General features: G+C 43.5%; 7 protein-coding genes across 16 annotated transcripts; 2 read left to right on the top strand and 5 right to left on the bottom strand.

Moving 5' to 3' along the window:
* Nucleotides 1-3,029: 3,029 nt before the first annotated feature.
* On the top strand, nucleotides 3,030-4,876 carry LOC100192994 (B3 domain-containing protein). Its single transcript, NM_001358519.1, has 6 exons — nucleotides 3,030-3,348; nucleotides 3,479-3,580; nucleotides 3,783-3,814; nucleotides 3,913-4,087; nucleotides 4,188-4,394; nucleotides 4,496-4,876. The coding sequence occupies exons 1-6, from the start codon at nucleotides 3,196-3,198 to the stop codon at nucleotides 4,544-4,546; spliced, it is 720 nt and encodes a 239-aa protein (NP_001345448.1). The 5' UTR covers nucleotides 3,030-3,195; the 3' UTR covers nucleotides 4,547-4,876.
* A 1,218-nt stretch (nucleotides 4,877-6,094) lies between these two features.
* On the bottom strand, nucleotides 6,095-10,083 carry LOC100191941 (UDP-glucuronate:xylan alpha-glucuronosyltransferase 2). Of its 2 annotated transcripts, none has more exons than XM_008675671.4 (3): nucleotides 9,651-10,083; nucleotides 8,890-9,508; nucleotides 6,095-7,310 (listed from the first exon to the last, which is right to left on the bottom strand). In XM_008675671.4, the coding sequence occupies exons 2-3, from the start codon at nucleotides 9,437-9,439 to the stop codon at nucleotides 6,379-6,381; spliced, it is 1,482 nt and encodes a 493-aa protein (XP_008673893.1). In that variant the 5' UTR covers nucleotides 9,440-9,508; nucleotides 9,651-10,083; the 3' UTR covers nucleotides 6,095-6,378. The 2 variants fall into 2 exon arrangements, with proteins under 2 accessions (XP_008673893.1, NP_001130837.1); NM_001137365.1 differs by having other exon boundaries at nucleotides 6,120-7,310; nucleotides 9,656-9,990.
* Nucleotides 10,084-24,163: 14,080 nt separating this feature from the next.
* On the bottom strand, nucleotides 24,164-32,255 carry LOC103631813 (protein WEAK CHLOROPLAST MOVEMENT UNDER BLUE LIGHT 1). 8 transcript variants are annotated; one of them, XM_020545260.3, is made up of 4 exons: nucleotides 28,820-32,204; nucleotides 28,550-28,739; nucleotides 26,324-27,357; nucleotides 24,164-26,236 (listed from the first exon to the last, which is right to left on the bottom strand). In XM_020545260.3, the coding sequence occupies exons 3-4, from the start codon at nucleotides 27,320-27,322 to the stop codon at nucleotides 24,377-24,379; spliced, it is 2,859 nt and encodes a 952-aa protein (XP_020400849.1). In that variant the 5' UTR covers nucleotides 27,323-27,357; nucleotides 28,550-28,739; nucleotides 28,820-32,204; the 3' UTR covers nucleotides 24,164-24,376. The 8 variants fall into 8 exon arrangements, 5 of the variants coding, with proteins under 5 accessions (XP_020400849.1, XP_020400847.1, XP_008651716.1 ...); XM_020545258.3 differs by lacking the exon at nucleotides 28,550-28,739 and having other exon boundaries at nucleotides 28,802-32,205; XM_008653494.4 differs by lacking the exon at nucleotides 28,550-28,739 and having other exon boundaries at nucleotides 31,619-32,205.
* Nucleotides 32,256-34,060: 1,805 nt separating this feature from the next.
* On the bottom strand, nucleotides 34,061-36,128 carry LOC100274071 (uncharacterized). The gene is made up of 3 exons (NM_001148450.2): nucleotides 35,495-36,128; nucleotides 34,932-35,346; nucleotides 34,061-34,573 (listed from the first exon to the last, which is right to left on the bottom strand). The coding sequence occupies exons 1-3, from the start codon at nucleotides 35,555-35,557 to the stop codon at nucleotides 34,464-34,466; spliced, it is 588 nt and encodes a 195-aa protein (NP_001141922.1). The 5' UTR covers nucleotides 35,558-36,128; the 3' UTR covers nucleotides 34,061-34,463.
* A 1,428-nt stretch (nucleotides 36,129-37,556) lies between these two features.
* LOC542329 (phytoene desaturase) lies at nucleotides 37,557-43,644 on the bottom strand. Its single transcript, NM_001352010.1, has 15 exons — nucleotides 43,519-43,644; nucleotides 42,459-42,702; nucleotides 42,247-42,379; nucleotides 42,040-42,128; nucleotides 41,884-41,941; nucleotides 41,240-41,395; nucleotides 40,923-41,071; nucleotides 40,261-40,380; nucleotides 39,858-40,071; nucleotides 39,683-39,785; nucleotides 39,511-39,558; nucleotides 39,325-39,370; nucleotides 38,242-38,429; nucleotides 37,970-38,132; nucleotides 37,557-37,847 (listed from the first exon to the last, which is right to left on the bottom strand). Exons 2-15 carry the CDS (start codon nucleotides 42,636-42,638, stop codon nucleotides 37,779-37,781), a joined length of 1,716 nt encoding a protein of 571 aa, NP_001338939.1. The 5' UTR covers nucleotides 42,639-42,702; nucleotides 43,519-43,644; the 3' UTR covers nucleotides 37,557-37,778.
* A 4,544-nt stretch (nucleotides 43,645-48,188) lies between these two features.
* LOC541658 (leucine-rich transmembrane protein kinase 1) lies at nucleotides 48,189-63,950 on the bottom strand. 2 transcript variants are annotated; one of them, NM_001348554.1, is made up of 16 exons: nucleotides 63,490-63,950; nucleotides 62,335-62,467; nucleotides 62,164-62,235; nucleotides 62,004-62,078; nucleotides 61,847-61,918; nucleotides 61,686-61,757; nucleotides 61,500-61,571; nucleotides 61,349-61,414; nucleotides 61,205-61,270; nucleotides 60,841-61,130; nucleotides 60,463-60,749; nucleotides 50,712-50,983; nucleotides 49,449-49,584; nucleotides 49,032-49,162; nucleotides 48,790-48,946; nucleotides 48,345-48,699 (listed from the first exon to the last, which is right to left on the bottom strand). In NM_001348554.1, the coding sequence occupies exons 1-16, from the start codon at nucleotides 63,656-63,658 to the stop codon at nucleotides 48,559-48,561; spliced, it is 2,211 nt and encodes a 736-aa protein (NP_001335483.1). In that variant the 5' UTR covers nucleotides 63,659-63,950; the 3' UTR covers nucleotides 48,345-48,558. The 2 variants fall into 2 exon arrangements, with proteins under 2 accessions (XP_008651696.1, NP_001335483.1); XM_008653474.4 differs by lacking the exon at nucleotides 62,164-62,235 and having other exon boundaries at nucleotides 48,189-48,699; nucleotides 63,490-63,945.
* Nucleotides 53,573-54,213, top strand: LOC103631811 (uncharacterized). The gene has a single exon (XM_008653464.3). The coding sequence runs from the start codon at nucleotides 53,573-53,575 to the stop codon at nucleotides 53,975-53,977; it is 405 nt and encodes a 134-aa protein (XP_008651686.2). The 3' UTR covers nucleotides 53,978-54,213.
* Nucleotides 63,951-69,193: the final 5,243 nt, after the last annotated feature.

Raw genomic sequence — 69,193 nt, 5'->3', positions numbered from 1 at the left:
TCCTAAGAACAACTTGAAGAGTTGGTGGCATCTGAACTGTCTGCAGGTGCGTCCATTGCGCATTTGCGCTTGCACATTGGGAGTCATCGGCGCTGCCTGGGGGCTTTGAGCTGAAGACTCTGGAAGCAATGTTTGTAGCAATGTTTGTAGTGCATGTTCTAGGGTGATTTAGCTTCTACTTGCGTCGTAGAGTGAACTACACGCTAAGGGAAACAACTAGATCATACAACCACACAAAAGCATAAAAGTTATTTGGTACCACGTACCTTCAGCCTTGCGACTCTCAAATGGCCGATTCATAGAAGTGGGCATTTTAAAACCGAAAACCGAACCCGAATATGTGCTATATTTCAAGGTATAGGTTCGGGTTCGGTTCCTAATCTATAAAACCCGAATAGACCGAATAACCCGAAAAAACTATTAATATGTGATGGTATTGTTATATGATTTATGAACTTATTAGCTAAAATAATGATATCATCTTAACGATAGTATACATCTCTGTATGCTATTTTTTATAGTCACTTGTTGTAATAATAGTACTTTCAATTAATTATTTATTGTATATATTTTAACAAAAGATACAAGTTACCGAACCGAGGTTGAGAGTCTATTCGGGTTCGGTTCCTAAAATTAGTTTGAAAATTTTGGTTCTTATTTTTCAGAACCCAAAATTTTACAAAACTGAATAGATTGAATCGAATTACCTAATAGACCGAATGCTCAGCACTACCGATTTATGTAGGACACGTTTTCTGCATCTTCTATGTACTCAAGGTCTTCTTGAACACTACGTACGTATAATCCAACATGTACCCTGCCTAACCATAGATTAATTGATCAGAGCCAGCAAGGTTTGTGGGTATACCGTCAAACCGCATTATGCAAAAACAAGCAATGCATATCAATGGGAAACATTATTAGCGTCGTAGTTAAAATATGGAAGCTAGACTCTCACTTTTATATTATAGTGCCTGTGGGTTATCAGATAAAATAATCATCTCAACAAAGAAGCTAAAAGGCAAAGAACTTAGGACTTAGAGATAAAGTTCAACAAATAGACAAGCAACTGTTAGCCTTCAGATGGTACGGACAATTAATTCAAGTCATTGGCCAGAAGAATAGCTTGGGGTACTGACTGAATTTCTTTCAATTTCAGGTTCCACTTGTCATAAATTATGATCTCCCAAATAATCGTGAGCTTTACATCCACCACGTTGGTCATTCTGATCGTTTTGGGCGCAAGGTGAAGTTTCTAATTTCTGTTACCAATTATGGCTTCCGTTTATTTTGGCATCCTCTTGGCTTGTCACCAGTGGATAGATTTGTTCTTGCTTATTTGACAAATCGACAAGTATACAATTGTGGGTGTGATTTCTCAAACAAAATAAAACACTAGCAAAGTATGTGACATGACAAGATAAAGAGTCTTCCTTGTCCAATTTTCATATAGAGGAGACAGGAAACAAAGATTGTGCTCTTGTTAACCGGAGGATAATCAATACTCCCTCGATCTATCCCAAATTATAATTTGTTTAACTTTTTTGTGTCGAGTTTGATCGGCTCGTTTTATTCAATTTTTTTGAAAAAATAAAAAATTCAAAGCCATACTTGAAGTATATTATATGCCAAACAATATCACAATAAAAATTAGTAGTAAATATGATTTTTTAATAAAACAAGCCGGTCAAACTTAGGTTAAAAAAGTCAAACGGATTATAAATTAGAATGGAGGGAGTACTTTTTAACTTTGTATCATCTTTTTTAGAAAAGGTTTGATCAACTATCGAGGAGAAACATAGATTTAATTTGAAAAATGATTTATGTACTTGACATTATATCTTTTTTCAGGGCCTTACACAACAAAATTGCATGATCAATATAATACTATTGTTACGGTGATATCTTGCCACACGAATTTTGTATATCATAATAATATTTGTTGTTCTATATTTATATTTTATACTAATTTTTTAATCCCGTGGCAACGCACGGGCACAAACCTAATATATATATAATGTTGATAGCATTTTCAAGGTGACCATCATTCAAAATACAAAGGATGGAACGATCAAATATTTTCAGTATAGTTAGACGATCTAAAGGCTAATTATATATGCATGTATTGCACATTAGTTTAAAAACCGTTCACATAAACAATCTTCGTGTTCCATCTAAGCGGGCCATTATCCAAAATTAATTATAGAATAGACCACATTAACTAATCTTAATATGTAGTTGACTCCCTCACTAGCCAAACCTTTTAAGCCACTTCGGCTAGCCAAACTAACTTATAAGTTAGAGAGTTTGTTAAAATGAGATGTTACATATAAAATTTAATTTTTATAGAGAGGTAAATAAAGAATCAAATAGAGAGTTAAAAATAAAGAGTCTCTTAGAAATGCTCTTATTTAGGCTTTCTAAAACATGGAACCAACATTTTTAGTGGCTAATTCGATATCGATTAGTTTGATTTCTATTCCGGTTAATAGATAGATCTGATCGTAGGCCATCCGACCTTTAAAAAACCCGGCCCGACCCGATCAATGCAACGAGCGGGTATGTGCCATAATTTTTGACTCATTCATGGTTCAAGTACGAACCGTAATTTTTGATCCAAAATCCGACTTAACCCGAAAAATATGACATGACACGCCAAACAGAGAGTCACAGGCCGACCCGATCCAAGACTAAATACAGATCAAATGCGGACTGTAATAAATGGCTTACGATCGTATTTTGACCCGATCCTAACTTAATCGGACGTTTGAACACGTATATTAATAGTTGGAGCTCTATCCCTTCTTTGCAGTCTCCACTCTCGACCCCTTTCACGCCTTTTCTGTTTCTTCCACGGTCCCACCTTTCTCCCTAGCAAGACGGCCACAAAACAATTTTCCGTGTTTCCCCCATGCGGCCACGCCTTTGTGCGTCAGAATGTACCGTTTCATCCCATGTTTCGTCTCCAACGGTCGATTTCCTCCCTTCTCTGCCCTGCCCAAGCCCAACTGCACTGCCCTGCCAGCCTTCAAGACCCACACCACACCCGCCCCTTAAACCCTCCCTCCCCAACCCGCGAGGCCGCGACTGCCCTGCCCGCCGCCCTCTAGCCCACCTCTCTCGCCTCCCGCGTACGGCACACCTGACCCCCCCACCCACTCCGTTGAAGCGGTCGAGTGCGGCGTCGCGGGAGAGATGGAGGCGGCAGTCGCGGAGACGCAGGGGATGTCGCCGTACGAGGCGGCGCGGGAGCGGAACCTGCAGGAGAACAAGCGAAAGATGGAAGCCCTCAACCTGCGCCACCTCTCCGCCGTCATCAAGGAGGCCCCCAAGACCCCTTCCCCCATGGTGCGATGCCACGTCCGCTGCTGCCTCCTTCGATCGTTTGTCTCCCTCCACCTGCTATGACGCGCGACCGTTTGTCTGTGTGACTGACCCTTTGTTTTGCATTGCTTTGCTTTGCTTTGCGGCGGAGCAGAAACCGAAGAGGCGCAGGATCATCGAGGACGCGGTCGTGGTTCCCTCGCCTCCCAGGAGGTCCCGCCGGCTTGCCAATGTCCCTGAGGTCAAGTACGCAGAGGTGGTATCTGTTTCCTTTTGCCTGCCTCCTTTTTCCTTTTGGGCTCAAACAAATGCACATAGTACATTTCGCGGTTTCAGTTATCTGCAGACGTGTTTGTGTGCTCGCGATATGTTTCTTCTGATCACAATGAAGAACGTGCCATGAACTCCTGATCGATTTGAACCATTGGTTTTTACTGATAAGTTGTATTTGCCAACAGATAGCACCACACCGTGCAGATAGAATGACAAGGTATGTGGATATTTGCTAGCAGCATAGTATGACCGCAGGAGCTATAAAACATATGCTCTGCTCCTACTAAGTAGCAATCCTTTTTTTTTCTTCCATAGGTCTCCTAGAAGACCAGCTGACCTCATCTACTTGGCAAGACGCGGATCAATTTCCATGAAAGCTAGGCTGGAGGCAACAAGGAAGGCTGAGGAGCTAGAATCACAACTCGATCCTGAAATCCCATCCTTCGTGAAGGCGATGTTGCATTCGCATGTGGTTCGAGGCTTTTGGCTGGTGAGAGCACTCAGCTCTACACCGTTTTCTCCTCCTAGCATCTTCTTAGCTAATGCCATGTACTGATATTTCCTTCTTCTTCTGTATGTATGATTGGAAGGGTCTCCCGAGCCATTTCTGTGACACTTACATGCCGAAGCAAGACGCCACTATCACCTTGGTGGATGAGAAGGATGAAGAATTCGACACCAACTACCTTGCCTACAAGAAGGGGCTAAGTGGCGGGTGGGCTGGTTTTGCGCTATACCATGCGATTCAGGATGGAGATTCAACTGTTTTTCAGTTGATTAAGCCCACGACCTTCAAGGTACTGCATGCTTTCTCTGAATAATGTGGAGCTCAAAGCATGCCACCCCCCTCATAATATAATGTTCAGTTTGCTCATCCGCCAATGAATTTGTCTCCCAGGTGCATATCGTCCGAGCAGCTACTGATGATAGCAGTGAAGTAGATGAGTGACTGCATGACCTGACACCTGTACTTCGTACCTACTTAGTGCTTGTTCGGTTATTCCTGTTGTTTTCCTGTCACATGTGGATTAGATGGGATCATGAAAAAATATGAAGGATTTTGACTTGTTCGGGATTTAAACCCATCCAATCTCACCCAATCCACATGGATTGAGAGGAAAGCGAACAAGCCCTTAGCAGGAGCCAGGAGGTGGAAAGCGGGATTTTGAGTATTTTTAGGCTTTATCTAGCAGAATGTATTTTATTTGTATGCCTGTTGTTATTCATGCTACTATATTAGTGAGAATCAGGCTCCTAATTTGCAGAAGTCATAACTTGCAAAATGCATTATGAGCTATTTTCTGCCCAGCTGCATGTTGCTGTCCCAATCGAGGTTTCAGAATATGCATGGCTTGTGACTCAGGAACGATTTTTTCACCTAATACTTGAGCTCTCGTACATCAAACATCAATGCTGTCCCTTCATCATTGAACTGTGTGTATGCATGGGTGCAGCATCATGTTGAGGATTAGCATCAAGGTATTTTCCTCCTTGCCCAGCCTCACTCAAATTTGTTCCCCTCGGTTCTGCAAGTCATTCATGCAAAACGTGTAGTCACAGTTTATGGCAAAACAAAGAACCCAATAACGAGATTCGCATTCTTAACACCTCAGATCAAGTCCAGCTTTGTTTTTCAGACCATACGCGGTATCTTGCCCGTGAGATTGTTGATGTTCGGGTATCTGCCATTATCAGAAAATGCATTAGGCAAAGAATGTATGGAGATATTATTTGAGATGCATTATGAAAATGGGATATCGAGTACCAACAGGCAACAGCTCCTTAAATTGACTAGTTTTTCCACTGAACTGATTGTTGTTGAGATACATTGGTTGAGTGGCTCCCGTGGGCCGGCCTCCCGTGCGCCTGGCTCGCCAGCGAAGACCGTTCGCTCTATCTCCACGCGTGCAGACATGTGGTGGAATATAGGTGTGGCCTGTACCTACACATGCAGGTTGGTATCCTCACATACAAGTAACCAATCATAATCTCGTATCCAGTTAAAGCGTGTGGGGAGCCTGGTTGCTTCTGTAAAAGCAACCAATCATATAGTATGTATGCAGGGATATTATTTGAGATACATTATGAAAATGGGATGTCGCGATACATTATGTACGCAGAGAGCATTATGTTCATTTTATTCATTTGGTATCCAATGTAAAGCTGTTTTGCCAAATAAGATCATGAATACTGATCAGCTTCACCGAAAAAGTTGTTCGTGAAGCTAAAACGTCAAAACCAGTTCCTGTTGATGGTCGGCGCCGCGCTGCCGAAGGCCCGCCCGCGGCGGTGGGGAGCGAGCACCACCGGCGGCGACAAGAGGATTGGAACCTGTTGCTTAACACTGCCAGCAGAGCCAAGCCCGATTGCCCGAACACGTGCTTAGGCAGGTCTGGTACTGGCAATGCCGTGCGCCCGTGCCATCGGGATTCTACAGAAAAAAAATGAGCAAAGCGAAAATCCTCTCCCGTGAAAAGGAGACGAGGGAAAAAAAATAGAAGGAAACAAAAGCAGAGAGCATTACGGTCATTTTATTTGTTTATTGTCCAATGCAAAGCTGATTTGCCAAATAAGATCACGAAAACCCCTCAGCTTCATCGGAAAAGCTGTTCGTACGTGAAGCTAAAAACCTCGGAACAACAGCTCCACTTATGAAACTGAGCTGGCCTAAATGTACCCACGAACCAAAATGCTGCGCGCCTAGCGATCTGGCTCTCGACCAGCTACGTGTGGGGTATTATGTACGAAAATGCAGCAGGCGACGGACGGAGTAGTCGTGGATCAGTCCCATTTCCGCGGGTCCGTGATGTTGATCTTCCAGTGCTGGTCGGTGTACCCGAGCTCCTCGGCGACGTGCCTGTCCCATGCGATCTCCACCTTCCTCCGCTCGGAGAGGCGGCAGGGCCCGCGCATGTGGTCCCCCATCTGGTCGTACACCTGCCACCAGCGCGCGTGCGCCTCGTCGCTGGCGTACACCCTCTGGTCCGCCACGTTCCAGTTGCAGTCGTAGTCCCTGTAGCACGTCCATGGCTTCATCCCCAGGTAGTGGACGGACCAGACCTCGGGCGGGTCCGCCCGGAACAGCCTCTCCTTGAGCGCGCGCTCCCCCGTGGTGTTGGCCCAGAAGTTCTTGAGGTAGTTGACCCGGCGCGGCAGGCGGTGCCACCACACGAACACCTCGTTGAGGAACCCCTGGTCGCCGCCGTTGTACGAGCGGACGGTCCGGCGCCCCCGCATGAGCGCGTCGAACGTGCACGCCGACGGTTCGATCACCATCACGCCCGAGTTGAAGAGCGAGCCGTCGTTGCCCACCGCCGCCAGCTGCGGGAACGCGAACAGCGCGTCCAGGTCGCGCAGCACCAGGATGTCGGCGTCCACGAACACCACGCGGTCGTAGTCGGCCAGCTGCCACAGCCGGAACTTGCTGTAGTTGTACTCGTTGTAGGTGCCCCGCGCCGCGCGCGGGTTGCGGATGCGCTTGATCCGCCGGGGCGTCCACCCGGCCGCCGACAGCGCGCGCAGCGCCGGCCTCGACACCGTGTGGTCGTGCAGGAGGACCAGGTCGCGGGTCGACCCCGCGCGCCGGATGCTCTGCGCCAGCACGATCGCGCCGCACAGGTACGTGTCCGACGAGTGCAGAACCGTCGCGTACGCCTCGCGCCGGGGACGACGCCCGCCCGACCACGACGTCGCGTTCAACACCTCATGGATCCCTGTGCACAAATAATGCTTGTTCAGTTTAGTTTACTTTTTGCGTGTTCATCCATGTAATATTGATGTAGTATCGATGCATGCACCTAGCTTCCTCACTCAAACCATCATTTTTCCTATGAATCTCGTCATGAAACAAATCGTACAAGTTTTAATTATTGTTTCAAAGAAGAAATGCGAAAAGCTGAATACATAATTATGCTGCGTGGCGTACGTGTGTGGGGATTGGTAACAGCTAGTAGCGACCACTGTCTGTCTACAAATTATTTTTGTTTGTTTCTTTCTGGGAAGAAACCCCACCCCCCCTAGCTAGCTTTATATAGTAATCGCTAGTACTAGCTAGATAGTTCAGTCTTAAAACGTACTACCACCAAATGGCGCGGCACTATACATTGATCTATCTACCCCACAGCGAAGCCCGGCTCCCAAGCAAAAGAAAGTTCTGCTGGTGGGGTGGATTGTGTTGCAGTGGTCGTCAAGTCAAAACCAAACTAAAGAATTTAAGAAATGGCTGAAAAGGCGACATATATAATCGACCAACGCAAAGTAACCACGGATGGTTGGTTGGTGATCCACCTGGTAGAATGCAGTAGCATGCAAGTATCACTAGGCTCCGCCGCCGCGTGCCCAAAGTCCCAAAGCCGGCGAGACCCAGCCCCGGCCCGACCGGTGCAGCTCACCAACCGAACCTACCTGAGTCAGTCGTGTCGACGTATTCGCCACACATGACACATATATCCATCTGCCGACCGGATATATACCCCCATGGCCCCATGCATTACATCGCCCGTCCCTACCGATCATACATGCCCAGATAAGCAAGAATCTATCTTATTAGCTTAATGATTATATACATGTCCTGTACGTATATAGAGCATATAATTCCATTAGGTGGCGCGTTACGTCCCTAACACACAACAGTGTTGTAGCACATGCATGTTTCTGGACATTATTCGTGCTAATGATGCTCTCTCCTATCCTCCCACTACCAATGGACACTACACACGCGTGGATTTATTTATCCTGAATAATTAACAGAACCGACACTAATTTTCTCTTTTACTTACTACTTTTGGTTGCACGGACCCCCTGTTTATTATTTTCTATCAGTATAATGAAGATGCATGTTGCTGGTCAAAGTAGCACTACAGCTGATTCTGTATATATTACACGTTTACTATCCTGTATAGGTGTCTAGGATTGTAAAAATGTTGAATTTAGATTAGATGCTGGATGTTGTTTGTTGTATGAAAACAAAGTAAAATTAAATCAGGCGTCTGTGATTTAGTATATCATGTTGATGCTATCTCAGTCTTCTTTTAGTTTCAAGACAAGAATAAAATTCTATGAGATCGGCGGTCTAAATTCTCACGCATAGCGTCTGTCGTCTGTCCTGCTCGATCGTACACTCGTATTGCTGCTGCGCCTAGGACTAGCTTAGCATGTGTTAGTGCAACTAGATATGCCTGCCTGCCTTGAATTGAATTGAATTGCATGCAGTGCAGGTTTTTAGTAGCATCAAGAGACTGAACTATGGAGGAGTACGTAGACGGATCGAAAGTCGAAACGTATGTGTCGTACCTCGACCTCCTGATCCCCACAGCGGCATAGCGAGGTTGCACGATCCCACGGGCAGGCGGAGCTTCTCCTCCAGGCGCGGCACGTCGACCTTGTACATGTACCAGTCCCCCTCCCGCCCCACCTCCTCGTCGCAGCGGAACAGGTCCATCATGGGCTCGCACTGGCTCCGCAGCACCACGCGCACCGCCCCGGCGCCGTCGCGCCGGCCCTTGCGCGCCGCCACCTGCGCCGCCACCAGGTGCACCTGCAGCCTGAACACGTCGCGGTTCCACCCGGGCGCGCTGCGGTTGCACGGCAGCGACGCCACCACCACGTCCACGTCGCCGCCGTACCGGGCCCAGTCCGGCATGGGCAGCTCCGGGCAGGACGGGCCCTCGTCGTCCTCCTCCTCGTCGATCCACTCCGGGAACAGGTCCGACCACCGGAACGCGTCCGACACGCGCTCGAAGTCCACGCGCACCGCGTCGCCCTCCACGCCCAGCGCCAGCAGCTCGTCGCGCCCGATGTTCACCAGCCCCATCCGCAGCCGGCCCCGGAGCTCGTCGAACATGGCCGCCGCGCGCCCCGCGTTCACGATGCGCTCCTCCTCCGCCACCTTGTTCGCCGCCACGCCTCCCAGCTGCATGTGCAACGTAACGACAGCGCGCGTGCGTGTGCGTGTCGGTCGTCAGCTCAGGCCGCCCAGCCCTCAACTCAAGGGAGACCCGGACCGGCACTCGTACGCGTACGTCGTGCCGGCCGGTGGACTCACACTGACTCACCTTACCTTCCGTGAGAGCTGCTGGTTCGACGGCGACGGCGGCGGGCAGGAGTCGCGGAAGGTGCAGCGGACGAGGGAGGTGGCGCCGCGGTCGAGGAGGCCCGAGTACTTGGGGTGGAGGAGGAGCGCCACGTAGGCGAAGAGGAAGAAGGCGAGGAACGCGGCGTTGAGCCTCACGATGACCGAGGCCCGCGCCGGGGACTTACAGACGGCCTCCCCGGCGGTGGTCACCCCCATGCCGGGCGCGCACGGTATCTGTACGTGTGGCGGGCGTTCGCTGCCTCACCGGGGCCGAGCGGAGGGCGTGTCGTCGGCGTCGGGCGTGCGCGCGGCACGGCGGCGTTGTCGTCTCGTCGGTCGAGCTGGCTAAGCCGAGGCGCGTTGCATGCGAGGGATTATATAGGGGTACAGGTACAGCACGGTGAACCCCTGGCCTTCTGGGCTCCTGGCGCGCGACGGATGGACCGGGTGGAGGAGCTCTGAGCGCGCCGCGGCAACGGGTGCGACGGCGGCCAATCAACGGTGGTTGGGCGTGGGGTGAGATTGAAAGGACGGCTGTAACGGACGAGGGTCCACGGCCTCGATCAAAGACTACTGCCTGTCTGCCTGTCACCTCAGTGATTGTAACTCCAGTCCTTAGCCGGAGCTTAATTTATGACGTACTTAATGATGTGCAGTTGCAGTCACGATTTTTCACCACCCCATGTCATGTACAGTACAGTTCGTGACTGCACTCCTACGATGACGGCACTCAAGCTTCATTTCACGTAGCAACATACTAGTAGATAGTTTGTCCATGCATGATTGATTAGTGTTTTATGACGACTCGTTTGAAAATATTAGCGTGCCTTTTAATCACTATCACTCTATGTTAACTCATAAAACGCACTAGAAAAGTAATAATCTTAATTTTCTTTAAGAAAAAGACATAAATATATGCATATCGAATTGATATACTCTAATCATCATTAACTATAGTATCCACATCTACGATTATAAAAGCCACCGAGGGCCTTTTGGAAGCAACCGGCATTTAAGAAATTGGTTTACGAAAACCGAGACGATTACAAATATACCAGTTTATGCTTTAGTTTATAAAAATTGGATTCCCAGTTTCTTAAAAATCAAGAAGCTGGTCTTCCCTAGCTAAAACCAGTTTTTGTCTGTTTAATTACATCATGGCTTTGTTGATTTCGTGGAATTTACGTCTATTGCCACTATTTTTTTAAATAAAGAAAGTAGGTTAGTCATGTGTATCTAAAAAAAATAAGAAACTGGTTTTTTAGAAAATGGATTTTGAACATTCTCACCTAGTTTTTTTAGAACGAACATCTAAAACATCCACATCCTTCGTTACGAATGGTATTATAGTAATCTAGCATATATGTTCGGTTGTCCCGTAAATTTGCAGTTTGAATCTTGAACCTCTTTCCAATTCATAACAAAAATAGTTCTATTAATTTTTAGCTACTTTAAAATAAAATAAATCTTAAATTTACATCTAAGTGAACCACATATGTTAAATTAGTTGTGTGTGTGCAAAACTTATCCACAATGGCAAATCGAGCCAAAAAATAAGGTAGATCGAATCACTATATACATATACATAATTTAATCAATATATCATTCTAAATTCTATCTATGTGTTGAGGAATATTCGACATTGAATTTATAGGGTGTATCGAGAGAGAATTGGAGGTAAATACACATGATACTTGAAGATTTAGATAGACTCAATGTGAGATAACGTCCTATGTCCTATGTGTTGCGATGTCTGTTGCCTATACAATATGGTCAGATGATCTGCTCACTTGGGTCTATAGATATCCAAACGAGTCATTCGGCCCAATTTGGCACGGGCATGTACTCGGCGTGACCCAATCTGATCGTGTCAGGCATGACACGGTTGCCCTACGGGTCGTGTCGGGCCTGCTCGCTGTGCCAACCTTTCGACCCAGATATGGCCTGGTAGGTACTCATGCGGGTCGTGCCATACAGTTGGCCTAGACATCCCAGTGGTACCGAGCTGGGTATACCCAAAAAACAAACTGACTACTTAATTAATTGTGCAACATAAATCTATACTTGTAATTAACAGAAATAGCAACAGAACACACAAGGCAGAACAATTCAACGAGGGAATACTATTTGAGTTGTTTTGTACAATGATGTCTCATTAAAAACCTTCTTAGGTAAAAAATCACACCTCTTGAGAAGACTCTAAGAAGGAGAACTAGTACAACCATCTTAAAGTTATAATGTATGCAACATAAGCCATATCCATAGTTCAATACAAACTATAATTCAACGGAGAGGCAAAGGACTAGATTACAAGTTACAATAATTCACTTGTCCGCCCTTGACTCTTGAGTCCTTGATTGACTTCCTTGGTCTCCTCCTCCATCATTGTTCATGCTTTCAAGGACAATTTCTATTTCTATTATGTCCTTCTCCAAATTGTGTTGCAGGAGCAATCTGCTAACTTTCAATCTGATACATGATAAGATAACTCTTCTATGCAGCAATTCTTTGGTTTGATGAATCCAAAAGTTCATGACAGTTCTAAATTCCTCAAGATAATGTTTTACTCTTTTCAAACATGACTTAACTATTAGATTAATAATATGGCATGCACAACGCTGATGCAAAAGAATAGAAGACAATTAATCTTCTTCAACATTAGTTAGAGATCTAAGATAACCAGAAAACAATGGCTTAAGATAATGCTAGCAGTTTGATGAATCTTCTTCAACATTAGTTAGAGAACTAAGATAACCAGAAAACAAATGGCTTAAGATAATGCTAGCAGTTTGACGATAGGAAGCATTGTCTAGAGTAATATTAAATATTTTATCAGTTAAGCCATACTCGTCAGCAACCATGGTAACACGTTTTTCAATATTATTACCAGAATGTTTCACATCTATGAGTCTAAGACCAATCAACCTTTTTTCTAGCTCCCAGATGGAATTCACAAAGTGAGCAACAATAGAATGGCAGTCCTCTTTAACTTTACCATTCCAGATATCATAAGTTAGAGCAACTGATGAAACAAGTTAAATGTTTCAATAGGCTTAATCATAGGTTCATTATAAAAGCTTAATTAGATCTCTAGCTATAGTTTGCTAGAAGACTTCACAAATTTAGGATTATGTGCTTTGATAATGTACTCTCGAAAAGCATTAGATTCACCAAACCATAAAGGCAAATCCTCTCTAGCCATCTATAACATAATTCAGTTCTAGCAACAAAAGGGGAGTACTCCCATCGAACTAGAGAACCATCAGGATTGTACGTACTTAAGAACATAATGAACTATACCACTACATTGTTGTTCCTTTTTAGTAGTGAAATTATGCCGAATAAAATGGCCAGCACCACAACTAGATTTAGCATTGAAGGTCTGCTTACAGTATTTGCAAAGGGCACCATACTTTACCCTCTTATCATTGACGAGATTAGTCACCTTATCGAAGTCATTCCGATCTTCAGATCTCTTCCTTGAGGCGTTGGCACCGGTGCTACCACCGGTACCACTTCCATCAGTAGTAGAGGGGCTAGTGGAGCCTATCCATGTTCTAGTGCCGGGAGCTAGCATCATTGGTGCCAATGACGATAAAGGCATGTGCATCATGCTCCTCGTTATGTGCCTCAAGTCGGTCATCCTCCTCACAAATGGATCAATATCCATGGCGACGCCAGTTCTGCAATGGCTGCGCAGCACTAGCATGAGACCAATACCTCCATAGAAACATCAAACACGACAAACATCACTACATCAGTCACCAGAACCGAAGAAGGGTCAAAGATGTGACAAACTAATTAATGAAGATCCAGACATCTAGTAGAGTAGGATACTTACCAAGAGTAGCCGGAGCACTGGAGTCAGCGACTAATTGGTAGTCGATGAGGAACACCGGAGCATAAGAGGTAGCAGCCAAGTAGGGAAGCCAAGAATCAGGGAGGATTAGGAATTTAGGGTTAGGGAAGCCAAAATTTAGGGAGGATTAGAAGACCGATGCCCTAAACCCAACGATCACCGACAAGTATCTCAGTCGGAGAAAGATCAGACTCAAAGCTCAAGCCTTCGAGGTGATTAAGGTTAGGGCGACCGGTGATGACACTTACTGCTTATCGGCTCACCGTTATAGTTCAAAATATAGATGTCCAAGCGATGCTTACCGACCGACGACCACGATGGCACGTTCGTCGGCAACTTACTGATGACGCTAGGGCGGATCGACAGGAGTGACCGACCAAGAGAGTGTAGAGGAAGATTTTAGGGATTTCAGATTTGGGGATGGGGCACAGGCGGAGAAGAGACCAAGAGTCGGGGAATCAAGAGACTTTGGGAGTGTGGTTTATCAGCCACGTGGGGTTGGGGCATCAAGCGATTGGCACTCGGGCACCGTGCTTATCAGTCGATCCTAGGTTGTGGCCATGTCGGCCATTGGAAACGGGCCAAGCCAAGCCAAACACGGCGTGCCATGATAGCAGCCCAAACACAGGTACAAGTTGAGTCGTGTTGGTACCGGGTCAAAAGTGTGTCGGGCCTCGGACCAAACGGGCGACTCATACCATTTGGACCGTCTCGTCCCTCCTTTTATAGTCCAAGAAGGTGGGACAGTTACACAAAGATTATGTGACCATCTGCCAGATAAGGATATAGATTTGGTCTCGCCGAGCCTATCTCCAAATATTGATTTCCGAAACATTACTATTGCAGTACTTTTTTTTGTAACTGTATAATACACGCTCTTACATACATTAACGTGATATTATACTTTTTTTGGTTGCAACACACAAGAATATTTACCTAGCTAGTTTTGCATCAAAAGCTGAAAACACTGGTTTGTGCATGCTGCATGGCCGCGCGTGCTTTAGAACGGCTCGATCGCGTTACTTATGCTGCGTCGTCGTTAATTACCTTGAGGCAACTGACTGAAGTATATTCAATGAATTATGAGTCCAAACTTAATTAGCTAGTAGCTCCACTTCAAGTAGCAGTAGCTGCGACACACCCTTCCTACCTTATGGAAGTAGGCAATGAAAGGCTTCACGCATAAAGCAGTGTGTGGATTAAAAATAAAATACAGAGGCGATCCCGGCCCCTCCCGGACAACTGAACCTCCGATCCGATCCGCGCGTTTGTGCTTGCTTCCCGGTGCATACATACATACATCTGCCAGCAGGGTTTGGTGCATCCTCCAGAAGCCACTCACCATGTATACATATATATATATATTCTGCGATTTGGCCGATTTTTTGTATATATATAGACGAGGGAATAGACGACGTACGCTTATTAGTTCAGTGTGTGATTAATTTGGTCAGGGTTTAATTTCGCTCGGCTGTTGTGGACAGCAACTCGTCAGGTACGTACGGTCTCCGATCGACGACATGATCGCTGATGCGGGTGCTGTCCCAGTTGGATCGGAGCTTGCACAGCAAGGTACGGTTCGGTTGCCCGGGCTCGATCAGGCGGGCCAGCAAAGGACACCTGCAGCGCCCCTCTTCCGAGCTCCAGTCGGTGCGATCCTGGCCGTTCTTTTTCCCGACGCCCCCGTACCTGCACTGCAGCCTTATTGTTTTACACCAATTCAGCTCTAAATTAGCTGTATTAAAATTAAATCCATGCCACAATACATCTCCAAAATAATCCAAGTCTATTTATTTATTTTTATTCGGTGAAACCCATCATGGATTATAATCAAGTATTTGGTAATTTTTTAAACTATGAAAGGCATGGATTTTATCCATAGCTCATTAGGTATGGAACAAATCCATGAAAATATTGCACAAGTTTATATTAGAATCCATTGATCAAAAAAATAGCTAGCTTTGAGAGATACATGGATTACATGGTGGATTTAATTCCACCATAGGATTAGGTGTGACATATGGATTCACCCAATTCAGATGATTTGGATTAAATCTGTCGGCGTTTTGAGACCGGGGGTCCCTAAGCCGACGAGTGAAGTGTCGCCGCGTGCCCCAACCCAGATGGGTCGGCGATCGCGAAGGGGGGAAGTGAGGTGGCCGGAGACGTGCGTGAGAGAGGTGGGAATCCCGCGGCCTTCGTGTTCGTCCCGCGCCCAGGTCGGGTGCGCTTGCAGTAGGGGGTTACAAGCGTCCACACGGGGGAGGGAGCGAGCGGCCTCACGCGAGCGCCTGTCTCGTCCTCGTCCCCGCGCGGCCAACCCTCTCTAAGAGGGCCCTGGTCCTTCCTTTTATAGGCGTAAGGAGAGGATCCAGGTGTACAATGGGGGCTGTAGCAGAGTGCTACGTGTCTAGCGGAGGAGAGCTAGCGCCCTAAGTACACGCCATCGTGGCGACCGGAGAGATTTTAACGCCCGGTTCGTGTGATGTCGTGGCCGTCGGAGGAGCGCTGGAGCCTGGTGGAGGGACAGCTGTCGGGGCTGTCGAGTCCTTGCTGACGTCCTCTTGCTTCCGTAAGGGGGCCGAGAGCCGCCATCGTCAGGGTGCGTGCGGGGCGCCATCATTGCCTATCTGGCGGAGCGAGCCAGATGGGACGCCGGTCTTGTTCCCCGTAGCCTAAGTCAGCTTGGAGTAGGGTAATGATGGCGCCTCTTGTTGACGTGGCCGGCCTGCGCCCTAGGTTGGGGCGATGTGGAGGCTCCTCTGAGGTCGGGGTCGAGTCCGTCTTTCGTGGCCGAGGTCGAATCCGAGCCCCTAGGTCGGGCGAGGCGGAGGCCGTTGGCTGAGGCCAGGGCGGAATTTGAGTCCCGGGGTCGGGCGAAGCGGGGTTCGTCGTCTTCTGGGGCTGAGCCCAAGTCCGAGCCCTGGGTCGGGCGGAGCGGAGTTCACCGTCTTCCGGGGCTTAGCCCGAGTCCGAGCCCTGGGTCGGGCGGAGCGGAGTTCGCCGTCTTTCGGGGCTTAGCCCGAGTCCGAGCCCTGGGTCGGGCGGAGCGGAGTTCACCGTCTTCCGGGGCTTAGCCCGAGTCCGAGCCCTGGGTCGGGCGGAGCGGAGCTTCCTATGGTGCGTGCGGCCGGGCCTGACTGCCTGTCAGCCTCACTCTGTCAAGTGGCACCGCAGTCGGAGCGGCGCACGCGACGTTGTCTTTCTATCAGACCGGTCAGTGGAGCGGCGAAGTGACGGCGGTCACTTCAGCTCTGTCGGCTGAGGGGCGCGCGTCAGGGTAAAGGTGTCAGGCCACCTTTGCATTAAATGATCCTGCGATTTGGTCGGTCGGTGCGGCGATTTGGTCAGGGTTGCTTCTTGGCGAAGACAGGGCCTCGGGCGAGCCGGAAATATGTTCGCCGCTGGAGGGGGGCCTCGGGCGAGGCGGAGATCCTCCGGGGTCGGCTGCACTTGTCCGAGGCTAGGCTCGGGCGAGGCGTGATCGGGTCCCTCGAATGGACTGATCCCTGACTTATTCGCTCCCATCAGGTCTTTGCAGCTTTATGCTGATGGGGGTTACCAGCTGAGAATTAGGAGCCTTGAGGGTACCCCTAATTATGGTCCCGACAAAATCTATGGTGTGATTTATTCCTTTGTAACCGAACCTTAGGCTCGCTCGTTTGGAACGCTCGAAAAAAAAACAAACGTTGATTTTTTTTCTAGGATTTTCGTTTGGAGAAAAAAAAACCGGTAGCTTATCAGCAGGATTTGATTGAAAACAAAAAAATGCTGTTTTAAATGCAATGGATGAGGAGAGGAATGTGCAGTCCATTAATTGACATGATCGTCTATTAATCTCCAAAAGAGCCAGGAAACTTAGAGGCGGGGCTAGCCAGCTAGTAGCTGCTGCTATCAGATCTCGAAGTGAGTGGATCGACGGCGACCCTAGTACTGTTGGTACTTTACATTCTGTTCATCCGGCCAGGAATTGAACAAAAAGGAAACTGGACCTAATAATCATCATCAGCCACCCACACACCACCCCAGTTTACATCTAGCTTAGGCTTGACCATAACATCCCAACCGATGCTGCATTGCAATTGCATTGCCTACAGTACCGAATCTGTGTCCGGCCGGGGCAATCTGTAGTAGCCATCGCAGTTAATGCGTAAACACTACATACTCTCGCTGCTGTGGTTGTGGTGTTGTGGTCCCTGCTTCAAGGACGCACATCGTCCCACTTCCACACCACCACACCTGCAGCATCTATCTGAATAATTGATGACCATATAAACCCTAGTATATATATCGTAATGACCCATTTCCTCCATTGCAGCTTTGATGTGGAACGACATATACCAGCCAGCCTCAGCTCACCTCGTTCATCCCTTGCCTTTCAAGGACCCCATAATTAGCAGATAATCTGCAAGCATGCGTATGCGTATGCGTAGGTAGCTAGGCCACTGACCGATCCAGGATGATCTTATCTCCGCGTCAAAAGCTTTATTTATCTATAGTATATTGTATATCTGTTAGAAATGATGATGCTTTCTTTTGGCGGTACGGGGTGCAATGGATCGGACGAGAGCGAGCAACGGCGGGACCGGCCGGAGAGAGCGTGTCGAGCACAGAACTGGATTAAGAAAAAAAACGACGTCGGGCTCACAGAAAATGCGTGCCCAAATCGCGTCGGATGAGGCGCCCCCATCCATCGCCATGGCCGGGGCCGGCGCGCACAATGCAAGGAAGGAGGACCAGCAGTGGCGATTCGGGTCGTACATGCCCGTCGTCCTCCTTGATGTTTTCATACGTGGAAAGAGGACGACGACGCCCGCCCATGTCGATCGTCTATCGTGGCGCTCCGTGTTCCAGCAAGGGTCTCTAAAGTGTTCTCTATTCTAAATATAAAGAATTAAACAGTCATCTACGCTCTCCAGTATTATCATCTAAACGGCTATATATAAAGTTTTTTCTAAACAGTCCTCTATTCATTTAAATATTTTAAATAATCGATTTAGCAAAATTAAAATATGTATGACACATTTGAGAGTATGATAAATATATATGTATAAAAAATAAAAATGTCTCTAATATACTTATTTGAGTATAAAGGACGTAATTTAGAGGACATTGTTTAAGAGAAAGGAGATATAGATGATGAAATCTTTTAGAGGAGACTGTAAATGATATATATATATATATATATATATATATATATATATATATATATATATATATATATATGTGTGTGTGTGTGTGTGTGTGTGTGTGTGACGATCTATGAGGAAGAATGCACACACACGCACGCGTTTTAGCAAACGGGGCAAAGCGACCGATTAGGTTGGGCCGCCAAATAATGCTAATGCTTCAGAGAATCCTTGCTTTTTCTCTCTCTCTCCCCGCTTTGGTTCCGCTTTGTTTCCTCCTTTATTTCATCATCATCTTCTTCGTGTACTCCTTTTAATTTGCCCGGCCGTTCCTTTCGGTACGTACCCGGCGCCCGCCGGCACTTCCACAGAGAGACTTTACTCCACTGTAATAATGTCAGCATCTGTGACTTGGGAGACAGACGACCCGTCTACTACTCAAGTCACAGACGAGTACTATACATGCTGGACGTTCAAGAGCCGTCTGGGGATCGTCGGCGTTTGCGACGACGACGTTACGTCTCACCTCGATCGACATGTGAATCTGGAACATGCATGCACACGCTGGGGCTCTGCTAAGGTCTCGTAAAAATCGCTTGCACACCACTTCTGATACTCCTCTGCTGCTAGCTGCTGCCTTTCTACCAAATCATGCTACTATAGAACTGTTTGGTGAAAAATATATATGCTTTGGTTGCCTGTTTCGTCGAAAGGAGAATTAATGGTCGTCTTCTTTAATTGCCGTGTGGAAAGGAAAATGCTGATCGTCAGCTAGTAGCTTCGTTCTGCTTTGCTTGCACTTTATATATCTGATGATGCTAGCTATCCTACGTCGTACTCCAAACGCTACCGGTTCTATACTCTCTTTTGGCTTAGATGTGGTGTGCAATAATGGACCTTGGTTTTGGGTAAATGGCCGACAACATCTTTTCGAAAGGATTGAAAGAAAAAGGAACCTTATATACGTATGTATTTCACTGTATATATACCAGGTGAGTTTCGGAGCTATATTAGGCTTATTAGTGTTAGTTATTCCTCATGTTTAATTTAATTTAGAAACGTTATAGCAAATTTATGGCGGCAAATATGTGTAGGTATGAAATATTACTGCTTGCAGAAATAGTAAAAATGCACATGACAAATACACTGACGACAAATGTTCTATTGAATAACAGATCGATGTATACGACTTATATAGAAGATCTATGTCAAAGGCACCGGTGCAGTTTTCATGTATATATGTGTACCACTACCAGGAAGAAGACGCAGCAAAGACGTTGCAGGTTAAAGAACATCGGGAAGAAGACGATTTAGATCAGCAGCGAGCACTCACGTTAGACGCTCCTAAAAAATCAATTGGCCGGCACACTCAGGCATATATGTGTCATAGAAGTGGCCGGGCGTGGTTGTAGATGCCTGCTCTTGCAATCCTCCGTGTGCACAAAGAATTGGAACGGAGAAGCTCAGGTAGTCAGGTGTGCAACTCAACAGTGTGATAAGAAGGTGCGGCGGTCTGTGTCTCATTCGCGAGGTCGATTACTAATAACAACTGCTATAAACACAGAAGTTACTAGTACGTGATACAACTATAATTAAACATGAAAGTTAGTGTATTAACGGGGGCCATAATCATAGGAGTTACTAACCACAGCCATAACCATGATCAAGAGGCTATTCTCAATAGCAATTTCTTGGCACTCTCTTTCCAACACTGCCACACCATCAAAGGTATTATGAAACTAAGAATGAAACAAAGTAATGCCCTCTCAATGCAAAATTTCATCTCACTATTTCACATAGACAAACATATCAACTAAATGCTGCAATTCATTGGCCAATACTAGAAACCAGTAAAATTCATGAAGATGAAATAAATTATTTCCAATGGAGGTTTCACACGGTTTTTTTCAAGACTTTAGAAACGAGTTGGCATTGTTTCATCCCATGAAACTATTTTTTCCATAAAACTCAATTATCTTAAATGCTATATATGACATGTCATAAAAAATCCGATGTACGTAGTGCACTATTTAAATGTGCATGAAACCACACTGAAATTCATCCACCATCCATAATTAACCCCTGCCATTAATCAGCTCAAAGTGATTAAACCAGTCCACCAGCACCATATACCGCCGTGGTTGTTGTCCGGTCTGCCGACGCTGTGCTTGTACACAGTCTCTGTTGCGTCTAGCGTTTAATCTTGACCTAAAAATTTATTTAATTTTAACTGAATAAGCTTAGGTCAAACTAATAAATCCAACAGTTAAATATAGCTAGATGAAATTAATGTAGAACGCTGAACAAAGGGCATGCATGCGTCTTCAATCTAACAATCATGTGCCTCTGCCCTCTGAGGAGACACGCGGGGCATTTGGAATTATTAGGTTACAGCTGAGCTAAAGGTCTCTTTTGGGCGCCAGTGTACGAGAAACACAAAAGGCGATCGAAGAACTCCGCCGTTGGTCGTTGGCCGGTCTGATCCGATCGGCTGGCTCATGATCGATCTCATCATCTCCCAGCTCATCTAGAACTCGCACGATTGGCACGACGAAAGCGAGTGAGCGAGAGGTAAAATAAATAAATAAATAAAGGTGAGGGCGACATGATGTACTACAGTCTACAGGAGAGTGAGCGCGTGGCTGCTGAGTGGTAAAGTAGGGTTCCGGGTTCCCTAAAAACAAATCCTTGAAGGCATGCAACTCCATTGCCACCGAACCTAGCTAGCTAATAAGCTGCCCTTACCCCGTACTAGTCTTTTTGGCCGTTTGCTGTTTCATTCCCTGATCGATCGTCTCGTGGGACGATCTTTGGTGTTCCTTTGTCTTACAGCTAGGGAAAAGTTTAGATATGTACTAATAATAAATAAGGTTTTTTTTCTTCTTCTGAATTGATACCGTCATAATTCCCGAACACGTCATTATTCGTATATTTTAAATCCTACTATTATAAATCTTTGGTTATCTAGAATATGATATGTCATGGTGTAATTTTGAGAAGAACGTAACGTAGACCCAGCTGCAGACGTAAACGATCGTCACGTCATGGCCTTATTAGGAACAAAAATAGGAATAGATGTAAATGAAAAAAACTAAAACTAAAACTAAAAAAAAAATTCTTATCTCGACATCGAGAATCCTTGCTTGCTCGTTGAGGGGGATGCCAGGAAGGGAATGCCGATGGGATGGGATCGATGCGACTTGCGAGGTGTCCATCTCCACCTCACCCCGCTGACGCCGCAACTGCCGCGCTAGCCAGGCAGGCCAGCTAGTACCGGCCCGGACGCGGTAAAAGATGGACCCACCGATCTGATGCTCTGAAAACCACGTGTCGTTCCCATCTGATGCGGGGTGTCGGTTCCGCGGCTGGGAGGGAGGGAGACTGATTAGCATGGCAACGGTGAATTCCCCTTCTGTTTTTAGCTCCTCAAATCTGTTCGTGCGACGAAAAAAAATTCTCGCGGGGATCCCCACAAACACTTGCGTAGGATATTTCTTCTCTATCCCCGTTCCCCGTAGGGATAAATCACCGTCGGAGTTCTCCATCACCGCTTAAATTATAATTAAATCGTACTTCATTTGTTATTAATGTAAAATATCGTCACTTATACACATTGTTAAATGTAAACATCATTATGTGCGTATTAAAATCAATGTATTTGTACAACAGGTGATCTCTTTACAAGATAATTCTTTATTTTTATCATTAATTATTACATGAAAACATTCTCACATGTAAGTTTAACGGGTCTCCGCGTGGAACGGCGATGGGGAATGCTTCTCCATCCCGTCCCCCATCGGGAGAGAATTTTTCCCCGTTTACATCCCCATGAAGGAAGAAACTTTCTCACCCCATCCCCTAATAGAGAAATTCCCCACGGGGGAATCGGGGATCGGGTTCCCATTGCCATCTCTAAGACTGATGAAACGAGGCGTAGAGCCTACTACGTATAGATGGCCAATAAGCACGAGGCCCACTGTTTGGGCCTAGTCCGAGCCCGGCACAAATAAGCGGACCGGACTCGGACAAGAAACTAGGCACGTTGAGCCCACTTTTTTGCACTAAAACATGCTTTTTGGCCCGCTTTTTTCGTGCTAAACGGACCGGCCCGACCCGTTTAGGCCCGCTCAGCGGGCCAGACTCGGACAGAGAATCGAGCCCGCGGGCTTAGAAGGCCCGGTCCTGTTTCCTAACTGTGTGCCTAGCGGACCGGACCCAAAACGGGTCGTGCTTTACCAGGCCCGGACCGGGCGGTCCGTTTGGCTATCTCTACTACTACATGTACATGAGCAGGAGGAGGAGGCTGGAGCTCTAGTCTCTAGATGGTGGGGGATGGATTGGATCCGCCGACCAGTGCCGGTGCCAGGCCGCGTTTCACCTTCACCGCTGCTGCTGCTGTAGTTGACATACAGGGAGTTTTTACAACAGAAACAGCGGTCCTTTTTGAAATAGACCAGTAATCTTCTGGGCTCCTCCTGTACTAAGCAGTGCTAAACTGCGCATAGATCAGTAAGGTTGGGCATCTGCTGCTGCTGTTCGGCCCACGCAAGTTAGTAGCTTCTGGGCTCGGTTTCCATTTCCGTTTCCTTATGTGCAGGTCGATTTTTTTTAGTTTGTTTGTTTTTTGCTAACTTACGCTAGTAACGTTCCTGGCTGCCTGATGTGCTCTCCTCTTCACTCCAAGTCTCCATTGTGTAGGCGCACTACGGTGCAAGCTGGTGGGGGCAGCTTGCACGCCGCGCCATCTCAAATTCTCGATTAAACATCCACACGGTGGGCGTCAGTCAACGATGCAGCTCTTGTACAGCAACAGCACAGCTGTAGTACTGTGCTGTGCTGCTGCTCTACCAATGCTGCGACTCCGGCACGTCGTCCTGTGTCCACTGATCATGCGTGCAGATCCCGGATTTCCTGTGTCTGCCGCTGAAACGGTGAAACCGTGATGTCACATCGAAACCCAGCTAGAGCTAGAGCTGGAAACGAGCCGAGACGGGATCGGCTCGTCTATTCCACGAGCTGGCGAAAGAGGCTCGTCTCAGCTCAACCTTGGCTCGCGAGCCGGCTCGTCTCGCGAACCATATTCTGGTATTTATCGTTGCATTATTTGACGAATTAACATTATATAAATTTGAAATATAGAATCATCATTCAATATTATGAGTAATTTAAATTATAAATTATAATATATTTATCATCAAAGTCTAAAAAATGATATATTATCCATAAAATGATCTAATATTCATTATTATTCTATAAATTGATCATTTTTTCGAGACTCGTGAGCCGGCTCGACTCGGCTCACTGCAAAAATGAGCTCAAAGAAGGGACTCGGCTCGGCTCGTTTGAGGCTCACGAGCCGCTCCGAGCTCAAACCGGCTCGCGAACCTCGAGCATATTTTCCAGCCCTAGCTACAGCTAGAGGCATCTTACGCTTTCTATTCGCAACGTATCAGGGCAACGAAACGAAATGGCCTAGCTAGCGTTCACAAAACCGGGACATGAGCATGAGAAAAAAAAACCCAAGCCAACCGTGTTACAGAACCATCTTGTCTTGTCCAGCAAACCGAACACCCCATGCAATCTCACACAATCTTCGAACACATCCAGCACGAACAACGTGCAATCGAGTAAAAACCAGTGAAGTTTACACGCTCCCAGCACTGACAAACACCACACGCGACACGGGCACACAGATAAGGAACACAAGGAAACGGAAAATCACCTGGCAGCTCTGAGCCTCCTCCTCCTCCTGCCCCCCAGGAACATGACGACGCGAGTGAAGAACGGCAGCTTCTTTGCCTTCTTCGTCTTCGCTGGCACTGGCACTGGCAGGGCCGCATCGCTGGGGCTGCTCCTCCCGGTCCCGGTCCCGGACGCGTCCGACACCGGATGGACCGACGCGGCGGGACAGCTACTATCTCCTTTGCCCGTGCACGTCAACGTCATGTCGACTCTACCCGCGATCTCTGCAGCGCTCCGAGGCCCGGTTACAGGCTTTGGAGCTTCACTGGCCATGCGGCGGCGCTTCCCGTTCTCCTCCTCTCTCCGTTGCCTCAGCTCCTGCTCCATGGCCAGCTTGCCTTCGCTCGCCCTGCCCGCCCGCTCGGTGGCGGCTGCCAGTGCCTGCTTCTGCTCTTCCAAGGCCTGCAAGATCTCGTTCAGTCTGGATATGGTGCGCGCCGCGGACTCCTTTGCCGCCTCAACCTCTGCGGTGGAAGCAGCTGTTGTCTTCTCGTGCGCAGCCTCTTCTGCCTGACGTGACCTCTGAACCAGAGACGTGTACTCATCCAGGTCAAGCGTGACCGTCTCAGAGTATCGAGCGCCGACCTTGCTGTGCTCCTCCAGTGTCGTCGTCGTCAGAGTATCGAGCGCCAGCCTCTCGGACGCTTTCGCTGCCTGTATGTCCCTCAGAACTGCTTCGAGCTTGGATTCCACAGTGCTCAGAGCAGCCTTCGCTTGCGCCACTTCTTCCTCTGTCTTTTTTAGCTCCCCCTGAGCCTTGGTAGCAATAACCTTCGCCTCGTCAGCTTCATGGGACGCATCTTGCAGAGCCTTGCCCGATCTATCTCGGCACTCCTTTGCCTTGGCATGAAGTGCTTCAAGTTCCTGCTGTGACAGTTTGATGTCCATCTTGAGAGACTGAGTGGACATGGATGCCATCACTTCCATCTGCTGAGCGGCAGCAAGTGCTGCTTTCTCTTTCTTCAATTGCGATTTTAGCAATTCAGCTGTGGCTTTCAGAACACATAATTCATCCGTCACCCTCGCTATGCTCTTCCTCTGCTCCACGAGCTCGCTCTTTAACATAATGATGACTTCTTGCACGGGTTTATGAGTTCCACTTTCTTGTTCTCGTGCTTCCTCGATTCGCTTTGCCTCCAAATAATTGGCTACCTCATTCTTCAGATTGAGCAACATGGTGGCTGACGTATCATGCTTTGATTGCAATTCTTGAAAAGAACAAAGGTCCATGCTGATCTGATTCAGCTCTTTGTCTGATTGCCTGAGATCCTCTTCCCATGCAAGACGATCCTCATCACGTGCCATCAACGTGTTCTTGCGTTCTTCCACGTCCTGGAATTTGGCGTTAGCCAAATCAAACACTTCCTTTAGTCTTTGGAGCTCTATGGTGAGCTCCTCTACTTCTTTCTCTGCACCTTTGGACATTGTGAAGGCTGCCTGAGCTTTGTTAATGGAAATATCAGTTCCGATCAACAAAGAATCATAATCCTCCTGCACTTTTCCCAACACATATTTCACTGAAATCACTTTGGCATCCAATGCTTTGTGTCGTTCTTGAATATTATTCAGCTTCTCTCTAACCACAACACTATCATTACAGTCAACTCCCTCCATCGCTTGTAATATAATTTGAAATAACTCCAAGTCATCCTTGGCATCCACCTCCTCAGCTTGTTCCCTCTCCAGGACGTGTTTCATTTCGTCGATAAGCTTCTTTGTTCTCTCCAGCTCTTTTAATACTGATAACTTTGCAGCCTCTGCAGCTTCTGCTTGATGTTTACATTCTGAAATTTCGTTCTTCAGCTTATCAAGCTCAAGTACGATACGGTCACTCACCTGCTTATAGAAACAAAGAGAGTATGTCACACAGTAATAACAGTTACAATACACAAAAAGAATGAAGGGAAAGCACTTCTCAGTTACCTGTGCTGTCTGTGTCTTGCGAGTTTTCCAGTTCATGCTGCCACCAAATTTTGATGCAACAGCCTTTACTGATTCAATGGGAGTCGTAGTATCAACAATGTTTTTATCCATTCTTAAGTATTTGCTGGTGTTTGATCTGCTCACAGGTGCAGGCACCTTTTGATGTGTGTCTCCTAGGCTCATTTGGTGCTTATGAAATCTATGGACGACCAGTGGCTTATCTTCTTTCAACTTTTTCAGGATGGCAGGTGGTGTTTCACAAGTAACCTTATCAGAATCAATACAAGAAGCCTCATCCTGGACTCCTTCAATTAACCTAAGCATGGAGTGTGAAGCTGCACAAACATTTACTTTAGAAGCTTCCGTTGTGATAGAACCATCTTGGGCTTCCTTTAATACATAAACTTTGCTAGAGGAAGTTAGAAAGCCTTCAGGAGCTTCACGGGTTGATGTCAATTCACTACCGTCTGCTTTTTGTGAAAGGGCAACATAATCACCACAAGGAACATTTTGTTCAACTGAAACTTCTTGCAAACTGCCTTTCTTGTCTGCCAATATGAGGCTTATAGGGCATTCTTGCCGCTTTGATGCCTCGAACATGCAACTAGCTGTGTTTGATTTCATTGTGTTCGAATAATCTTGGGCTTCCATTGGTTCGTTAGTTTTGCTAGAGGAAGATGTAATACCATCATGAACTTCAATGGGGCATGGCAATTCACTGCCATCCACTTTTGGTGAAAGGTTGATAGAAACAAAGATAGGAATCTTCTGTTCAACTGAAATTTCTTGCAAATTGCTTTTGTTCTCAGCCAATATAAGGCTCATAGGATGTTCTTGCAGCATTGATGCCACAAAATTGGCAACTGCTGTCTTGTGAAGGTTATTACAATAATCTCCATCAGTACTTTCAATTAGATTAGGCCCTACTGAACTTTCCAAAGATTTTGTTGAAGAGACAATGTGAGATGAATCAGCCCCTTCGATCTTCTTGTCTGGCATCTTCTCAAGCCACAGCTCAACAAATTTGATACTAACTGAAGAAAAAACAGTGAAGACAAGATTCAGGATGGGCAACAAAACAGTCAAAGCCTGGACTTGTGTCACAATTGATTTTACAAAAGAAACAATAGATGTGTGCAGAACAACAAGCTTGTATTTCATCAATGTGAATCTAAAATGTTAAGTTATTGATCAAATTGATGCAGATAATGAATCACAGTACTGTATTACTGAATGATTATCCTTCATCTATGAAGGCTCTCAAACAAGAACATTCAGTAGTGATCAAAATTGAGAGGACAGACCCAGAGCTGGCAGCTCCGACTTGGGTAAAAATAACCAAGGCAAGCTTTACTCTTGCACCTTTTTTTTTTTGCAGAGAGGCTACGACGAACCTAAGACCTTTTGGCTCAGTGGAAAGGCTTTTCGCCACTACGTCAGGCCTGTCCTTCAATGATCAGATTGAGAACTAGAAAAAAAATTTGTCAATCGTGCATACTCATCATTATAAGGCACAAACCACTGACCTGATTATTTGTCAGGTTATAACTTTTTCTAGCTAAGTATCATGGCTCAACAATGATTATATGATTATTGGAAACATATGAATACCCCATGGTATTTTTTGCCATGAAATCTAAGCAAACTCAATGCAAAACACAAAAACCAAAAGAACATCACAAAATAACTCATGAAACAAATAATCAGAACAGTCAAAAGAAAGTGAAGGCAATAAAAAACACCACATGAAAAGGTAAAGTATTCCAAAAGACTACATGAATCAGAAAACAAACCAAAATATAAATACAAAATATAATCTGAAACTTACTCAAGACACTTGAACGTGTATGCTTTTATCCCAGGAGACTATTAGAGCTAGAACAAGGGATTTTGGCAATACGCATGTTGTTTCAAGAGAAGACTGGAGGTAGGGCAGAGACTTGAAGTGGTGGAGAGCAATTTGGGAGGGGGAATACAAATATAATAACAACAGGAGAAGACTGGGACTTGTTCCCTAATCTAGTAATCTAATACTTATTTTGATTTACTTCTGTAGTTTATTGTTTGTACTCATTTATTTATGTTGGCGCCATTGGCACAAGCTGGATGGCCTAAAGAAATTGTGTGCTACCATGAAGCAGAAACAGTTGTATTAGCAAATACTAACTTATAACCTCATGGTAGCGGGAAATTGTAAATAAGACCATGCATCAAACTTAAGTTCACCTGACAACTAGACAGTAATGACATTTCAGAATTGCAGGTGTCTGCTAGAAACATTCAACTGCCTCTTCCTTGGAAATTGTAGTAGATATTAGATGCAACACTCCTTGTTGCGCATAGATAGAAATAGTTCACTTTAGTGCAGTTAACGACTCCAACATATTATGGGGTTGAACAGTAATGGAATGTTTTCCTGTGCACAAAAAATGCCCTAGTGACTCCCTGTAAGAAAGGTCAACTAGATAGAAGCATTACTTTTGAAGTTCAAATTACTCTGAAGGCATTTCCCGAAACTGTAATGTGTGGGGGAAAAAACTTCTGAAAAACTCTATAACATTGTTGCATCAGGGCTATGTCATCCCAATAGAGCTAACCCCCACATTTTTCCGCAATCCTTTTGCTTCCATGTCTAATCTTAGCTGCTCGCAATCACTCCATTTGCCAGCTGAAGCATATATGTTCGAGAGCATAACATAAGACCTTGACTTGCCATACTCAGATTTGATGAGTAATTTTCCTATAGACTCGCCAATTTTATAATTACCATGGAATCTGCATGCTCCAAGCAATGATTCAAGCAAGTTATCTGATGGCCTGAATGGCATTGACCTAACAACATCATATGCTTCATCCAAGTGGCCAGTTCGGCCCAATAGATCCACCATACATGCATAATGCTCCATTCGCGGTGTAATGCCATAGTCTGCCTGTAGCGATTTGAACAATGTTCTTCCTTGCTCTACGAGTCCATTATGAGCGCAGGCCGATAATATACTAACAAAAGTTATATCATCTGGATCCACTCCTGAATCTATCATCATTGAGAAAAGATCAAGGGCAGCCTCACCATTCCCATGCATACTGTATGCGTTGATCATTGCACCCCAAGTGACTGAATCTTTCTCCACTGAGCTATCAAAGAGCTCCCTTGCAAGTGATATGCTTCCGCACCTCGAATGTGTGTCAATAAGAGCATTAAGAACCAAAATATTCGTGCTAAAGCCCTTCTGAAGTATGACAGCCATAATACATGCAGCAAAATATGCATTTCCAAGTTGTGAACATGCTGAGATGAGTGCCAGCATAGTTACTGCATCAGGTCTGACATTAAGGAAGAGCATATGCTTAAAGCAATCAACTACCATATCAGCTTGCTTGCATTGAACACATGCAGATAAGAAGGCATTCCATACTATAAGGTTTCTTGCACCGATCAAACTGAAAATTTTGCTGCAGTATTCTATATTATTGAACCTACTATACATACCCATGGCTGATGTGAAGAGGGGTGTTTCCAACCTGGTGAAATTACGTACTGCATAGCTGTGTATACACTTCCCCTGCAACTGGCTCTGACAAACAGGCAATAAATTCAGTAAGGTTACAAGGTTCGGTTTCTCGTCATTCTCGACCATTTGGTAAAACAATGGCAATATCTTCGCAGATATGTTGTTTTTGCGATATCCACTCATCAAAGCATTGTAAGTAATTGTATTCCTAGAACAGCAACTGTCAAAAAGTTGCTGACCTGCTTCAACAATACCACAGTTGGCGTACATGGTAATGAGGGCATTAGTAAGAGAAACATCTGAATTACATCCACTTTTGATTGCTAAAGAATGAACTGATTCTCCAACTATGGCATCCCCGGGTACTGAAAAGCTACTGATAAGACCAATCAGAGTAACTAGATCAAATTGCACTTCTTCGTGGAACATCTGGCAGAATAATATTAGACAAGTATCTGAATCTCCAATTTCAGCAAAACCAGATATCATAGTGTTCCAAGATATCAACATCCGCACTTCCATTTTCTGGAATAATGTATGGGATGTTGATATATCTCTGCAGTCTGCGTACATGGCTAGGAGTGCATTCATAACGCTATGATATGATTCAAATTTATTTCTAACAGCATATGCATGTATTGACTTTGCCATGTGTAAATCTTTTGTGTATCTACATCCAGATATTACATTCATGATAGTTGTAGCATCTGGAGCAACACCTGCAATTTGCATTTTGCAGAACGCATCAAGAGCCATGTTCCACTCATTATTCACAAGGTATCCAGAAATCATAGAGTTCCACAAGATATTGTTTTTCTCAGTACAACAGCAGAAAAGGAGCAACGATGAGTCCAATTTCCCAAGCTTCGAATACATGGACACAAGAGCGCTAGCAACAGAAACGTGCTCTGCAAGGCCAAGTTTGATAATCATGCCGTGCACAGACTCCCCATGGTTTATACCAAAGAAATCACTGCAAGAAGGAAGGACAGACACCACTGTGACCAGGTTAGGCCGTACAGCTACACAATGCATCAATCGAAAGATCTCAAAAGCTTCCTTCCAAATGTGGTGCTGCATGTATGCTGATATCATGGAATTGAAAGATACCAAATCTTTCACAGGATGCAGATCGAATACCATTCGAGATGAGGAAAGATCATCAAATGCAGCATACATTGTGATTAATGCGGATGTAAGAGATTCGTCATTAATCACTCCACCTTTCAGTGCAAATGCATGCAGCGAATCACCAACATCCCTGTCTCCGACACTTCCGCACATGCCAACTATGCCAACAAAAGTGCTTGCATTCGGCCTCATGCCACCCTGCTGCATCTCCTGCAACATCTCAACAGCTTCTCGGAAGCATTCATTGAGTGAGTACCCTGAGACCATAGCATTCCAAGAAATCAAGTCCCTCAGCACCATGCAGTCAAAGACTCTCCTTGACACATCAATCTGGCCAGCCTTAGCATACAGGTCAAGGAGCGCAGTCTGCACGCCAACATTGCCACCATGACCTGTACGAAGAACCCTGCAGTGCATCTCCCTCCCCAGCCGAAGGCAAGAGACAGCTGTGCACGCCCTGATGACCGGAGGGAAGGTGAAGTTGTCCGAGCCAAAGCAACATAGCTCCCGGTAAAGATGAAGAAGCTCCCGGTGGAAGCCATGGTCCGAGAAGCACCGGACCGCGAGATTCAGTGAGTACACAGCGGGGCGGCTGCGGTAGGTTTCGGCAAATAGCAACGCCGCAGACGCGGCCTTCCCAAAATAAACATACCTTTCGACAAGACCTGTGACGACGAATGTGTCCTGGATCGCACCCGCGACGGCGAGATGCGCGTGCAACTCCCTGAGGCATTTCAGCGAATAGGCGTCGCGCAGGAGCCCGGTTAGGACCTTGAGGGGTGTAGTCTCGCTCGTTGGAGATGAGGAGGCGAAGGATTTGGCGCGATATTGCTCCGATTGATGCCAGATCCTTGAGATCTTGAAGCGTCTAGAGAGATTGCTGCGGTGGATGGCCATGCCATGGAGACGGAGAGAAGCGTGGTCTTATCCCTAGGCGGGAATTGAAACGTAACCGCTGTTTCTGTTTGTTTCTTGGTTGCCGGCGAGGAGCACAGAATATAAAGTTTAACTAGGGATGGCTGTTTGACCCGTGGGTATGGATACCCGCGGGTTTCGTACCCACCGGATATGGATACGGGTACAAAAACTCACCCGTGGGTCCTATCGGGTCGGATACCCGAAATACATCAGGTCGGGTATGGGTAAAATACTTTACCCATGGGTATCCAGTGGATACCCGAAATATCAATATACCTCTTTAAATGTGCTACATCCACTAAAAATGTGCTACATTCAATAGAAAAACTCACTCGCATGTGTTGTTGATTAATGAATATTAATTTGTGTTGTGTTAACAGTCAATTGTAATGTAATCGAGACCAATGAGGCATTAACAATGTTATAACTGTTAAATGTAATGAACTCATTAAGTTTTTATTCTCTGTACTCAAATTTAAATTTATTGGATGTGATAATTATGAGTTGATATATTATATCGACGTGTAGCCAAATATAGTCATTCTCGTGTTGCATTGGTGCTTAGATGTAAACTAAAATATTTTATGTATGTATTATAACACTGACCGAATGTTATTTAGTCTACAATAACATATCCACTGGATACCCGATACCCGGTGGATACCCGATGGGCATGGGTACGGGTACAATTTCTCGCCCGATTGGCTTGGTGGGTATGGATATTTGTAAAAGTCTCGGGTACAATTTCGGGTCGGGTATTATTATACCCGAACAAAACCCGACCCGCTGCCATCCCTAAGTTTAACTTATAAAAAACAGCTTCAATAGTGTTTTATTTTATAATTTTTTATCAAAAAATATAAAACACGTTATGAAGTAATTCCAAGTATACTACACCTTGCCCTACGCTTATTTTTTTATCATTCTTAACTAGTTTACATCCTAAAATACATGATTTAGTACTTAACTATTGGAGCCTAAATTATTTTTAGTGTTCTAAATACTTTAAATTATGTAGTAATTTTTTAGGGTACTATTTTAAATCACTTTGATAGAGATGTTCTTAAAATATGTGACTTAACTCATAAACAACACCTCCAACAATACTCTATTTACATTTTTTATCAAAAATATAGAGCATATCGTAAAATGATGTACATATACTACATGTTTTCTATATCATAATTAATATTTTCTTTTCTAATATCCTAAAATGCATAATTTAGAGCTTAACTGCTAGAGGTTAATTTGTTTTTTATACCTAGACACTTTAAATAGTGTAGAATTTTATTTTTTAGACACTATTTTAAGACATTTTGTTAGAGATATCTAAAATTATCTTGAGTAAAGTACTCATCTTCATCTCTTATCTTAAAAAAATATATCTAGTGCACATAAAAGTTTGGTGCACGTATTAAATCATCATCATCTATCACAGTTGTAATATCTTTGATTGTTTGTTATATTTTACAAACAATATCTCCCACCACTACACTTTACACACGAGGATCTACATTCAACGGAGTGGGAGCACATGCCCCACTCAATTTTCTCGTTTTAGTGAACCTTTTATCTTATTTACTGTAGCAACAAAGATTTATTAGCTACTAAGCATCCTTTTAGGACCACTTATATGTAGGGTCCCCACTCATAATTTAAGCTAAGTCCGCCCCTGATACTCCATCATTTTAGATGATGTTCTTTGAAAATATATAGATTAACTAGAGACATTAAATCTAAGATGTATATTGTTGATGTAGTATTTACATTATATGTACATCATGTGCACCAAATTCCTATATACACAAGATATACTGTCTATTTTAATCTGCACCCGCTAAGCAGAATCAGCGATCTGGCTTCTGGCATAGTCGGAGCCACATAGGCCATATAGCCATAATGTCTCAAACTGGTGCCTCAAATTTAAATATATGGCTCTACACATCAAAAACTACTTCAACAGTGTCTTATTTTATAAAATTCGGTCAAAAAATATAAAGCACTCTCTCAAGTGTCTCAAATTTACTATACCGTAATGAGATGTCCTATAATTTATATTTGGGACTTTACTCTTAGAGCATAATATTTTTGGTGCTCTAATTTCAATAAAATTTACTTATTTTTAAATTATAGGACATTTTTATAGGTCACTGTTGTAGATGCTCTTACTGAATTTAATACCAACTGCCCCCAAAAGCTGCAGCAAAAAAAAACATTACACTCATAGGATCAACCAATACATATATCTACCAAGTACAGACAATATATAGAAATATCCTGCTGACGAGAGAGTGAGGTACTAAGCAGCACTACTGATGAAGACAGAAGACAGATATACATAACAAGAACTTAAATCCGCTAAAAATGCCGATGCTAACTGCCCCAGTACTCTTTATATCACAAAATCACTAACAGCTACCCTTCAACGCCTTCCTTCGGATTCAGTGTGTCTTGGCTACCAGCAGGCAACAGCTGAAAGTTTTGAAAGCCATGTCCCATCATCTTAACACCTTCTTTTAGGATAAATCATATCGATTCTTGCAACAGGCTAAGCTAATTGTTCCTGCGAATTTACTTGATCATTCAGCACCGGAGTGCAAAGCCCTGCTTAGTCTCCTTTTCTTGCATGCTTTCATTGATTCTGTTTCAGCTTCAGCCTCATCGTCAGCAAAATTTTGATCAGAGACCTCTGGAGAGGGAGGGAAGACACAGAATTGGGTATTAGAAACAAGTTAACAGCACGATGCTACTGCTGAGCAGTGCTCGTTGAGTTCAGAAATCAGAATAAAAGCAAACAGGTTATTGGAGTAATTGAGCTGTCCTGTTATTCATGTCTCTTCTACAGATATGTTACTGCTGCTAAATGCATGAGTGAAGTTTATGCAATCTCAGTACGTGCCATGGAAAAAAATCAAGGATCAACTGCATTGATTTTTAAGAACTAGCTGCATAACTAATTAGGACACTTTGTAGCTGGGCTGTGACGATGCTTAGTAAAAACTAAAAAAAAAACAGTGTTCAGATACTAAGTAAAGATGTTCAGTCACCTGTACTTTCATGTAGAATCTGGGGTTCTCCCTTACAAGCTCCCCGTTCCCTTCCATGAGACACTGAAGGGCTCTTGCGGCTTGCCTGAGTACCCGACTCATGGTCGCCCACTGAGGCCTCGACCGCGTCACTCTGTGCGTTACTACCGCAGTCACGTGGCCTGAAATGCCGGATCCAAGGATTTGCAGGGACGCAGCATTTAGCCCCACTTCGCACAGGGGCACTGGTCTTCTCATACTCGATGTACTCCCACACCCCCCTGCGGAGAACCTTGAAGCCAGCACCATTTGCGTCCTGCGGATGGTTTCCATGGTTGTATAGCTGGTCGACGAAAGAAGCCTCCATGGAGCTTATATACAGCATGTGTCTCTCGTCCGTCCACCCGGCGGACATCGTGTCCAGAACTCGGTTTCCCTGTCAAAGGATAAACAAAACATCTTGTCAAAGAACTCGATTTTCCCTGTGTAGGAATTGGTCGAGAGAAAGGGGATCATGTATACACAACAGCCCAGCGGACAGACAGGAAATTAGACGAACTAAAGAACTGGCAGATACTATGTACCTTGGCAATGCCACCGGCAGTTGGCTCGGCCTTAACGGGTCCATTCAAGGACACATCCCCCATTGGGTTCTCTGAATCAGAAAAGAGCCAGCAAAGGGATGCAAAATTCCAAGGATTTGCTTGTATTTCGCCCGAGCTTTATCAGATGCAACAATTATGTCTTCACTGCTTCCTCTACGAACAGGCAAAAAAAAAAAAATCCCCCCTTCCGATATTCTTTCTAACCAGGATGGGGAGAAGGCACTAGACGAACAAATAAGCAAACTGGACTGCAATTTCCTAGACGCCGGATGACTACGGATTGGGGGGGAGACTAACCTGCAAAGATCGCAACTCAAAAGAAACAAGAAAATCCGCAAGGGTCACAACGCAACGACACACCTAGGCAAGAACTACCGTGGCAGATTTCGGTGGAACTCAGGTGAGCTCTTGACCGCGCCAGCCCCGAGAAACCAAACCACGCTCGGACAGCAGATGAAGCAAGCCCCCTAGATTTGGCTTCAGGCTCTGGAGAAACGTCTAAGAACAGGAGGAGATAGAGAGACAGAGAGAGGGGGGTATATAGCCGCAGCCAGCAGCAGATGAGAGAATGGTCATTAAAAATGAAACACAAGGACGGCGATGATAGTAGTAGTAGACAGGATTGAAGAGGGATCGGCACCCTACCGGACCCTTGGACATAGTTTTACGCCTACGTGCCGGCGCTTTTCCACGTGGACGTCCGACACGTGGCAGGGGCAGGGAAAATATCGGGCCTCGGATATTTGTTGGCCTCTCCGTCCGCTCGCAGTCTCTCTCCTTTGCCGCCGCAACAGGGAAAGGGTAGCGGGAAAAGATCTGCACCTGGGACCCGCCGCCGCTTGTCCTGCAACCGGAGGAACGAAGCGGTGGGCGCATGGGAATGGGATGGGATCATCACAGCCTGGAGATGTTTATCTTCAGCGCCCAGTCTTGTCCTGCTGCCGTATGGGCATGGCTAGCTCTCTGAATAATCTGCCATTTACTTTATTCTGTTATATCCTAGTGAGCGGTCAGCAAATGACTCTTTTGCAACACAAATGACGAGAAAAGGTATATTGTTCTGATGCTTTATTGGTCCAGTTACACCACTTCATTTTCTGGTGGATGTAACATCAGAGGCACACGCCAGCTCGCCAGTTGCCAGATAATAAACTCATAATGTATCAGTGGTTTCTCTGTGCATTAAAGAATAGATTTTAGTAAGTTTCAAACACACTTCTAACGAGTTTAGAACAGATTAGTCAACAAGAAAAATATCCTAGTATCTTTTACTCTCTCTGTCCCAAATTAAAATACATTTAGATAATTAATAAATTCGTATAATATTTATTTGATGTACGTATATTATTATCCATTTGAATATAAACATAAATCAAAAGCTAAAACGATAACTATTTTAGATCGGAGGGATACATCACCTACTGAAAAGCTAGAGCAATCAACTTTGCTATTTTTAATAACATATTAAATGTTGTTACATCCACTAAATCAAACATTAGATAATAATGTCTAGAAATAATAAATGGGTACGTTGACCGTTGTAAACTCCTAAGAAATAAATGTCTAATAGATGGTGAAGACGTAAAATTTTATTTTTATTTTGAAACAGATTGTATAGAAATCTATTCTAATAGATGGTTATGACGCAAAATTTGATTTATTTTGAAATATTATTTAGTCTAGAAATCTATTTCTTTCAGGGGTAGAGTAGCAGTACAAACAGAAATGTGGCCGGTGATAATATCTGGGATTCAAAAGGACAATTATTGAGACGCAAGGAATCTGAGCAAAAATATCTTCGACGCCCGAAGTGCATTCCGCACCTCCCTGTGCTTAATAACTGCAACTCGGCAAATAAAGTATGCCCGACAAGATAAACGGCACACGGCTTCGGGGATTGCTACAGCAGCTCTCCCGATAAAGTTCAGGGAGCAGGGACCACCAGAGGTTTGCTGACTAAGCTTACCACAAATCCTCCCATGTGGGATGGATTAACCGATTGATAGGAATAGGAACCACCGTCTGAAAGAACACAATATCTATCTGAGATCTCTTTATCGCTTTTGCTTTCCCAAAGGTCTAACAATTGCTATGCAGATCCTTTTACATATATATCCGAATATGACATCAACTACAGTCACCACGAGATGGTCAAAGGACCATAACAGGTGTTGTCTCCAACATGACCATTGGGTGGGTTCCCATTGAAATAGGAGATAAGATAGCACCCAGTGGGGATGACGATAGCTAAAGCCAACTACAACTAAGATGGGACGGGAACTTCTCCTGATTGTAGGCTTTTCTGGCTCCTGAGTGTGAGCCTGCTATAATCCTGGAAGCAGTAAATGTTAATTCATTAGCTGCAAAACATGTATCATACCGAAATAAATCCAACAACACAGAAATCTGATGCTTTTATGCACAACCAGGACCACGGTGAGTATATTTATTTACCTGCACAATGGACTGGGCGCAAAGCTTCCCGGATAGGACTGCACCTTCCATGGAAGCCAGGTATTTCTGCTTTGTGTAATCACCAGCTAGATAGAAACCTTCGATAGGTGACCTTTGGAGAGGCCGGCAAGGCTCACAGTTTGGGACAGTTTTGTAAACCGATCTGTCAAAGCAAGCCAGAATACAAACATTAGAAAACAACACATAAAATTATCAGAGCTAGAGCTACTTATGGTTATCTGTCAGGAAGTGTCTTCAGCAAATATCCTCACCTCGGTGTCTTCACAATATGATACTTAAGAATCTTTGCTTTACTCTGATCAGCAGCAATTTCATCAGGAAATAACTTGGCTAGCTCTTCCATAGTTGCATCGATGATTTCAGTGTCACTTCGACCAATCCATTCGTCTGCAGGAGCAAAGACCAACTCCAGCATTGAACGGTTTGGGTCATAGTATTCCTACAAAGAATTAGAAAGAAAAAAAAAACAGAAAGAAAGAAACATGTGAGTGTGCATCTATATGTCATTTGCTACCAAACATAGCGTGATTCAGTGTCCAGTGACACGTTCACCAATGATTGAAGTACTACACTTTGATAATCTATGTGCACACACAACTAAAATTCATAATGTGCAAGATATTTATATTTACACTTAATAATCAATTCATTCTAAATCTCATAAGCCATAAGACCTTTTAAATGTAGTTAAAGTAGACCTAGTGCTAGAGACTCTCGCATAAGTGGGGTGGGGTCTGTGGAAGGGATAAACCCAGTCAAGCCTTCTTCCGTAAATGTGGAGAGGCTGCTTCGAACCCATGACGAGACAACTCTCAGCATTGCATCATACCTTTTTAATGTAGTTAATAAAGTAAAATTAAGGTGGATATTGTATGTCTTTTATTGTAGTTAATAAAGTAAAATCCAGGTACATATTGTATGCTAATGATTGTGGAATATTGTATGCTAAGTAAGATTCAGGTACTTATTGTATGCTAATAAAGTAAAATTCAGGTCGCTGAGACCCTAGAAATAGTAGATATTCCCTCCATCCCATAAAATAAGGCGTGCATGTTTTTAGAAAAGTCAATGTTTTAAAACTTTGACCAACAATTTAGAAAAAACATATATTTTTAGTGTATGCATGTTATATACTTGAATTTGTATTTAAAAATACTTTAATATGATGTTTAATTTGTATTTGTTGATGTCCTATTTTAAAAGAAATTAATGGTCAAAGTTTCACTCTAAAGACTTTGCCAAAAAAAGATATGCCTTATTTTATAGGATGGAGGGAGTATATAGTTTAGTATGCTAATGATTGTGGAATGATGATAAGCTCCTCAAGTTGGTACCTTGCAGGTTACTGACATGTCTGCATAGACACTTAAAAGTGAACTCCTGAAAAGAAAAGAAAAAGACATGGTATTTAATACTGCAGATGGACATTCAACCAGAATAGCACATAAAACATGTTGATAAAAAATCATAACCAAGATTTATTGCACAATAAATGCATTAACTACAGCCAGGAGAGGTACCTGCTGAAAAGAAGGTGGTCATATGTGTTGTTCAGTTTTCTGTCAAACCTGAGGTATTCAAAACAACAGAAATTTTCAGCAAAGCTTCAGAAATGTCTCGACGAACAAGCATAATCCAGACAAGGGAATCAGGCAATTCACAGTTCAGAACCAAATATTTCAATCAACTAACCATATATGAACATTGATAACAGGAACTCCCACCAACTTCTCCAGTTTCTTGAAATAAGTAATTTCACTCCACTCTTGAGGTACAAGAAGCTTGAAGATATCGACTAAATACAAAGACTAGTCAGTTAAATTGGATAGCTGCCAAGGAAACAAGGTTTACTGGAAACAAATCACACCTGGTGTTGCACAAACATAAGCATCTCCAGTTATCTGAGTTCCATCACTAAGTGCGAAGTGTTTTACAGTTCCATCAGGATTCAGCTCTATCTTTTTAATACGAGAATTCAGGCGGACCTCTCCACCCCTAGACCGAATGTGATCAACAATAGGCATGCATAGCCTTTCAGGCGGATTACCATCCAAGAATGCCATTTTAGAACCATGCTTCTCCTGCACATTTACATAAAGTAATCTTTTCAAAAGATCCACAAGGCATCTTAACGTTGCAAGTACATATTAGCATTTTCTCAAGTAAAAACAAAGAATATAGACAAGAAAATAAAAATCAATATTTGTAAGCTATTTCTTCAAACAAAACAGGCAACTAATATATTGCACAATTAAATAGAACAGCTATACCTGAAGAAATCGGTTCAAAGCAATCAAAATGCACTGCATAGATAGCTCATCAGGATTTATGAAATTGAGTGCCTTGGACATTGCAATAAAAACCTCATCGTTCACCCGATCAGGAACACCCTGTGCTGATCAAATAATTGTGTCAGGCACCACATGGCTCCATAAACAATAGAAGGATATATTACCATCTGTATTCCAAATGGAAAGTAAAACCATATCTGAAGAATATTGTGCGTGTATATTAGTTAGGGCAGGGCTGACTCAGTGCCGGAGGCTCCAACATGAGTGAGGTCTAGGGAAGGGATAAAGCGAGCCCCCCTCCCCACCCCCACCCCCACCCAAAAAAACTGTGCCTTTTCCTTTTCTGCTACACTGCAGGACCTAAAGGGATGAACACCGCTGGATTTTACTGGAACAGTCAATGCAACTATAAGCATTGCATTGCTCAGCCTAACTTTGCACGGAAAGGGGTTTACAACTTTACATAGTACAAGCATATGAAGCAATTGCGTTTATGGATCTAACTATGGCCCTTCCAGAAGATATGACAAGAAAGGAAAAAAAATACTGGCAAACTACAAGCTCTCTAATATTGATGAGAGGCAAAATGTCATCTACAATTCTACACAGAGACTAGTCTAATCAGCATATTTAACTCATACCTGCTTTTTCATCCATTCTGAAACGGTTAAGCCATCTTGAGCTTCAACATAAGGTTGACCACCAACCATTGCTGGCAGAAGTCCGATTGCAAACTTCACCTTCTCGGGCCAGGTAAGCATTTCATTGTTTCTCAATATGGCCCATATCCCTGTTAAAAGCAAAATAGTGAATCACAGTATGACATCAATTAGCAGAGTTAAGCTCAACGGTAACGATGTAATGTTATTATTGTCACTAATAAACCCCTAATAATGTCCATATATTAGCAAAAATGAGAGAACCTGTTGCAATAACTCCACCGTTGTGTATAACTTACCATTTATAGGTGCTGGCAAAGTTTCTGGGAAATCAAACCGGCTGAATTCTCCTGGCTTGTTTGGCATGGCGAATATCATAGAGTGTTCTTTCCACTGTAAACGATCCTCAATCCTAAGCTCGCCAAACAGATTCTGTATGTTGGGATAAGCTCCAACTTAAACCAAAAATCCAAAATACATGGTTACATACACATAGATAATAAGTGTCATATATGCTAGGAAGGGAATGGTAGCAATCCAGTGATATGTGAACATAAGGACATATTCGACTGTGGAATTATGGATATGATGGTCTATCATCAACATGGTTTATGTGAATTGAAACATGTGCTGCTGTATGTTTAAGGTGTCTGCAAACTTTTCAGGCTATTCTGTAACTACTGTAAGTTAACAAAATTTCTTTTCACAATAATGACTTTGCACAGATATTTAAAGATTGTCCTTGAAAGAAAGTCCTGTGCCATTAGGAAAAATAAAGGCATGATACAAGGAAAGAGTGCCTTAGAAGTTTGTGTGATGGTGTGTCTGAACAGTTTGTTAATATGTGTAGAAACCATCATTTTAACTGTAATTTTTCTAAAAGAAATAATCAAGAACATGAAATATGATGAAGAGGACCTCAAGGACCAGAACTGTAACTTACAAAAGATATGAAGCCCAGTCTCGTACCAATCTCCATCTTCATCCTTCCAAGCAGCTACCTATCAATGCATAAAAAATCATAAAATAACAAATGCTGAAAACAGTGAATGAGAGCAATTCAGAGAGTAGTAAACAGTCATGCAAGTATTTATCAGACCTTTCCACCCAAAACATCTCTTGCCTCAAGCAATATGGGTTTATGTCCAGCATCTGCCAGATACTTCGCTGTTGATAGACCAGCCAATCCTGCAAAAGTAACATTACAAACTATAAAACTACCAACCAATTAAAGATTCCCTTGAAGTTCCCCACTTACAAAGAAAAATAACATATGTGCAAACATTAATCGTGAATTATGTCAGACCTGCACCAGCAACCACGACCTGCAACGGCTTACTGGGGCGTTCGCTGTTTCTAAAAAATGAAGAGAGCTGTCCAGCTTCCAAATAGTTTATTGTGCTTTCTAGTGGAGGTCTTGGAAAATCCTTGCAGACAACCTGCAGAAAAGGTAATCAAATATGATTTCACAAGAAGCACAGTGAGAACACCGAAAGAGTGAAAAACAAAAGGCTGAACCTGCAAGGCAGGATGTCTACGGTGTGATCTCCTTCCTTTATTCCTTGAGACAAGTTTTTTCACGGCAAAGCTTGTATAGTGACTACTCGCAAAACATCTCTGAGGAGGAAGTTGCCCCGCAAAAGATCTTGTCTGGCTAGCTCCAGTAATATTCATAGATGACAGGCAGCCAGTGTCCATTGTTGAGCAACTCTTGATAAAGTGGGGGTCAGCTCTGCTTCAGCCAATAGGTACAGGCAGACTACTGCAAATTCAAGGAGCCATAAGACAACCCACAGCTATGAAGACATTTCCCATATGGTATACGTATACGATATAAATTGATCCAGGTTGGTAAATACCGATAAAGATATTCTAGGCTGAGAACAATTGATGGATTAACAACGAGACGGAGAAACAAGAGACAATTGCATATTTAGGATTCCAAACATTGTGCTTCGCATCCAAAACATTTGCTTTACAAAAAGAGATACAAATATGGCGTTGCCTGGAACTTTTTCTAAACAATTTCGTAGCACCACCATCTCAGACTAAAAAAGAAGCATCTGCCCTCCCCTCTAGGCTCCACACTATCTCATCCGGTCGCTACGCCACAGTTTCTGTCAGACAACCGAACCGAACCATCGCAGCCTGCTCCATGCCAGTCCCAGACCAGTTACAAATTCTCGATGCTTTCAAAGCTTAAAAGCCCTATCAAATTCACCGGTCCCCGGCCTCCGCCCCCGGTTGCCGCCCCCAGCGTCCACCGGCCCCGGCCGCCGCCGCCCGCGGCGACCTCCTTCCCTCCCCGCTGCCGCCATGGCCATGGTCACCCCTGCCCCAACCCTGCCCGGCCGCCCACTCCGCCAAGCCTACTGCCTACCTGCCTCCCCCGATCGGCCCTTCACGAGACCGCCGGAGATGGAAAAGAAGATAACTCCGGCGGGACGAGCGGTGCAGGCGGCGCGCTGGTGGAGGACGAGGCGCGGCCGCGCAGCAAGCAGGCGAGCGGCGCCGTGCGAGTGCGAGTGCGGATATCCGATCGGCGAGAGAGAGAGAGATGCGGAGGGGGGCTACTCACCGGAGGATAGGAGAGCTGAAGAATGGAGGCGGCGGACTTGAGGCGGGGGGCAGTGTCGTGGAGGCGGGGGAGCCCAGTTGCGAGGAATTGGGTGTGTACGTGGGCGATGATAAGATGGAGGAAGAGAGAAGAGTGGAGACCTCCGCATTTGTTTGGAGCCGTAGAAAGGGACAAGCGCACGACGAGACCGGGATGAGGAAGATGTGCGGGTGGAGGATGCCTTTTGGCGCCTGGCGCGCTCTACGTTTCCGTGGTATATACCGCTAACCCGGAGTACTCCGATAATCTATGCTGTTTTTTTTTTTTGCTAGCCCGTGTGATGCCGCGGAATACATAGTGACGAGACTAACATATTACCTTAGCAACAGACGGAGTGACTACAATAGTGACGATAAACTTCATAATTAAATATAGATATAGAACAGTATATAGTATTATTATAAATACGTCGATCCAAATATATTAAAAATTTATGTTGAATAAATATTATCAATACGGAACTAATTGTAAACAGTTGTTCATACTCCCTATATCCTAAATTAAAATTCGTTTTAGATAATTAATGAGTTTATTCATTACTTGGTATATGTGTCTAGATTTATTATCATCTGTCTGAATATAGACATAAAAAATAACAGACAAAAATGATTACTATTTTAGTACAGAGCGAGTACATCTTAATGGAATAATAGTTAACATCAATACATAGTAGCCAGATTTGGTAAAATAATAATTATTATTGTTTCAGACCCACCAACGCACAAAAAAGATAAAAGATGGATGTCATTTCCTCCCAGCTCACCTCCTTTTGAGACGTAGTACGCAGGTTTATCTTCAGTCGGCATGAAATGAGGGTAAAGTGGCCTAGAACTCTGGCCGCATCTCCCATACTCAAAAACATTAGGGTGACATGCTGTCGGTGACTGTCAACCGTAACAAGGCAGACCTTTTCTAGTGGATAAATATTTGCTCCAGTATAATAATATTTGTAAATATACCATGCTTGCATCTTCAGTAGCTCAACATTTGTAACAATTGCATGCCTGCAAGAATTCGAGTCCCTCACCCCTCCAACATCCTGAATCACCCCCTCCAACTGATTATGACCATGAGCATGGTCATAAAAACAAAAACATGGCAACGATGGCCTACACCTCTTTTCGTGCATGTAAATGATACGAGCGGTGCAGGCTTCATGGGCCTTTTTTCAACGTCTTTAAAACAAACACAGAGGGTTAAACTATGTATATGATAAAAAGAACTGCATGTCATTACTGTATGAAAATCCAAGAAGAAAGAAAAAACAAATGGACTGCTGTAAGTGGGGGCATCTTGTTGCTTATTATCTTCAAAGTAAGTGAACCACGCACTTGTTGCAGTATATAACTTTGTTAAGATTGAGTGGCTCGTCAGACCTCTCATGCACCAAAATGTAGCGCTGCCAACACATGTGTACTCGTACCTTACCTCGAGTAGTTAGATATTGCATCCTATGTATCAACGCACTCATGAAGATGTACAATGTGTAGGTCTCCAATTTTACTAAATTCAGTCAGTTCTTCAACACCTAATAACTGTGTTGACCATGATATATGATTATAGCTTACCGACTATCGCAAGTTGAAGCTGTTGTCCAACAAATTTTGGATCTTCATAAAAAGTGCAACCTAACTTTCGAAATTATTAGTATATTGACACAACATGAACATTTCAAATAAGAACTGAATTCACTTTCCAAGGCCTACCTTTTTCATCACGGGTTAATGGATTCAACATTCCAAGGGTGCTGAGGACAGCAAATCCTCATACTCTTTTAGAAAAATCTATAGTAGCTGAAGGGAACATGTGATAGCATCTTGACATATCTAATTATATTGTTTTCTATACCATTTTGGTATATCTAAAAGTTGAATTTCATTCTCATAGCCATGGTGAGAGGCTGCGTGCATGCAAAATAATGTCATAACAAATGTGCTTGCTAAAAAAATATGAAAACAAATGTGAATTTTCATCTCAATCTAATTTGTGAATTTCCATCTCAATTTAATTCGAAAACAATGTCTAGGAAAGATGAGGTCAAGATGTCTTCCGTGGAAGCAACCAGTATCTCACCATTCTTAGGAGTATATAAATTATTCTGAAACTGTAAAAGCAATAAAAAAATATCAGCTATCGAATTTGTGTTAGGTGCTAGCACATAAAAGTGAGTTTGCTCAACTTAAGAAAGAAGGAAAGCAAATGCTACCCCCATGAGCATAAACGCTTCAGTGCGAACTTCCTCTGTCTAAGGGACATGCAAATTCATTTCACCTCCATCAAAATCAGCAATGTAAGGGTTGCAAGCAGACTCATCAAATCTGAGTGTTCTCCATGGCATTATACTTGCATGTGTTCAAGTACAAAAGCAAGCTCGGTTGTCTATTAAAGAGGACAACGTCTCCATCTTCTAAATGTTTTTCAACTATACATCCACACTTTAAATACTGAGCAGTAGTCCTTCTATCACCATACTTCAAGCTCCTGAAAAAGCAAACCATGATGTTGTCTTCATTGCTGCAATAAGTAAGGCAACTCATGATCACAAGGCTATTCTGAATCACCAAACAAAAATGAGGATAAGCACAGTAGCTCTTAAGAAACAGAAAGCAAACCTTGTTCTACTATTACCAACAACAACAGAAGGCCGTATAGAAATAGGTGGCACTGTCACAATTAGTTTCTGTGGCCTATCGCCAAGGTTTAGTAATTCACAATCCTACAGAAAAAATAAAATAAAAAGAGAAAAAATGTCAATAAAACTGCAATGAGTTCAAATTGGAAAATAGCATCTAATGCAATGCAACCAATGTGGCTTGGGGAAACTTGTTAGATACATTTAATGTTTTCTCCAGCTCACTTGACTGTCCTAGTGTCATTGAGCACTAAAACAGGAGTAGCAAACCACATAAAAATAACCTTATATCTGATACATTATGGTACCTTCTTCACTTATTAAGACTCTTGGAGGATGAAAATTGGCACCAACATCATCAATCATTCTTCTGAATAGAGAGAGAACAGTTGCAGGGTCTAACACTCGAACTGAAACTCTAGAGTGCTATAATAGTACCCAAGGTCAAGTTAAACAAAACAGGGTATTGGGTACATGCTGACCTTGATAGGAGCCGTGCAGACTGTCTCGTAATGCTTCGGGGGAATACACAAGTGAATTGTAGAGTCAGGACCTGGAGGGGACGGGACTAACACACTTTCACAGCGGTGAGCTCCTCGGCAATGCTGTCGAAATCGCTTCTGCTCCAGGTACATGCTGACGTAGGCGCGCGACGGCGGGGATACACGGGCATCGCGACGCCGCCGGGGCACGTGCACGGTGGCATGGGCGAGCTCTGCGTCGGTGTGGGGCCATGGGGGCATCGCGCGCGGAGGGCAGGGGAGGGGGCACGTCGGGGTGAGCCTGCACGCGCAGGCGGGGGCACGGAACTAAAGATTATTTACAACTCATCTAAAATTAGTCGGCTAAATTATAGAATTAACTTTAGTAAAGAATATTAAGTAAATTATTGCGAATTAGGCTGCTAACCAATCATGCCATGTATACTTAGAGATGACAATTTAAAACGTGGATTTGGATATTCGTTGTATATCTGATCCGATGAAGCTGAGTATAATACATTTTTAGACCCGTGTATTAAACCCATATTTGAGTCAAAGTCGGACGAGCATGAATTAGAATATTACCTCTCACCCACAGGTTATCTGTTAGATATCCAAAATTGACTTTAGTTTATTTTTTGGTCTAATCCATATTACATAGCAAAGAGTAAACCCTAACTCTTCCAATTCTCCACGGTTGGTCGCCCCTTTTAGCCTCGTTGGCTTCCTGCGCTATGCCTTGTGCCATTTCTAAGTCTTATAGGCCGCAACACAGCTGGTGGCTGCCCTTTTCAAGCTCTAGTACCTTTAGCCGTAGCCCGCGGGCCCATAATAATTCTCTTATTAAATTTTAAATTATATATGATAGTGAATTGAGAAAAAAATTGATTAATTATGCTATTGAATTGTTGAAAATTGATTATGTTTGTCATATCCGATGAATGTCCGAACCCCGTCCAAAATTCAATGGACACAAACATAAATATAAATTTCTACCTGTGGATATGATCGATAACGGATAATAGTTGCAACTATTTATATAATTGCGAGTGGATATTTGTAATACCAAATCTGAATCCGATCCATTGTCATCACTATACTTTAGTATCAAGAGTCAAAATATCCCCACCCTGTTTTTTGGCTCGTTCTTTGAGCCCAACGGCCCAATACCACTGTCGTGCTCGCTCAATCGTTTCAGCCGACGCAGCTGCTTCCCCGTGTGCAGGAATAGACGGAGCGGAGATTTGCCGTAGGAGTGCAGCGACGCTTTGTTTATCCATTTACCTAACAAGCAGTGAAGTTGTTGTTTTCATACATAAAACCTTTTTTCAGCGGCTCGTTGAATAAAAAAAAGTTTGAGGTCTGAAATTTACTTTGATAGTTCATATAAAATTGAACTAACAATGCAAAGTTCGAGGACCAAAACAGTTATTTTGATAGTTTTAGGATAAAACTGACCCAAGAGTAAAGTTTAAGAACCGATGAAGTCTGAAAGTCATGTTGAAAGTTCAAGGTCGAAAATAAGCCTCAAGGGGATAGTTGAGGGACCAAGATAAATATTTCCACTGTGCAACTTGTTTCAGTTGATGCAGCAGTACTGGACTAATCAGTTATTTTAACATTCGGCACACTTCACCATAGTTTTGTTTATCTGGGGCATTTGCATATAAGTTACCAAAGAATTATAACAATATGCCATTAGCGTAAGATCAAGGTACTATTTTGTAGACACAGTACAACCATATAGCACAACTTTGCTACCAAGAAAAACTTGTGATTATGTACTGGCGAAGCTGACAGAGTTCTGTTTCTTCCTCTTGTGTGATTATGTCTCTGCTGGGCCGCTAGTCGAACGAAATAAATACAATCTGACAAGAGTTCAGCTTGTCATATGAAATCTTGGTCCAGGTCATCTGGTCGCCGAGAAGTATCCCCATCAAGCATCCTCTTCGTCATGTTGGCCCTCTGCACAAGTCGAACCAATGCTTGCACCACCTCTGACATTGGTGGCCTGAATTCTGGTTCAGGCTGCAATAAGAATTTGGTTCACAAGGTTCAGGTTCTATTTAGATGGATATGCTATGGCTATCCTGCATGGATGATGAATGGAACTGCTACCTGGACACACAGGGCAAGGACATCAGCAAATCGGGATAGAGATTTGGCTGGGTATAGACCCTTGAGTGCAGGATCGACCATCCTGTCCAATGCGTCGATGTCATGCAGCTGGGGTGTTGCCCACCGCACAAGTGACTGCTCTGACCTGGGTCTAGAGCTGTAATGGAAACAGTGGCATATCTGATCATCAATACCAAATTTATAACTAAAAGAAAGCTTAAAAACAGATGATGGGAGTGTACCTGTCAAATGGTCTACGTCCTGTCAATAGTTCAAGCATGACAACTCCAAAGCTGTAGACATCACTCTTGAGGGTGTACTGACCGGTCATGTCCACTTCTGGGGCAGTGTATCCGGCACTTTGTTCTGCTGCCTACACAAGTTCATTTGGTGATCAACATTGTGAAGATAGTTAGTGAGACAGTGTCTGAAAGGCTAGGTAAGAATTGCATAGATGATATATCCCTAGATAGCCAAGAGGACACATTTTTTTTTTGTTTTTCCATCATTTTACAATATATATACATGAACTTATATAGACTCATTAAACCGTTCATTTTAATAGCTTAACTACCAAAGTTTCTCCATGTGCTGAAGTTCATTCAGGTAAACTATGCAATCAGTCTTCTCGAAATGGATGTTAGTATATTGACCATTACCTGGAATTCAGCATCAGGAATAAAGCTTGCAAGTCCAGCATCTGAAAGGTGTGGATTGAATTCTGAGTCCAGCAAAATGTTTGACGACTTGAAATTCTTATGGATGATGGATGGAGAACATATTTCATGAAGGTACCTACGAGTTATATTTTAGTTCAAAGTTATAAGGAACTACACATTTCATAAGGAAAAATGTTATAGTATATATCAAGTAATGAACAAGCTCAATAATCATTGAAGCATATTCTTCAATCACTCAGTGTAATATTTTGACAATGGTCAGTGCATATTCACAGAAGTAGAAAAGAGCAGAAAATATGCCCAAACAGAAGCCTATGTTTGGTTTTATTATCTAAAAATATAATACGCAAAGATGCTACCAGCTCATATATGAATAGCAAGTTATGTCAAAAGTAAAAAGGGCAGACCCAGTGCCCGAAGGCTAGGAAAGGGATAAACCGAGACAAACCTTTCTCAAATACGGAAAGACGGTTTCGAACCCGCGACCTAGTGATTTGATGTCCAACTAATAATTAGTTGCTTGTGCAACTACATATGGATGAAAACAAACAAGGTCCTTTTACTGTCCTGTTATGTCAAGCTACACCTGACAGGGAAACTTGTACAATATTTAAAACCATGTACAAAACTAAATAGCACATATATAATATAATAATTCATAACATCCAGATTAAGGAGCTACATATTTCATAAGGAAAAAAATGTTATAGTATATATCAAGTAATGAACAAGATCAATAATCATTTAAGCACATTCTTCAATCACTCTGTAATATTTTGACAATGTTCAGTACATGTCCACAGAACTAGAAAAGAGCAGAAAATATGCGCAAACAGAAGTTGTTTAGTTTTATTCCATTATCTGAAAATATAATACACAAAGATGCTACCAGCTCATATATGGATAGTAAGATATGGTCAACACTAAAAAGGGCAGACCCAGTGCTGGAAGCTGACACATGAGTGAGGTCGGGTAAGGATAAACAAGTCAAGTATTTCCCAAGCAAATACGGAGAGACTGCTTTGAATCTGCGACCTAGTGATTTGATGGCCAACTACTAATAAGTCACTTGTGCAACTACATATGGATGAAAACAAACAAGGTCCTTTTACTGTCCTATTCTGTCCTATTAGGTCGAGCTACACATGACAGGGAAATTTGTACAATATTAAATAGCATGTATATAATATAATAATTCATACCATCCAGATTAAAAGAAAAAAATTCCACAATTTCACTTACTCCAGTGCACGGGCAGAGCCGAGTGCGATCTTGATACGAGTGTTCCAGCTAAGTGGCTTGCTGTACTCATCTGAAAGGTGGAGTAGATCATGAAGTGATCCATTCCTGTGGAAATCATACACAAGCAAGTGCTGGCCATGTTCCATGCAATAGCCCACAAGCTCATTCAGATTCGGATGGTGCAATTTTGAAATGTTCGAGACCAGTTCAGCAAAGTCATCAGATGATTGAAATGGCATCACAGTACTATCTAATTTCTTGATCGCCAGAACCTAGATAAAATAAAGGAAACAAAAGTAAGTGTCTTATATTTAAAGGGTTCAACTTCTGTATCTCACTACATAAGTGCTTTCGAAAGTGACAGGGGAAATATTATAACAGGAAAATCGAAGCAAGACCTTCTCTTCAGAAATATACCTTATTCTTAGCTCATTATAATTGCCACCTTTGTCACTAATGTGATAATCTAGTACTACTTATTAAGCCTGTAAGGGTAGTCTGCCTCTCTTTGTTCTGCCGTTCTGCCTTCCAGCGATCTCAGCCACCCGATAAACCATGGAGCTCCTCCGCCGTCCGATGTGCCCACTCCCTCCCCCGACGCACACCGCCCGCGATCCCCACGTCGCTCTCCCCCGTCGCCCACCAACCCTTCCCCGATGCGTTCAGCAACCTCAACCCTCCTCGTCGCGATGATCTCGGTTGGCCGAGCTCCGCACCAACCACCAGCTCGATCTCCTCGCCGTGAGCCTTGCCAACCTCCTGCCCGCTCTCCTCGCCGACATGCGAGGATCTCGGCCGGCCGAGCTCTGCGAACCCGCCCCTCTCGCGCCGAGCTCCACGTTTCCCCACCCGTCATCCCGCCTAAGGATGTAAATGGTCGGTAAAATTCGGTAAATTCCCGGTACCGTTTACCAGATTTTTCCGGCCGTTTTCATATTTTTCGGGATATACGGAAAACGGGACGGAAACGGGATGTGTTATTACGAAAACGGTACGGTAAACGGTGAGACATATTTACCGTCCGTTTTCGGAATTCTCGGGAAAATCCGGTATTTTCTCGTATTTTAACCGTATTTTTCCGGTAAAAAAAACCAAAGGAGGTAAGAACTATACTCGTTAGGGTTTAGAGATTAGGGTTTTAGATGTCATAGAAGATATATCAAGTGATCCAGACGACATGCCACATGATTTCTAGTTTATGTATCGTGTGTTTAAGACTTATATACTATGTGGTTAAAACTTTAGTGAACATGTATGATCATTTAGGGGTGGATAACGAGCCGGCTCGGCTCGTCCGAGTTCGAGCTGGCACGTTAAGCTAACGAGCCAGCTCGGCTCGTTAAGGTAGCGAGCCACAGAGTCAGCTCGGCTCGGCTCGTTTACGAGCTCGAGCTGGCTCGTTTAGCTCGCGAGCCAGAACAAAAAAAAATAAAATGTATATAATAATTATTTTTAGTTAATTTCAAACTAATTTAACAATAGAAAATAGTAATTATACTCATAGTTTCACAAACCATGTCAATATAACACCAAATTAGCACAATTCATCACTCATTAATTCACAATTCACATGCATGTTCATCACTTTAACCCATAATTATATTTGCATAGACCAAATTAACACATAGGCATAGTTCATTAATCATTAGTTTAATTCATAGGCCATAGACACCTCACATATATATAACATGTTCATCAATTATTCTATAAATGATATGTATATAGTTTCGTTTTATTGGAATATGGTAGCTCGTTTAGCTCGCGAGCTGGCTCGTTAACGAACCGAGCTGGCTCGTTAACGAACCGAGCTGGCTCGTTAACGAACCGAGCTAGGATGTCAGCTCAGCTCGTGACAAAATTCAAACGAGCCGATCCGAGTCGAGCCGAGCTGACCACGAAACGAGCGAGCCAGCGAGCCACGAGCATTTTGTCCAGCCCTATGATCATTTATGTGTGGTCATGACTATGTATTGTATATTTGTGTGGTTGAGACTTGTATGTGAATGCGAATGAACAATCGTGTTTTAAGACTTATGTGTTGTGTGTTATAATTTAAGAGTGGACATGGATGAGTGTATGACCAATCATATGTGGACAAGATTGTGTTTTGTGTACTTTTGTGAATGAGACTTGTATGTGGATGTGAATGAACATCTGTGTGGTTAGGATTTGTTTATTGTGAGCTTTTCCGATTACAGTTACCGTTTCTCGATCAATTTCGAGCTATTTTGCTCGGATTTATCCGTTTTCGATATACCGGAATTTACCGTCCGTTATCCGTTTTCGACTTTCCCGTTTACCGATTCCGACCGAACAAAAATTTATGCGGGTGAAAACGGTGAGAGGTTTTTTCCGACCGTTACCGGCCGTTTTCATCCTTAATCCCGCCCTTCGTGTTTCCCTGCCCACTCTACCTCTCGCCTATCATGTCGCCCGCCATCCGCTTCCATCGCAAGGGAACCGAGGATCTCGTCGGATCCAACCGCCATCCTGCCAGCGTTTCCCCGCAAAACAAATACCCCTAGCACCCCTCCACACTGGCGGCCTTGTTGGGTCCTACTCCTCCTCGGTTGTGCCTGCTGGGGTGGCGGCGGCATGAACTAGGTAAGGGGAGGGAAGGGAAGGGAAGGGGATGTATGAGCAGAACAGTAGCGGTGACGCCGTCACACACGGATCTGGACCACAGATCTCGCAGCTGCGAGATTGCAAGTTCATGCCGGCGGTGGAGGTCAAGGCGCTATGCGAGCAGGCAAAGACGATCCTCGTCGAGGAAATCTGATAAAACAAAAGGAGCAGCTTCAACAGAGCCTGCAGCTCCAGTGGTCGGACTGACCAACATTTGCACAACTGAAATTGAATCCATGGGCAGACGAAGAGGGAGAGGGAAGAAGCAAACCACTGTCAGGAGCCATGAAGACAAAGGTAGCAGCGGTGAAGAAGTCGTGCCTGCAAAGAAGAGGAGGGGAAGGCCCCAAACGCGCTTCGCCAGTAAGATCGATCAAGCAGATGTTGAAAACTTTGTAGAACAGGTCGATGCCGACCAAGAAGAAGCTGACGATGCCAAGCTAAAGAACAGTGCTGCAGCTGGTGGTCCCAAGAGAGTCAGACTGCTGAAAGAGCGCTCCAATATTGCCATAGAAAATACTAATTCTACTGTTCGATTAAGCAGTGATGAATCAACGAGGACCAATGGGTTCAGGCAGATTGGGAGCCGACGGAAAAACAAGCCCAGGCGAGCATCGGAGGCAGGGCTAGAATGCAAGTGAACCGTCCCTGCATTTTTCAGTACAAGGTAGCATCCATTTTTTTGCTACATTTGTCATGTTCGGTAGCTCCCGGTGCTAGAAAAACAAAATGTAAACTAGCATGTTCTGATTGCATGCCTCAGTTTTTTTATTGACACAAAGTGTATGAACTGATGGTACACCAACTTGTTCAGCTGCTCTAGGCCCTGGTTCTGTTTGAGCTGCTTGTAGCAGACATCTTACCTTTCAGTTTACCATATGGTGTTCCTGCAATTTTGATTGATCTGATCTTTTCCTTTTCCTTTTAGCCTATTACTGAATATTTGTAGTTTATTAAGTTCTGGAAATGGGAAAGAACATAGGTGCTGTCTTGAGGATCTGTTATCTGTTGTTCTTAGACCGCTGAGCTAACATCTAAATGTATATAGTTTGCTAGATTATTCGTTAGCTCCACGCGGTCTACTACCTCCAGAAGCTACTCGATGGCGCCGGGTCCTTGGACGGTGAAAAGCGGAGGCGGAGAACGAGCGGCATTGGCAGCTGGCCGAGACACAGGCCAGTGGCGACGGTGGCTGCTGCGTAGACAATGGGCACGACTGGACGAAGACACAGGGAGATGGTCAGCTGCGACGAGTGCAGCTGTGGGTGCACACGCGGTGCGCACGCTATGTCCGCAGCGTCCACACATCCTTCTCCTGCCACAAATGCCGGAGGTCCAAGCGCGTGTCTTCCTCCACCGACGAGGCCGAGGTTGCTGAGCTCCTCGCCGAGCTGCCAACCCACTGCCCGCCTCCGTTGTACAACCGCTGGGCCGAGGTCCCGCTCCTAGCCCGCGTCCGCGTCCACGGGCTTCCTGGCTGGGGCAACGACACTCTTTTTCGCGGCGCCCCGACCTTTTCCGCCGCCCTGTGGCGCTGCACCAGCTACGTCCCCAAGAGAATTGGCTTCCGCTACTGCGAGTTGCCCTCCTAGGCCAACGATAATGATGGGGCTGATGCTCTTTTTGTGCTGGCCAGAGAGAAGCCCAAGGAGATGACAAATGATGTTTTGATAGGTACTGAACCGAAGAAGGAGAAGCATTACGTCCGAAGCCTGAGTTGTCGTGGCAAGAAGATTGACAGTGATCAGCAAGCAATGACTCCTCTAACCAAGGTTAAGAAGAGAGGTAAATAGTTTGGGCATGATTTCCTGTTTAATTGCTGCACAAAGAACACTCTTTTTTTAATACATTGTTTTTTCGGTTCCTATGTGCTACAGAGCCTGATAGTTGGAAGAATGTGTGTCAGCAGAGTGAGGGCTGAAGATGCTAGATGTAGAAAGAGGGAAGACGTGGAGACTGCTACTAAAAAGAGTGAAGAATCGGACACTGAATCTGAAGAGGAAGAACAAACATGGACTGAATCAAGCACAATCGAAAAGCAAGGTCCTATCATCATTAACCTTGTTCCTCAGTTTGATTTCGTATTTGAATTGTAGTTATATGACACTTTGTCTAATTTGTTAATCCGGATGGTTGATGCATTTTATGTCTTTACCTTGCAAACAGGTTAACAGAATCAGGGAACTTCCACAGAACAGTAAGATCATAGCCACTCACACTAACAGTCCAGATGTATGTTCAGACCTTATGATGCTGTTTAATTCTTGTGAGGCATAATGTGTTACAATTGGAATGATGTCAACCTTTTTCCCATTGTCATATAGGTACTTTGTTTGGATGAACAAGAGCTAATTTTTCTTATGTGGCGAGGAATTTCTAGATATGAATACATCCAAGTGTATAAAGAACAACTTCCTCAATTTTTAGATATGAATATAATTGGTTCATAATGATTTTTAGTTTGTTGTTGGTCTGCCATGTGATGCATCCAGTATCGCAACAACTTCATTAACGAAGTGTCGGGTATCATGTTCATTCATAAAAGAATATCTGCATTTTATTCAACTTTGATGTGCAGTTTGTCCTCTTTTATTTTCTGTTTGTTCTTTGATCCTTATCACACTTAGGTACTTTGTAGACTCTGAAATTTTAGTCACTAAGGTATACAAAAAGACTCTGAAATTTATTTTTTCTGCACACAATCCAAAAAATGTTTTTTGTGTGTTTCTCATTTTCATTTGGTTAAGTACATTTATGTTTCTACTTCGTGCAGTTTACAATTGAAATAGGCAATGTGCAAATTGGTTTGATCTGATAACATTTATGTTTCTACTTCATGCAGTTTGTGAGCATGGTTACACGTTAGCCCAGAATTTGGATCCGAACAGCGAAGGGAGAGGAGTATTGCAGTTCAAAACCGATTTAATGTCAGTGATCTGGGTATGTCTATTTCAGTTACACATCTTACGTGATTTCATAATGTAAGATGTCCTTTTCTCAACTTCTACAGTATTGGAGAATAAACTTTTGAATTTTCATACTTTGTTGGTAAAGGCCATATAAGTATATCACCATGAATCCATCCCCTTCTTTTTGTGAATCTTTTACTATTATTTTTATAAGGCCATTCTAGATGCTTTTACCTATGTTACTGGTAACAATGATGAATGTTTTGCTGCGTGCTTTAAAATGACCGACGACGGGTGCTTATGAACATAAGGAGTATTTAGCAATTTAATAATATGTTTTTTCAGTAGATTGTCCACATTCCATTGTGATTGGTGAAAACTGGTTTAATGCCAGTGATCAGGGTATGTCCATTTCAGTTACACATCTTATGTGATTTCATACTGTAAGATGTCCTTTTCTGAACTATTACAGTATTGGAGTTTTTTTTTTGAAATTTCATGTTTTGTTGGTGAAGACCATAGAAGCATATCAACATGAACCCATCCTCTTCTTTTTGTGAATCTTTACTATTATTTTTATAAGGCCATTCTAGACGCTTTTACCTATGTTACTGGTAACAATTATGAATGTTTGGCTGCGTCCTTTAAAATGACAGAAGGCAGGTGCTTATGAACATAAGGAGTATTTAGCAATGTGATAATATGTTATTTTAGTAGATTGTACACATTCCATTGTGATTGGTGCTATTTCGTTTAAGCCATGAAGGCTTGGATCCCTTTATGTCGTATCACATAATGCCTTAGGGGTCACCCAGGTCACACCACTATACTACACCATATCAATTTGCACCCTAAACGACATATTATTCTGAAAATAGATCTTCATCATAACCTTAGGTATATTTTTGAACAGTTCTTGTTGGTTCATGAATTTAGCAAAAACTAGCGAAGAGGGGAGGTGCTGCTATTGATCGAAGTCAGGATATTGCTAAATTGCAAGAATTTTACAAGCTTTATAGAGAAAAGCATAAAGTGGATGAGTTGATTGAAGATGAAATGAAGCTGAGGGAATCTGCCGTGTTCAGCGGTAACCTTGGTGAGTAAGTTTTTCGCTTCAGTTTAATGGACACACTCTGCATTTACTTTATGTAAAAAACTTACAAAATTCTACTTCATTAGCTTTTGTGCCATGTTGTTAAGCATAATGTAAATAAATTTGGGTAACTCGATGATGTTCCTGGTCTGCAACTCCACTAATCTTCAATTTCTGACTTTTTGTGCTTTAGGCTTTCCTCTTCTTGGACCTTCTGAAGCAGGTAAAGGTGTTTTTTCTAGAACAACTTTTGATCTTCCCATCAGTGAGATCAATCGTCCTCTACAAATTTTAGTTTTTATCCCTGCTATCAAAGGTTTAACATGCCTTGTTATGTCATGAATTATTATCATATTGTAATTTGACATGAGCTTTGATTAGTGTATGTTGTCTTACCATGTGCCAACTGCCAGCAGCAGCATCAAAGAACAATATTGATTTTCTTGCTCTAAGATTTAATTCGATTCTAAATCAAGTCCTAAGGCAAGATTGTAGTTTTTCTTGATAAATACTCCCTCCGTTTCTTTTTATTTGTCGCTGGATAGTGTAAAATTGCACTATCCAGCGACAAATAAAAAGAAACGGAGGGAGTAATAGTTACACTTATATGCTACTTGAAATGGCAGATCATTTGGGGCATGTATGTTCAGATTTGTTTATCTGATTTCCAGTACTTCTACTAAACTAAATTGGGGCATGTTATAATATGCATAATTGTTATATTATGCCTTCTCTTGATGACAACTGCCTATGAATGCTTATTTGCATTTGCTTCCAGTAAAAGAAATATTGGATGAAAAAACAGTTGTTGGCATCTTCTATTACTGTTGTATATGCTCTTAGCCATTAACAAAATGCCACACCATGTCTTCTTCTAGAGCAAGAGTGGTGCACTGCCCTGAACTAAGCGATGTCTTCCTATGCCATAAAAGTGTATGTACAAATTACTAACCTATTAGGTGTTGTTTGGTTGTGAATTTCGGACGGTAACACAAATGTTATCTGATAACGCTGTAAATGGAAAAGAAGTAAACCATTACTTTGATTGTTTGGTTCAACTCATCTAAATCCTGGTATTCCATCACTCTCTGATTGGAGGGGTATTGGGTAACACTCCGTTTTCTATAAGTCTGTATTCGATTACAGGTTAGCAGATTACGTTGTGGCTCAAACAAACACAATACAATGTAATCAGTTGTCGCTATAATTAGATCATGTTACATTTCACCGAACCAAACAACACCTTAGTTTAGTTAATTACCTTCATTTCATTGATGTTGTTTTCTTTCTCTTCGTTTTGCTGATTTCCTTTCAAATTTCATCCCATCAGTTGCTTCTCGATTTGTTGCTTTTGTGAACAAGCTTTGCGACTTATTTTGGATTTGAGTAGCACAATCATAACATTGCTGGTAAGAGATCTTTTGGTCTTGATTGAAATGGCCAGTCATTATTGTTTGTGTAATTGATTATGTTTGCATTATTTTTATAGCCACACCAGAACCCTTTAATTCTTCATGCTTTTACGGATCTGTTTTGTTCATATGTCCGAGTGAATCTTCTTTTCTCTAGCAAGTTAAATATGTTCTTAATCTTCATTATATTTGAAATATATTGCTACTCTAAATAGTCATTTTCTCTCTTTTACCAAAATAATGTCCTGCTTGAGCTTCTGTTTGCAGATGCCAAGAAAGATAACCATCTAGATTTACAACATCCTGCACGTAATGCTAAAGGGTAGCTGTGGTGGTGGGTTTTAGCACCATTATGGGCGCTACTTTAGAGAATAAAAATTTTAGCAGTGATTCAGGTGGAGGAGGCAATAAGGTTGTCGGTTCTGCCGGAGAGTCATCAAAGTAGCACCCAAAAAATGGGAAGGAACCCATTCAGTGGCACAACAAGTGTGACATCACTATCTTTGCTCATCTAAAGCTTGTATTTTATTCATGATCAAGTTTATAGACATAAACACATTCGAGTGTGGGAGTTGACTGTTGGTGGATATAACAGTGGGTTTTATACTGCATTTTATTGATCTATTCTATAAACATGAATAATAGATGAAGGCAAATGGTTGCCATTTTTATTTATTTTACCTTGTGTATGCCATGTGTCCACACAAGTGAGCCTATAGTTGTCTGAGATAAAATATGGCTGATATATATTCACTATGAGCAGATATTTTTCACACAATAATATGTCCAATGAACTTATTGCTCTTTCTAGGTGGTTTAAAGCTATTGCCATGGAACTAATTTCTGTTCTAGAACAGGTAAATATTTCATGTAGAACTTCATCTCTTTTGTTTACTTCCCTACTATTATTAAGAGGGGAGGAAGATGAAGTGGTGAGTGTATATACGTAATTTGTTGAGTCCTTCAAAGGTGTTAGCTCATATGGGGCTAAGTTAGCAATTAGGTTGTGTGATCGACTCCCAATGTAAAGCTGAAGACCAACTCGGAAGGTTAGTGACATGGGTTTCATTTTTGCATACTTCCTCATTCGGCAATGGTAGGTGGAAAATCCAAAGATGACAGGTCTATCATGTAACATTTCTGTCATTTTCACATATGCAGCGGAGTCGTAAAACTGTAGCAGTTTCTTATACATCAAACAATCATATGCTATGTTTGCATGTTATCTTTATACTTTCCATGTACTCTATGCAGATTCACCCCAAGATGGTTGAGATTATGGTCAATCAGGCTTCTACATGTGACCTGAAAGAACTTGTTTCAAAGTTCATTCCATAAACTTATCTAGAATATTTATAATTAGATGGTTGCATAATACTGATTGGTTGTAATGTAGTGGTGAAACAGTTAGATTAAAATAACAAAATTTATGTATACCTAGAACCATAAATGAATTATGAAATCTTTTTTCATAATAATATAACGCACATTTATACATAAGTTATTGTGGTATTATATGTTCCCGTTGCAACGCACGGGCACTCACCTAGTATATACATTAAGTGACATAAGTGTTATTGTGGAGTTGTGGACATGTATGCAACTAGCTGACTAAAGATATTAGTCCTGGTTTCGAAGATCTTAAAGACACAAGTCAAGAAAACTTTTGTGGGAAACACATATGAATTGTGACATGAAGATATATAGCATACCTTTCCATCATTGAATTGTGCCCTGTAAACACGTCCAAAAGTACCCTCTCCAACAAGGTTGTCGAAGCTAAAGCTATCTGTTGCCATCTGTAGATCTGCAACTGAATAAACAGTTGCATTTATAGGTGTTATATTACTTTTCTTTGCAACAAGCTTGTTTGAAAAATCATCGTCATCATCAAATGATTTGTTTCGTTCTATCTTCGGAGGTGGTTTCAGATTAACTGAAGCAGGTGAAGCCAAAGACTCTATGTCTACTGTGGTGGCCTCGTAGACAGGCTTCATGTCTGCAACAACATGTGTATAAGCAGATGTTCACATTATTAGATAAAGCTGCGGAAACATCTCTCAAGTGTGTGAGTCATCAAGCCCACTGACCTTTAACTTCATTTGAAGGGAAGGAAGTGAATGGCTGGTGCTGTTCAAAATGTTCTTTCATAGCAGCTTTGCGTTTTCTTCTTTTGATCACAAGAAATGCAACAACTGATCCAACAACCAGCAACGATATAATGATTCCTGCTACACCTCCACCACCTATCCCAGATCTTCCACCAGAACTTGATGAACTTGATGAACCATCAGCATTCCAATGGTTTGGAGGAGGAGGCGGCGCTGTGTATGGAGGTGGAGGTGGCGCTGGTCCTGTGCTCCAAGAATTTCCATCAGTCCTATATACAAGAAGCATATTAGTGCAAGATATAGCTCTCTAGCATTTGCATGTCAAGAAGTCGAGATAACTCACTGTAGACTGTTTATCTTCTTAAGCTGACTAGGAATCCAACCAGTGAAATGGTTGTTCGCAACATTCCTAGAGGCAAGCAAGTTATGAAATATGGTAATGAACATGCAAATAAAGCACCATTGAATTTCACAGTTGATTACTCACAAAGTTTCAAGGGGGAGATTGGCTAAGACATTGATATTACCAGTAAATTGGTTGTTCTGCAAATACCTGAGAAGAAAAAGGAATGGGTTAATGCAAAACATTCTAATGAGGCATGTCTAAGATATGAAAATAAAAAAGGCATGCATCATACACTTTTTTCAGGCTTGACAATCCAGTGAAACTTTGTGGTAGATCACCAGTAAGGGAATTAAAGGACAGATCCCTGCATTACATTAGATAGGAAAACAAAGATGCTCAAAACACAAGGAACAGCAAAAATGAGGGATTTTAATACCTAAAAGTAAGACCCATCAGACGATGCCCAAAAAGCACTTACAGTTCTGACAAACTGTAAAGGTTGGAAAATACATCACTGATGTTTCCTTGTAGTTGGTTATGATTAAGGTTTCTGCATGCACCAAGAAAAAAAAATCATTTATCCCTTTCAATGATACATATTCCAATGTAAAATCAAGTCCTGGATGCAAGAATACTCACAAATACTTAAGATTAGGCATCGTCGAAATTGAGTAGGGTAAATTTCCACCAAATTGATTTCCTGCAAGATTGCTGTACAGCAAGAATCATCTAACAGCCATGCCACCATAATAGTTAGAGAAATTTTCAAATGCACAGATTGACTGTAGGAACTTACAGTTTCTCAAGCTTCATATTGGGAAGATTGTACTGTATTTGACCTCCACCGCCAAGGTTATTTTGGCTCATGTCACTGCATCAAAAGTTGATATAGGGTGCCTATCAGCTAAAGCCTCACAATGGACAAGTTTGGGCGAAATTTATAACCGGGGACTCACAGCTCAACTAATGAACCCAAGTTATTCATGTTGTAGGCCAAATTTCCAGTGAGTGACAAGTTTGGTAATTGGCTACAGCAACAAACAAAGGGAAATATAGTGAGAGGGAGTAAGAAGTGAAGCTGTGTTAGCAGGTGCCTGGCTGCAACTATACTGCATCAAAAGGCTCACATTTTAGTGACCCCTGATCCTGAGCAAGTAATGCCCTTCCATGACTGGCCACAAGGATCACCCCCATTCGCCTGCCAACCTGTGAGCTGCCCAGGAGAATTCAGACTGGTGAAGAGCGTGTTGAGGACGTTAACTGCATGCGAGAGTGCAACAAATTAGAACAGTATACTAGGGGATGTGTCTGTCAGATATCTCAGTCCATTTGCAAACTTGAAGTATCAAGAATATGCATAGACTCAGATTATCATAGTGCAATCTTGGAGAAATCTCTTAGTACAATCATTATCCTGTACCTAAAGAATATACCAAGAAGCTGCGTGAAAGGAAAATTATTGTGTTAGCTAGGGACGCTGTTAAAACCAAAAATCTCCCTCTCTAAATGTTACTTATCGTCCACTGATTCCATCAACACTTGCAAGAATCTAAAAATAGTACTAATTTGAGTTTAAGGCATGCTGATTGAGGTATACAGCCCAGAGGAATCAGCTAAGAGTAGTTTTTTTTTTAAAAAAAAAAAGATAGAATGTATGCCGCTTCCGATTTCTACTATCTCAGAAACCAAAGGCTTGAAAAAGAATTGAAAGCAGAATGGAACGAGAGAAAAAACAGCAATAGATAGAAGCAGCACGTAGAATGAAAAACAGTGCAGAAACAATGAATCCAGTGCATCCCCGTTGCTGAATTCCCGTCTAAAACCACCCCAAAAAAATTGCGCACGCTCCTCGCAAAACGAATGCGGCCGAAACTGGCGGACGCACGGTGAACACTGAACAGCACAGCTGACGAGGTTTTGTGCGAGGAAACAGCTGAACTCAGGCACCATCCTTTCCGCAGTGTAGGAAAGAAAAAAAAAGATGAATTCCACTCAGCATTCTCGCACAAAGCAAAGACCTCCAGAACCTCAAACACTAAAACTAATCTTGAAGAATAACCAGGGAATTACGAAAACCGCGTAGAAAAGGCGAGATTTGGTTGGAGCGTAGAGCGCTTGGGACGACTTCCTGGTCCCCAAAACCGAATCTAGCAGAGCGCTGCACGAAGAACAACCAAGCACATCATGCAGCACACAGAGCTCCAGAGAGCGAGCCGATAGACAAACAAATTCACACGGAAGAAGAAGAAGAAGCGCAGTGAGAGCACAAGTTTCCAACTCACGATCGTTGGGGTCAGTGTCCGCAGCAGCGAAGATCCGTCCGCCTGGCCAAATGCTGCTGCAGCAGGTCAGGGACAGCAGCAGCAGCCGCCGCACCCGCACCACATCCACCACCCCGCCACCGCCACCGCCACCGCCACCGCCTCCCCTCCTCATCCTCCTCCTCGCCATCCCGCACAGCAATGCTCCCCTCCCTCCCTCCCTCCCTGACGGGGACGCAAGGAAAGTGCTTTTGGGGCCGGGAGGAGTCCCTTCGCAGTATCCTTGGTTATTTATTCGGCTCCTCCAAATCCGACTGATTCACCGCAGTTGTTTTTTCTCTAACAGATGACGCTGCCGCCTCTCAAGACGGATGGATGGATGGATAGATGGATTGCGTGTGCGGCCTGCGGCGTCCGCGCAGTGGAAGCTAGCACGGCAGCAGCAGAACAGAGCGCCGGGACAAAGAACCCGGGTGATGGCGAGGTCAATTGAATGATTTGCCTGGTGTCTCTGTCAGGGTCATGGGCATCCTCGTGATTGGCGTCGCCGTGGCAAGGGAGGCAGGACTAGTAACGTTCGGGAAGAAATCTCGGGATTTATTTTGATTTATTTTTTAAATAAAAGAAAGAAGAAAGAAAGAAAATACCAATCAATTCGATCCATCTATTTATCATCGAGAATGATATGCTCAGTACAACGCACACAGAAGTACTGTGTGTCATATGATATGAGGGGCAATCAACAGCCAAAGGAGGGCAATTATTGGGATGGAGATGGAGGGATGGACAGAGGTCGTGGCAAGTGTCTTGCCAGTTGGCAGCCTGAGCGGTGGCGGTCAGCGGCAGAGGAATTTTGGCCCCTGTCCCTCTGTTAACCAGCTGTGATACATAACTCCAGGAAGGAATCAGCGCACGCAGATTATTCTGATGCATGTTGTCAGCCCGATGGGCGGTGCTCTGTTCTGTTCTCTAGATTTTATTTTGTTTTTATATAGCCATTTCCTTCCATACAGAACATGGGTGCGTGACACGCGCTGCTGGGACTCGGGGAGGGGACACGTTGCTTTCTACCTACTGTACTATACAGCACGAGTTACCACAAGTTTGAAATATGAGATGGCATAAGGCTGGCTGCACTGGGCTACTGCAAACGCTACTCGACGCAGCAATAGAGTTCAACACAAGCGCAGCTGCGGACTCGATTCATACGCTATCCACTGTGCACGGCAGCAGAAACGCTAGCAATAGCGTCGGACGCAGCAGAAACGCTATCCACTGTAGCGTACGAGTGGAGGTGGAGGCCAGGGAGTGGGTGGTGGGGCCCACGGTAGGTATTTTTGATATATATTGATAAAAAAATGTGATAGTTTGTATAGAGTTGAGATATAGAGTAGTTGTGGATGCGGGAGTTTGGCTACTGTATTTTAAAATGTTGATGACTAGGATAGAATATTCCTTTTAGAGTAGAAATTTAGAGTAGAGTGAGTGCGGATAGCCTAAGACACTAGACAAGAGAGAGTCTAATATGTTAAGTTACTGGTCGGTTGCCCGTGCGTTGCAACGGCTCACAACAATATCTACATAAACTATCCAACAAAAAAATCTTAATATTTTTTATTGATTGTCTCTGCTCTCCGCATAGTTTTTGGTTTGACTAAGCGAGTCGACATTGTAATAAAGGAAAGACCATATAGACAGTCGATGTCGAGTCATCGAATGGGCACCATAGGCAGCAAATCAGGGACCTCATCCCTCACCTCCCTCACTTCTAAGGTTTCGTAGACCAGAAAGGGAAGGAAAGAGGCAGTCATACATGTTCGTTGCCGGAGAAGGACATGACGAAGACATGGACATCTGGAGGCGACATAGCTAGTATACCGCTAGATATATACATGGAGATAGCACGCAAGCCAAGAAAGAAGCTCAACCAGAGCAACTCCAAACCGAGAGACACCCGCACCAGGCGTCAATCCAAAAAGGGTGAGACAATGCGAGTGCCTTCTAGCCCTGGACCCGCGACGGCGATATAAGACCACCACCAACTCCGTAGCATATGCCGACTGCTGCCGCGCTACAGGCTTTGGTTGTCCAATATCTTAGATCTAGATCCGTCATCGCCAAGATAACCTAAGCGTGGCAGCACCATCGTGTCCTCCTCAGCGACACGCACGAAGAAAAGCCAGGAGCAAGACCGACTCGCCCCGTACCCGCGTCGACGGGCGTCGGTCGGCTCGCGGCTGCGACCGTGAGCAGGGACAGCGGGTTGGGGAGGAAGAACAGGGCGAAGACCGGGAAGACGAACGGGGCGTCCAACGACGACGAAAACGATGGTGCGTGCATGCTGTGAAACATCCTTGTGGACGCGCAATAGCCACTGCGCGGGTCGGTGTCGGGGCTGGTGTCAGACGAAAACGGGGAGGAGGCGCCTGCTCCCACGCCCTCTGCCGAGAATGCGTGGAGGCGGAGGCATGAGAGAGAGAAAAGAAGCAGGATGACGAACGAGGTGGCGGCAATTGAGGCGAGCGCCATCATTATCGTGCGGAGGTATAGATGGACAAATGGGTTGTGTCTGGCGGGCTGGTCTGGGACACGGCCCATTTAATAGTGCCTGGGCCACACGATCGTCGTGTCGTGTTTGAGCCGTAGCCTCGGCCCGTAGTGCTGATCCGGCCCGACACGATTATATATTTTTTATTTTACAAAACTCGTATATACATATGTACAATTTATATTCAATATTAAAAATAATTAACCATAATGTTCTACTGGTTAGACGACTTCACTTAGTGTCTCACGTACTTCTTCCATCAGGGCTTAGGTTCGAACCCCACCACCTGCACCACTTTTTAAAAATGTTTTACGCTAATTTAACCACCAAACTGGCTAACGGGTTGGACATGGAGGTTGCGTGCATGGAAAACTGGTGTTTTAAGTATAGTATAGATAATGAGGTTTACGGGTGAGTATTGGTATTCGTGTTGTTTGAGGTGGAAATAGGTTTTAGAGCTAAACTGGATGGGGTTGGCGTGGGTTCACTGAGAAGCGGGTTGGGATAGGTTCTGAGAAACACATCTCACCCCACACTAGACATGTAAGTGGCCCTAATTTTTAAACTATGGTCTATATCTGAATCTTCTTAAATTATTCTATACAATTTAACTGACTGTTGACTAAGTTATTTTCAACAAATATCGGTTAATTTCATGAAAATTAAGATGTGATTGTGAGGTTTTAATTTTAAAGCCCTCCTTTTTTTAAGTGAAGTTATGGATCTAGCTATATTGTTACACACAAATTAGCAGATTATCACTCTTACTCATTTTCAAAAAAACATCAATTAGTTTTGAGAAAATTTTAAAATGTGAACGCGATGTTTTAATTTTAAGGCATGTCTTATAAGATTGAGCTCACATGGATCTAGCTACACTGTTTCACACAAATTAGTACATTACCATTCTTACTTATTTTTTAAAAATAATTAATTTCGTGAAAGTTTTAAGGTGTGAACATGGTGTTTTAATTTTAAGGTCTGGTTTCTATGGTGGGAACCACACATGGATCTAGCTACAACGTTACACGTAAATTAGCATATTATTATTCTTACTCGTTTAAAGAATCAATTATTTTTGTGATAATTTTAAAGTCCGAACACGGTAGCGAAATCTATTCAAGTGAATAGGCCCTGTTTGTTTCGGCTTCTGGTAGCTTCTGGCCACCAAAAGCTGCTGCGAACTACCAAACGCTCAGCTTTTCAGCCAGCTTCTATAAAATTTGTTGGGGCAAAAACCATCCAAAATCAACATAAACACATAATCGGTTGAGTCGTTGTAATAGTAAGAATCTGTCACTTTATAGATCCTGAGCCCTATGAACAACTTTATCTTCCTCCACACGTAATCGTAATGATACTCAGATTCTTCCCACAGCCAGATTTTTAGAAAAGCTGGTCAGAAAAAAGCTGAACCAAACATGCCCATGAGTATTTCATGGATTTAGATAATGAGTTTAACCCGGGATAGGTTATTTTAGTTGAATTATTAGGTTATGTTGAAGAAAATGACTCATTTGCGACGGGTTGGGTTTCAACCATTATGGCTAGTTTGGGAACCTCAATTTCCTAAAAGATTTTTATTTCCCTATTAAAAAATGAACTAATTTCTCTTGGAAAAATAGAAATCCCTTGAGAAATTGAGGTTCCCAAACTAGCCCTTAGCAGGCTAGTAGTATAAGTATGCATGTTCGTATGCATGCGTATTCGATGGCTGAACCCTTCGATAGTTCGATTCAAGTTTTTTTTTTCAAATTTGTACTTTAAAAAGATGATTTTTTAAAGTAGTAGCAAAATGCCGAAGGAACCTTTGATTTAGCTTATGTTTTTTTTTGTTAAAAAAGAAGAAGTAGATTTAAAAAGATGAACCAAATACATCCTAAGGCACGGACGAGCAACTCTGGTCAGCGACGGTATATTTGATTGACGAGTGATGGTAGTGGAATAATGACTTGAATATTTCAGCACTTTTTGAGATGCTCCACTAGATGTATCTATAAATTTCGCGGAACTGTTCTTGGAAAGCACGGTGACCTAACTAAAAGCCAGCTGTATCTCTGACAAAAAAAAAATGAAACGGGCACAAGGTCAAACAGAGCCGATTTCAGCTCCGCGTGCGCGCCCGACGGCCAACGGCACCGCTCTCTTAACTGTAACCCCACTGTAGGCTCGCTCCCAGACCAGTACACGGGATATCAACAGAGAAGAAGATATAGAAGAGAGCAACGGTGACCCACTGGCCACTGTGCAAACGCTACTGCATTGCGACTTGCGAGGCGGAGCTGGATACAGGACAGCAACATGCATGCGGCGACCAACCAGGCAGACACCCGGACCCGGAGGCCAGCCCCGGTCCTATGATTTTGAAGGCCACCAGTCGAACTGATCATGGTAGGCCCTTTAAACTATATAAAAAATTATATGATATGCAGCAGACTAGATTAGTATTTCATATGTAAATAATTATGTGCATTAAAATGCGTGCTGCGCGCTCCCTGGCGGCGACTCTGCTCTGCAACTGCCGGCGTACGGTACGTTTTCTGCTGTGATTTCAGTTTGTGCAAACTGCAAGGGGTGAGGAGGATGCAGGCGACTGCCTGAAACGCTCGACAGCATATATTTTGGGAGTTACCGGGGGAGCAGAGCGACAGACATAACAAGGCTGTATCTCGTACGTGCCCTCCTCCTCCATCGACACCGTTCTGTACACGGATTTATTTAGGCTTTATTCGTTTGTGTCGGATTGGACCTGAAATTGTTTCAACTAATCAAAGTTTATATAAATTAGAGAAACAATTCAGTTAGAAATCGTTCCGACCCATCAATCCGGCACAAACGAACAAGCCCTTACAGATCCAATCCAACAGAGTACGGCTGTGGTTCGGTTCGGTGTACCGTGCTGTGACTGTCAGTCAAGTGTGTCTGCTCTTTTGGTTTTTCAAGCGCGGCAACCTTGGCCTATCTCATGTTGTCTTGCCTTTTGTTCTATTGGGGTTCGCGCATTTTCTTTTAATAAAGAAATATATGTGCTTCATGGAATCTTTTAGGCTAGATTTCTGTCTTTTGCTTCGGTCTCTTTCCTTTGGGTAATGGGCAGTGATATGTACGTGTGCCGCCTGTTCCATTGAGCTTGAGCTCGAGCTCGACTCGCCAACTAACTTCCACATACAGGTGATA

Source organism: Zea mays, chromosome 1 (genome assembly GCF_902167145.1).
Source record: "Zea mays cultivar B73 chromosome 1, Zm-B73-REFERENCE-NAM-5.0, whole genome shotgun sequence".
Lineage (NCBI taxonomy): Eukaryota > Viridiplantae > Streptophyta > Magnoliopsida > Poales > Poaceae > Zea > Zea mays.
This window is presented reverse-complemented; position numbering and strand designations above follow the sequence as displayed.

What these genes read in the sequence shown, in the direction of transcription:
- LOC100192994 (NM_001358519.1), top strand. Translation starts at nt 3,196, where the DNA reads ATGGAGGCGGCAGTCGCGGAGACGCAGGGGATGTCGCCGTACGAGGCG. An exon ending in CCAAGACCCCTTCCCCCATG is followed by an intron (nt 3,349 to 3,478) that starts GTGCGATGCCAC and finishes GCGGCGGAGCAG; the next exon opens with AAACCGAAGAGGCGCAGGAT. An exon ending in TTAAGCCCACGACCTTCAAG is followed by an intron (nt 4,395 to 4,495) that starts GTACTGCATGCT and finishes TTTGTCTCCCAG; the next exon opens with GTGCATATCGTCCGAGCAGC.
- LOC100191941 (NM_001137365.1), bottom strand. Translation starts at nt 9,886, where the DNA reads ATGGGGGTGACCACCGCCGGGGAGGCCGTCTGTAAGTCCCCGGCGCGG. An exon ending in ACCAGCAGCTCTCACGGAAG is followed by an intron (nt 9,509 to 9,655) that starts GTAAGGTGAGTC and finishes TTGCACATGCAG; the next exon opens with CTGGGAGGCGTGGCGGCGAA. An exon ending in GTGGGGATCAGGAGGTCGAG is followed by an intron (nt 7,311 to 8,889) that starts GTACGACACATA and finishes ATTTGTGCACAG; the next exon opens with GGATCCATGAGGTGTTGAAC.
- LOC103631813 (XM_020545258.3), bottom strand. Translation starts at nt 27,322, where the DNA reads ATGCCAGACAAGAAGATCGAAGGGGCTGATTCATCTCACATTGTCTCT. An exon ending in GCAAGACACAGACAGCACAG is followed by an intron (nt 26,237 to 26,323) that starts GTAACTGAGAAG and finishes TTCTATAAGCAG; the next exon opens with GTGAGTGACCGTATCGTACT.
- LOC100274071 (NM_001148450.2), bottom strand. Translation starts at nt 35,557, where the DNA reads ATGGGGGATGTGTCCTTGAATGGACCCGTTAAGGCCGAGCCAACTGCC. An exon ending in CTGCCGGTGGCATTGCCAAG is followed by an intron (nt 35,347 to 35,494) that starts GTACATAGTATC and finishes ATCCTTTGACAG; the next exon opens with GGAAACCGAGTTCTGGACAC. An exon ending in GATTCTACATGAAAGTACAG is followed by an intron (nt 34,574 to 34,931) that starts GTGACTGAACAT and finishes CTCCCTCTCCAG; the next exon opens with AGGTCTCTGATCAAAATTTT.
- LOC542329 (NM_001352010.1), bottom strand. Translation starts at nt 42,638, where the DNA reads ATGGACACTGGCTGCCTGTCATCTATGAATATTACTGGAGCTAGCCAG. An exon ending in GGTCGTGGTTGCTGGTGCAG is followed by an intron (nt 42,129 to 42,246) that starts GTCTGACATAAT and finishes TTACTTTTGCAG; the next exon opens with GATTGGCTGGTCTATCAACA. An exon ending in TTATGTTTGTGCAACACCAG is followed by an intron (nt 39,786 to 39,857) that starts GTGTGATTTGTT and finishes CTTTGTATTTAG; the next exon opens with TCGATATCTTCAAGCTTCTT.
- LOC103631811 (XM_008653464.3), top strand. Translation starts at nt 53,573, where the DNA reads ATGGGCAGACGAAGAGGGAGAGGGAAGAAGCAAACCACTGTCAGGAGC.
- LOC541658 (NM_001348554.1), bottom strand. Translation starts at nt 63,658, where the DNA reads ATGGCGAGGAGGAGGATGAGGAGGGGAGGCGGTGGCGGTGGCGGTGGC. An exon ending in TTCCTGATGCTGAATTCCAG is followed by an intron (nt 49,163 to 49,448) that starts GTAATGGTCAAT and finishes GAACTTGTGTAG; the next exon opens with GCAGCAGAACAAAGTGCCGG. An exon ending in GGACGTAGACCATTTGACAG is followed by an intron (nt 48,947 to 49,031) that starts GTACACTCCCAT and finishes TTTCCATTACAG; the next exon opens with CTCTAGACCCAGGTCAGAGC.